The sequence below is a fragment of the Antechinus flavipes genome, chromosome 3 (genome assembly GCF_016432865.1).
Source record: "Antechinus flavipes isolate AdamAnt ecotype Samford, QLD, Australia chromosome 3, AdamAnt_v2, whole genome shotgun sequence".
Classification (NCBI taxonomy): Eukaryota; Metazoa; Chordata; class Mammalia; order Dasyuromorphia; family Dasyuridae; genus Antechinus; species Antechinus flavipes.
In genome coordinates this window covers 511,266,331-511,327,278 of record NC_067400.1, presented here as the reverse complement: position 1 = coordinate 511,327,278, position 60,948 = coordinate 511,266,331, and the positions used below count along the sequence as shown (strand labels likewise).

The 60,948-nt window shown below is 33.9% G+C and overlaps 2 protein-coding genes across 2 annotated transcripts in view; one reads left to right on the top strand and one right to left on the bottom strand.

The window, feature by feature from the left end:
- Positions 1 to 5,455: 5,455 nt before the first annotated feature.
- On the bottom strand, positions 5,456 to 30,281 carry LOC127555015 (NXPE family member 4-like). Its single transcript, XM_051987013.1, has 5 exons — positions 29,544 to 30,281; positions 25,315 to 26,036; positions 24,835 to 24,896; positions 21,641 to 21,859; positions 5,456 to 9,718 (listed from the first exon to the last, which is right to left on the bottom strand). Exons 1-5 carry the CDS (start codon positions 29,664 to 29,666, stop codon positions 9,183 to 9,185), a joined length of 1,662 nt encoding a protein of 553 aa, XP_051842973.1. The 5' UTR covers positions 29,667 to 30,281; the 3' UTR covers positions 5,456 to 9,182.
- A 28,230-nt stretch (positions 30,282 to 58,511) lies between these two features.
- Positions 58,512 to 60,948, top strand: part of LOC127555014 (NXPE family member 1-like) — a 9,216-nt gene continuing 6,779 nt past the window's right edge. The window contains exons 1-2 of the mRNA XM_051987012.1: positions 58,512 to 58,762; positions 60,164 to 60,891. Of these exons, the coding sequence (XP_051842972.1) occupies positions 58,595 to 58,762; positions 60,164 to 60,891 (896 nt within the window). The 5' untranslated portion in view covers positions 58,512 to 58,594. The remainder of the gene's footprint in view (positions 58,763 to 60,163; positions 60,892 to 60,948) is intronic.

Here is a 60,948-nt window from a genome sequence, read left to right as displayed (position 1 = left end):
TCTAGTCTCTCCACTTCTCCACAATCCATCTTCCACACAACTGTTAAAGTAATTTTCCATAAGTATAAATCAAACCATGGTTTCCCATACTCAATAAACTCAAGTAGTTCCTAATTACATTCTGGATCAAATAAATATAATGTCTTCTGTTTAATCCCTTCTTACCTTTCCAATCTGTTTATATTTCATTCCTTTCTGCACATTCTAAAATCTTTCCATATTGGTTTATTTATTCCTCTCACATGACCCATAATTCTATACTGCCTTTCTTCCATATCTGAAATGTCCACCCTCCTTGTTGCCATCTCTTATTATCCCTGTCTTTCTTTAATGACTCAGCTCAAATACCTTCTATAGGAAGCTTTTGCCAATTCCCCATGACCTACTCTAATCTACTAGAACCTTTCCTTCAAAGACTTACTCCAATTTATTTTATAAATTTTGTATGCTACATTTTATATTATTTTACCTCTTAAAATGGAAGCTCCTTGAGGGCAGGAATGGATTTATTTTATTTAATTTTCCCTTGAAGTTTAATCTTTTTTGTTAATAAGAATTCATCTTCCTCCCATCAGATCCAGTGAAGAGTTAAAAAAAGAAAGAAAGAAAGAAAGAAAGAAAGAAAGAAAGAAAATCCTTTTCTTTGTTATAAGGGTTTTTTGTCTTTCTAATTAAAAAACTGAATAGTAGGGGCGGCGGGTTGGGGGGGGTGGAGAGGAAGGAAAGGGGGGAAGAGAAAACAAATTCTTCATTGGACATATCCAAAAAGCTACATTTCATTTCTGCCTTTTCGGTTTATCATCCTTCTTCCAGGAGATGGTAGTGTACTTCATCTTTGATTCTCTGGAATCATAATTGTCATTTAATTTTCAGAGTTCTAACAACTTTCAAAGCTGTTTTTCTTAATATTTTTGTTGTATAAATTATTCTTGTACTTTTGCTCATTTCACTTTGCATCAGTTCAAAGAGGTCTTCCCAGATAATGAAACTATCCATTTCATTATTTCTTATGAATCAACAACATTCTATATTATATTTATGTACAATAATTCATTTAGTTATTTCCCAAGACATTGATATCTCCTTAGTTTCTACTCTTATTCTATTGCATTTCATGGAAAGAGTTTAACATTGCCCCAATGTCCTGCCACTAAAATGTAAGCTCCTTAAGGATAGTGATTATCTTTTGGTTTTGATAAGTCATGGGGCTTATCAAAATGCCTGGCATATAGGAAGTATTTAATAAATGCTTGTTGATTCATTGATATCAGGCCTTAATGAGAAATAATTGTTGAAAATATTTTTCCCAATTAACTACTCCCCTTGACATTTAAAATGCTTTGATGTTCATGAGATATCTTTTTAATTTAGCGTAATAAAAATTATCCACATTGCCTTCTATAATTACTTTTATTCCTTGTGTCATTAATAGATTAAAAATAAATGAATGGAAAATAGAGTTAAAAGAATCAGAAACTATTAGAAACAATAAATTAATTGCAAACATGAAAGTAAACATAATTTCTTTTTGGAAAAAATCTCTTATTTTTTACAAATTGCTATAAAAATTGGAAAACAATTTGGCAGAAATTAGAATTAGACTAATATCTCATACAATATATTATAATTAATTAAAAATGTATCTCTTCTCTAGAAATTAAAGATAATTTTTTTAATTAAAAGAGAACCAGGTAGATTGGGTATCTTTCATAATACAGTTGAAAAAGAATTCTTTTCCAAGCAAGAGACAAACATGATCACTAAAGATAAAATAGATAATTTCAACTATATAAATTTGAAAAGCTTTGTATGAACAATAAGGAGAAAAAAGAAAACTGTCAGGTAGGAAAGTTTTGTGTTAAATACATCATATTATTAATAAACATTTGATAATCAAAATTCATACATATATGTGCGTCTGTTTATATATGTTTCAAGATACATATAGTCATTGCTATAGTTATATACATATACACATACATTACTGTAAAGCTATTTCCCAAAGGATGTCAAAAATTATGAAGAGTTCTCAAAAGAATTGCATACTATCAACAGTTATATGAAAGACTGTTTCAAATAAATAATAATAATAACTTGAATGCAAAAAATATGAAATTTCACAATCTATTTAACAAATTGGTAAAAAAAAATGTCAAAAAATAAAATTTTTTATTGTTAGAGGGGCTATGAAAAAACAGGGAGAGTATCATACTCTTGTGGAGCTGTGAATTGATCCAACCATTTTGGAGTACAATTTAGAATTATGATTAGAAAGTAAGCAAGGCTAAAAATTGGAAATTAAGGGAATGCCCATTAATTAGGGAATTATTAAACAAAGTGTAATATGATTGTAGTGGAATATTTTTTGTGCTATAAGAAATGACTTGAGAAGCTAAATGGCACAGTGGATAAAAACTCCACTTTAGTCCTGCAATCAGGAAGATCTGAGTTCAAATCCAACCTACTAGATGTGTGATCGGGATAAGTCACTTAACCTCAATCATTGTGCCCCCCCCCAAAAAAATTGATGAGCAGGACAATTCCAGAAAAACCTCGAAAGACTATATAAACTGATACAAAATGAAATAAGCTAAACCAGAGCATTTTGCACAAAAACAATGTTAACATAAACAATTGTGAATGATGCAGCTATCTCAGCTCAATGATCCAAGACAACCATGATGACTCATGATGAAATATGCTATTTATTCACCTCCAGAGAAAAAACTGATAGCTTTATATATAGACTGAATATATACTGAATATAGACAGAAGCTATTTTCCACTTTCTTTCTTAATTTCTTTTTTGTTTTTCCCCTATGAAATAACTAATATAGAAATATTTTTACATGATTGCGAATGTATAATCTTAATTGTTGAGGACCAAATGCATATGGAATACTATCTGTAATATTGGACTTGGTTGTATTGGTTAGTTTATCTGTACTGCTTTTATTTTCTCTACTTTTTATTCTTTGTTATAAGGAATGGATCTCAAGTTTGGGGGATGTATTGGGAAACTAAGGTGATAGAAAAACAAAAGTTCAATAAGATTTTGTAAATAAATGTCTCTTCTAGCCATGGTTGTTCAAGGGACCACTTTCCATTCTCTAATCTATCTATCTATGTATCTGTCTATTTATAGGCCATATATTCATTGTGAAATTACTGTATAAAATATAAATCTAAATATAATTTAGTTAACCAATTTCCAGTTTTCTCCCCATTTTCATTGAATAGATGGACATTTTCTTCAAAACTATGCAGTTTTGGATTTATCAAAACAGACTTCTTGATTTTTTGGTTTTGTTGACTTAATCTTTTTCATTGAGCAATCTTTTCTATCTTACAAAAGATTGTATTAGGGCAGCTAGATGGCACAGTAGATAGAGGACTAGCCCTGAAGTCAGGAGTATCTGAGTTCAAATCTGGCCTCAGACACTTAACACTTTCCAGCTATATGATTCTGGGCAAGTAATTTAATTCCAATTGCCTCAGCAACAGCAAAAAATCATACTAAATGATTCTGATGATCAAATTGTGTATAATTTGACCTCTAGTGATAGTTTTCCTTCATTCCTACTTTTTAAAAATTCCATTGATATGGTTGACTTCTGTTTTTAGAGATTAAGTTTTTTTATATTTTTATAGAATAGGCACCAAATCTGTAAATTAATTAGGATGTAACTTTCCTGTTTTTATCAAAGTTCTTTTACCAAAAGTTCTTCCACATTTATATTTTTAAATTATAAAACTGCCATTCTCTTTTTTCAATATCTTAAGCCCTTGGTTTTGTCACACATAAAAAAGGAGATAATAATAACACTGATTTCATAGGGCTGTTGTGAGAATCAAATGAAATAATGTATATGAAGCAATATGTAAATCTTTTAAAGTTTTATTTCTATTTTGAAGCATTCCATAGATTCTAATTCAATTATTTGGGGAGTTTCATGGAATTTGTCTTTTAGCTTTGTTTATACAGAAATTTTTGGTTTGCTATTTATTAGATTGTACTGTTTCCCTGATTTACTTTTTTTTTCTTTAAGTATATTATTACTTATTTTTCTGCTTATAGGCTGAACTTATACTTAATCTCTTTCTTTTGGCTTTTCTGCCATCTATTTCCTTTTCTCTTGATCAGATTGCATTGCATCAGGCTTCCAGAAAACTTGACCTTTCCTCAATGTGTCCTGTGACATTCAATCCTATTCTGACTAGGATTCTGACTACCAATATTAGGCAATTTCAAAATTTCTCTACATTAAAGGATGAAAATATATGGTTTGTTCCTTTATGTATGAAAATTCATGGAGAGGGGAACCTCTGCAACAATATTTATACTTCATACCTTCTCTCAGCATGGAGATTGGGTCTGTGCTGCTTGTTTTCCACCCCATTAGATAATTCAATACTCTACTCATTAAGATATGAGGATAGAATAGTCAGACTAAGTTAATGCCTTGAAGAAAGTTATAGAAATTGCCACAGCAAAAGCACAAAATGGAAACTTATTAGGTTTGTAGCAAAGGGCAGAAAGCATTCTGAGGAATGAGTTCTTTGCTGAGACTTTCACTGTTGTTTCAGAATGCTTTAAAAGTGTGACAATGCTTCCTCATCTTTATGTGACAATTTTAATAACATCTTGTTAACTTGAAGTTAGGTCAGGGAAAAACAATACACGTTTATATAATGCTATGTACTATGATAAATGCTGTGTAAATATATTCAATATTATTGAAAGGTAGGTACTATTCATTATTATCATTTTTCACTTGACAGAACTGAGGCAAATATAGGGTAAATGACTTTCCCAGGGTCATAAAGCTAGTAAATGCCTGAGGCCAGTAAATGCCTCAGGTCTTCTTGGTTCCAGACTGGGCATTCACTTTACTGCATTGCATTGATGCCTTGTAGGGTTTTTAGGTTAAACTGAGAAAGTTTTCTCCAGCATCATTTGATTATATCCAACTATGTCCCCCTAATTATAATTTGGGTGCTAAGTCATATGCAAAAACAAACTACTCAAGCTTGAAAAAAGGTAATTCTAGGATAATGATTTGGATATGTTCTCATATGTATTTCTGTTTCGGGGCAGACAAAAAAGAGGACCTCCAATCTTCATAGGATTTTGCTATATTCACATTCAATTGAATTGTGTAATAGGAGTGGAGGTTGAAAAAATTGGCTGAAACAAAAGATTTACAATTTTTGTGGAATTTTGTATCTTTACTTCTCCCTACTTGACTACCAACTTTGATTTGGCTACAGAAGGGGACAAGACATTTGAAATACCTGTTCATTCATGGAAACACCAAGGTATTATGAATCCAAGTTTTAGACTTACAGAAACTAGAGCAATAAAAAAAGGAACCATTCTTTATAAATTTATAGATTTTTCTATTCTCTATGAACCCCTTTCATAGAATCATGGAATAACAACACTACAGTGGTATGCATTCCTTTTTTTAATTATAGTTTTTTTATTTACAAGATATATGCATGGGTAATTTTTCAGCATTGACCCTTGCAAAACCTTCTGTTCCAACTTTTCTCCTCCTTCCCCCCATCCCCTCCCCCAGATGGCAGGTAGACCAATACATGTTAAATAGGTTAAAGTGTATATTAAATACAATATATGTATACATATCCATACAGTTATTTTGCTGTACAAGAAGAATCAGACTTTGAAATAATGTAAAATTGACCTGAGAAGGAAATCAAAAGTGCAAATGGACAAAAACAGAGGGATTGGAAATATTATTTAGTGCTTCACACTCATTTCCCAGTTCACTGGGTATAGCTGGTTCTATTCATCATTGAACAAATGGAACTGATTTGGCTCATCTCATTGCTGAAAATGGCCACGTCCATCAGAATTGATCATCATGTAGTATTGTTGTTAAAGTATATAATGATCTCCTGGTTCTGCTCATTTCTCTCAGCATCAGTTCATGTAAGTCTCTCCAGGCCTTTCTGAAATCCTTCTGTTGGTCATTTCTTACAGAACAATAATATTTCATAACATTCATATAAAAGTGGCATGCTTTCTGAGAATATTTCCTTGATTAAAATGAGTAAAAACAAAGTTATCACTTGAGCAACATGGAAAAGGCATCCACAGTTTGTGGAGATAAAGAAGATAGAAAAAATGCTTGAATTATGCTGTTTCTCAATATCCAATTTACATGTGATTAAAATAAGAACTTTTAGAGTGAAAAACTGGGAAACCCTGCTTCCTACCTAGAATTATTTGGTGATTCCAAGACAACCATGTATTTCCTTTGTGTAGCTTGGCTGACTGAAATGTAGATTTTGACTTCTGATTATAACATAGAGGTCAATCATTTTCTGTAAAAAGAGTCTACTTTAGAGTATATATTGATCAAGATCAGAGTCCAAAATGGGTGTGAAAAGAATCTTAGAGCTGGGTCCAAGAAGAAAACGTATTTTTATATAACTAGAAGACTTCAGAGACTGTTTCACCATTTGCTTTTTGGAATCAATAACTGGAGGACAAACTTTGCTGCTTCTAAGAGCTGACTGAGAAGGAATTTATATTTGACATTTCTTTGCATTGCTATCTATTACTTGAGAGGTGGAAATCTAACCAAGGGAATAGATTAAGAAAAGTTCTACAGATCCTAGACTTAAGGGAACTGCTTTTTCTTAATGTGTATAATGCTATCTCAGATCTTAGTCAAAGGAGTAAATGTTTTTTAAACTCTGAAATCCTCAGAGTTAGAATTGCAGCTTTGGTTGGAAATGCATAATGCTACCTCATGAGCTTAGCCAAGGGAGTAGAATTAGAAAAGCTCTTCAGTTCTAGGCTTGGAGCTATGTTTTAAATGACTTTAACATTTTTCTATTAGTCCAGAAGAGGAGGAGCCTGGGCACAATGGTCAAGCTGTCCTGCTTAGCAGAAAGTGATAGGCCCAGAAAAGGAGCAATCTTAGTGCAACAACTAGGAAGACTTGACTTTTTAGTGACTTTAGATAAAGACTATCTCTGAGCTAGGCCAGAGATATCAAAGATCATGATTCAGAATTATGAGTTCCTTTAGGTACATATTTTCCTTACTCAGATGACTCCATGCTAAGACTTTGCAAGTTTTTGCTCATTTTTTTCTCATGCACATTATGTACTCTAGTGGGAGAATATGTCCCAGGTATATTAATGCTATATTATATAAGTGCAGCTAGATGGGGAAGTGGATACAGCACCAGCCTTGAAATCAGGAGGACTTGAGTTCAAATGTAGCTTCAGACACTTATCACATCCTAGCTATGTGAGCCTGGGCAAATCACTTAATCTCAATTGCCTTAGCAAATAAATAAATGACTTAGTAGAAGATTAAGCATTAATGGTGTCATCCTGTCTTTTTGGTGGGGGTTCAATAGTTATCGATGTGAGTACTAAGTGTATATTTCTCCTACCATAGCTTCCCATAGGACTTTTACAGTGATTTGTAACAATATGTGTAATGTCTGCGCTAGCTTTCTGGAGGTCCTCTGGAAGGGCCTTGGTCTCAGCAGGACAGACACCAAGAGAATGGACAAGAATAGAGTCCAAAGTCTTTATTGTCTCTTACACAGTCTGCTTCTGTCATAGTCTGATCCAGTCTCCCTCAGCAGTCTGCCTCACAGTCTGACTAGTCTCCCCCAGCAGCCTGCAGGTCTGAAGGTCTGGCTTCTGTCTGACTTCCTGTCCCCAGTTCTTATATACATTATTACAATTACATCATTACAGCATACTGAATATGTGTGAACTAGAGAATCATTACATCACCATGCTAAGTACTAAGTCTATATGTGAACTAGAGAACCATCTCTCATCAATTCCTCTGTGTTAACACCTTGTTTCAAGTATGCTTCTTTCAAGTACACTTCTCCAGAGTTCTGGCTCTCTACAAGTATGCCCACCTCCATTGAGAAAAAGTGCTTACCTGACAGCATCAGTACAACTGGTTGAGTGAGCCAATCCCATCCCAGAGAGAAGAGAGACAATTAATAATAATGATGATAATAACAACTAGAATTAACTAAAATAATAATAACTAGAATTTAAGATTTACAAAGCACTTTACATCTGTTAATTCATTCAATACTCAAAACAATCATGTAAGATAAATTCTATTATCTTCACATTCCATTTTACAGATGGCAAATGACTTACCAAATGTCACAGCACTTGTAAAAGTCTTAGATGGGATTTAAACTCAGGTCTTCCTGACTCAAAGTCCTGCAATCTATCCACTTTGGTACTTAGTTGCCTAGGAATCAGGTGCCATGCCTACATATGGTACAATAGCATCATCTATTCTGCATGTATCCCTTTACATTTGCCTTCTTCTTAGTTCTTTTTCCCATGTCATTTATTAGCTTATACTCTTCTCTTACTTTCCTTCTGCTTTCAATTTCTTTACAAAATATCAAATATTTTCAATAACTAATCCCAACCTTTTTTCTATTCAAGATGCACCCCCTTTTCTCTCAACTCTAAATTTCACCTTTCTTCTCTTTGGGCATTTAAATTCAGATCACCCCAGGATGTTTCTGGTGAGTTGCTGCCATAGTTTGACCCAGTTATTCTTTATCTTCAAAGAAGTTGGCAACTGCAGTAGACAAAGAATGAATTATCTGAGTAAAATGACAAAGTTGCCTAATCTAGAAAAATCTATTTTCTCAGACATTCATTAAAATATTTGTTGAAAACCTACTATGTACAAAATACTAAGCAAGGCACTCAAGGAGTTAAAAAATGATGGCCCTATTTTTTACAATAAACACACACATATATATATATAAAACAATAAAAAATTGTTTTAATTTTTAAACAATACTCCAAATATTCCTATTTCAAATTGAGTGCTGAGTTATTGGATGAATAAAAGCTACTTGGGGTCAAAAGCAGATAGTAGAGGTTTATAATCTAGTGACAAGTATAAGTAATGACTACTGAATAAAAATTATAAAAAGCATAAAGAATAACTTGACTATATCAAGCAAAATTTATTTTAAAAATATTTTTCCTTTCTTATTTAAATTCTACATGACTAATTTGAATTGAGTTCTTAGGTATCAAAATATTGACTTGTTTGATATCACATTGATAAACAAGAACAGATATAACCTGCTCATGGATAACTGGGACTTGATTTGGTTTTTGTTTGTTTGTTTGTTTTAGCAAATATAGTTTAAGAACATTTTAATCTGATTCTCAACCACGTATTCAGGTGGATGGACATCATTAGTACCATAGGCAACAGTCATGTCCCAGGCATCAATAATACCCACGTCAAGATCTTGGAAGATATCTTTCAAAACCAGAGAGTGCACATAGCCATGAAAGTCACTAAGTCGCTCAGGATCATTATTAATATCCCTGATATTTTCACCCTTGAGGATCACTTTTGTCTCTGGGCTTCTCTGGAATAGACGCTCAATGGCATTATGGACATTGATGGCCCGTCGGATAAAGATGTCAATGGGGAAAAACCTAAAGTGCTGGCCCAGAGAAAAGACAATAATGGTGTTTCTGTCCCCTGCTATTCTGTCAATGACACGGGCAAGGTATTCATTCTCTTTTGCTGAATAGCTATTTGAGCCAATCAAAGGGTATCCATGTCTCTGCCACTGAATGTATATCTTCCTTTCCAAGTCCACAACAAGTTGACGTCGGAGGTTCCCAAATCCGTGAAGGTCAACAGACTTCAGTGCTGATAACAAAGAAAAATCACAAATGGGTTTTTTTTTAATTGCAAAAATTAAGTAAGCAAAAGCATAGTATAAAGGTAAGGGGGGTATAGTTGACTCTAAGCTGAATATCAGTCAGACAAATGGAGAACCAAATGAGAGAAAGTGGTGTACAAAAGTGGAGAATGATGAAAAATGTTATATAAAAGTAATTAATCATGAACTAGTTATTGTTTAACCCATTTTGACATTTAATTATGTTCTTTCAAAAGGGATAGAGACTGGGGAGATGAACTAGACCTATCACTCCTTTTATACATATCCCTGGTGAGGAAATGGCTCCTATTAATGCAGTTTGGCACTTTCTCTGCAAATTAACAGTCTTTTTAAATAGCTTTTTTATTTTCAAAAATATGTAAAAATAGTTTTCAACGTTCATCTTTGTATAACTCTATGTTCCAAGTTTTTCTCCTTTCCCCCTGCTCCTCTCCCTAGCCAGCAAGCAATTCAATATATCTTAAACATGTGCAGTTCTTCTATACATATTTCTACATTTATCTGCACAAAAAAAAAAAAAATCAGATCAAAAAGGAGAAAAAATAAGAAAGAAAAAAGTAAACAAACAACAAAAAGGTGCAAATACTATATTGGGATCCACATTAAGTCTCCATGGTTATCTTTCTGGATAGATATGACTCTCTCCATCACAACTCCATTGGAATTGTCCTGAATTACTTCATTGTTGAAAAGAGCTAAGACCATCAGAGTTGATCATCATATAATCTTGTTGCCACTGTGTCCAATGTTCTCTTGGTTCTACTGACTTATTTAAGATCATATCTACAGTAAGACTTAAACTCAGATTCTCTTGGCACTGAGATAAGCTTTTTATCCATTATGACACATAATTTCTCACTGTAAAATTATATGTATGAATATAAAGGAATTATATATTAATTTATAAAATATGAATATATAATGTTTATATTTAATATATTATAGATACATATGTATGTATAATTCTGTTTTGTTTGTCCTTTATATTCAAAATTCCAATGATATCATGATTTTGGATATTAAGATACAGTGGGTTCATCTGTGGCTGACCAATCCAATATGAACTCAAGGTTTGACCACAGAATAGACAGAAATAATCGCTTTGAGCATTTGGGATGGAAAGGTCTCTACATCTGTGCATCTAATGTTTCCTTTTTTGATGCCTTTTTTGATGTGGCATTCCATGATGTGTGGTCCTATGTCAGTGCCTCCCATTTCTCCCAATCAATACTCAAATCCTTCAGAGAGACTGTGAGAGTGTTCCTGTACCATATCTTCTGACCTCCATGTGAGCATTTGTCTTATGATATTCTCCTAGGTAGATTAAATAACTACCTCAGAAACTCCAAAATGATCCTGTGGCACATAGTATAATGCCAGGCAAATGACAGATGCTTGATAAGTATTTCTTGATTGATTTATTAATTTATAGAATCCATGTATTATATTCCTTTTCCTTCCTTATTCCCAAAGCCTAATATGGGTTAAACCTGTAATTATCATGCAATATATTCTTGTTAAGGAGCAGCTAAGAGGCACAGTGGAGTACAATACCTAAAATCAGAAAGACATATCTTCCTAAGTTCAAATCTGAACCCAAACAATGATTCTGAGCAAGTTACATAAGTGTTTGACTCGGTTTTCTCAACTTCAAAATGAGCTGGAGAAGGAAATGGCAAATCATTCCATTCTCTCCTCAAAGAATACTCCAAATGAGGTTACAAAGACTTGGACACATGACTGAACAACAAAATATATTCTTGTCAATTTGAATGAAGTTAACTGAGAATATATCAATCTGAAGCTCAGATTTTTGAGTAGGTAGGTAATATGTGTAGTCTTAGAGGTAAGAACTACCTCTTTTAAGTTTGAAAGTTAAATCTTAAAAAAAAATACATCATGAATAGCATGGACATAGTTACAAATGATTGCCTCCAAGAAAATATTCAAAAATATTTTTTCTATTGCAAAATATAGAATCCTCTAAACCTCTTTAAAAGTTGTGATTATAAAGACAATATTAATCCTATTCACACAAAAAAATTATTCCTTTGCTTTAATTCCGGCTTACTCCTTGGTCTTTTTTCTGCTTTCCCTAAGCAAGCTAATCCTGAAAGATCTTAGTGTTATTTATCAATGGGGTGCTGACAAAACCTTTATAGAGTTTTGCTGAAATGATAATATATATAAATACAGTACTTTAGGGAAACAAAGATTTCTGAGAAGTGAGAATCTATTTTCCCCATCACCTCAGGGAAGTAAAGAACTCAAATAAATTGCCACAGGATTTTGGCATTTGTTGTTGGGTTTTTTTTTCCCCTATTCAGTTCTGATCATTGTCAGCATAGAAGAATGTCTCTAGTGGAATGATCTAGGGAGCAATCTTTGACTTTATTATTATTACTGTTAATTGTAATAACTGGTATTCACATAACATGTTAAGGCTTTCAAAACACTCTATATACATGACCTCATCTGATCTTCCCAATACCCCTGTGAGTTAAGTGCTATAGATATTATTATCCAAATTTTTTAGATGAGAAAATGGTAGCTGAGTAAAGTTAAGAAAATTGTCTAGAATCACACCCCTATTGAAGATTTAAGGCAGGATATTACCCTATTGCCTCAAATCAAACAATATATGCTACATTCAATGGTCCTTGTCAGTGATTCAGCATAGGTGTCATGCTTATCAAATTAATAGATGACACAAAGGCATTAAGGACTAGCTAACACATTGAAAGACAGAATTAAGATACAAAAAGATCCTACTCTTGACAGGATATGAAAATGTGTCAAATATAACAAGATGAAATTGAATCAGGATGAATATAAAATCCTACTTCAAGGGTCAAACATTTAATACTATAAGTATAGATTTGGGGAGACATGGAAAGGCAATGGTTTCTACGTGAAATATTTGAGGTTTTTTAATTCCTAACCACAGGCTCAGTTTGATTCAGTAATGTGGTATGGAAGCCAAAAAGGTTAACAGAGTCTCAATGCTTATTGAAGTGAAGATAGTCTTAACCTACTTCTCCCATTCAAATCACATCTCTATTATTTACATTCACAGTTTAGGAAGAATTCTGACAAAATGGAGTGAAACTGAAGTAGTTTACCAAGATAGTGAGATTGTTGATGTTGATTCTAATATAAGTTTGAAATGAAAGAACATGAAATATTTAAAGGAAAGAGACAACTTAGGGATGATATGATAAGTATTTCAAAACCTGAAATATGTCTTTTAAAACATTTTTCCCTAGTTTGTTGCTCCCTAAAGAACAGATTTTTGGCTTAGTGGATTGAGAGCTGGGCCTGGAGCCAGGAAGACCTGAGTTCAAATCTGGCATCAGGCACTAGCTGTATAACTCTGGGGAAATCACAACCTTAAAACACTGGAGAAGAAAATGGCAAACTACTCTAGCATCCTTGTCAAGAACACCCCATGGAAAGTATAGTTCATAAGGTCACATGGCTAAACATAAATAACTGAATAACACTCACAATAAGAGAACAAGTTCTAAGAATGTGTAATGATGACTTCATCAATTCCCATTGATCTAATGACCAAATCCATAAGAATTACTCTCCCATCTATCTACTATCTACTATCTATCTATCTGTTTGTCTATCCATCTGGATATAGATATATTTATATAATCTATATCTATGTTCTATATCTATGAGCATGTTTTGATAGATATCAACAAAAGATATACATATCTATCTATAAATAGATAATTTCGATGATTCAGGGACAGTGAAGTTGATGGCTTTGTGCTTCTCTGCCTTTAATCCAATTCATGAGCAAATTAAGACATCACTAGTGATGTCATTGCTCTTCTTTGAAAATAAAAGACAAACAGCAAACTGATCACATACTAAATATTTAGTAAATATTTGTTTATCTATTGGTTGAATGTATAGAAATCATGTAGACAAATCCTGCTTATTGTAAATAAAACAACAATTAGGGATGGTGGAAAGGGAATAACCTGCCTGAGGAGGTCATAGGTTTCTATTCATGAAAGTATTCAAGCAAAGATTGGATAATTATGGGCTCCTCATTCAATTATTGGTCAGAGTAGGTGAACTCTGAAATCCCTGCCAACTCTGAGAGTTGAAGATTTTATGATTCTAACACAAATACTTTCTGTTAATCAGTCAATAAAAATTAAGTGCCTATAATGTGCCAGGCACTATGCTAAGTTCTGGACACAGACAAAAAAGAATTGGGAAAAGATAGTCCCTGTCATCAGAGAGTGTACAGTTTCGTTGGTTGGTCATTGTCCTTCATTCTTTTTTTTTTTTTATAGCTTTTTATATATAAAATGTATGCATGGGCAATTTTTCAACATTGCCCCTTGCAAAAACTTCTATTTCAACTTTTCCCTTTTCCTCCACCCCCTCCCCTAGATGGCAGGTAGCCCCATTCATGTAAAATATGTTAAAAGTATATGTTAAATACAATATATGTATACATATTTATACAATTATCTTGTTGCACAAGAAAGATCAGATTTTAAAAGAAGGAAAAAATAACCTGAGAAGAAAAAACAAAAATGCAAGCAAATAGTAACAGAAAGAGTGGAAATGTTATGTTGTAGTCCATACTCATTTCCCAGTGTTCTTTCTCTGAGTGTAACTGGTTCTGTTCATTATGGATCAATTGGAAGTGACTTGGATCCTCTCATTGTTGAAGAGAGCCACATCCATAAGAATTGATCATCATATAATATTGTTGTTAAAGTGCATAATGTTCTCTTGGTTCTGCTCATTTCACTTAGCATCAGTTCATGTGTGTCTCTCCAAGCCTCTCTGTATTCATCCTGCTAGTCATTTCTTATAGAATAATAATATTACATAACATTCATATGCCACAGTTTATTCAGCCATTCTCCAACTGGTGGGCATACATTCAATTTCCAGTTTCTAGCCACTGTGAAAAGGGCTGTTACAAACATTTTTGCACATACTGGTCCCTTTCCCTTCTTTAATATCTCTTTGGGATATAAGCTCAGTAGTAACACTGCTGCATGAAAGGGTATGCACAGTTTGATAACTTCTTGAGTATAGTTCCAAATTGCTCTCCAGTATGGTTGGATCCATTCACAAAAGCTTTTTAACTTAAAATAATCAAAATTTTCTATTTTGTGATCAATTATGTGATCTAGTTCTTCTTTGGTCACAAATGCCTTCCTCTGCCACAGGTCTAAGAAGTAAATGATCCTATATTCTCCTAATTTATTTATAATCTCATTCTTTACACCTAGATCATGAACCCATTTTGATCTTATCTTGGCATACAGTGTTAAGTATGGGTCAAAGCCTAGTTTCTGCCATACTAATTTCCAATTTTCCCAGCAATTTTTGTCAAATAATGAATTCTTATCTCAATAGCTGGGATCTTTGGGTTTCTCAAACACTAGATTGCTATCATTATTGATTATTTTGTCCTGTGAACCTAACCTATTCCACTGATCAACTAGTCTATTTCTTAGCCAATACCAAATGGCTTTGGTGACCGCTGCTTTATAATATAGTTTTGGATCTGATACAGCTAGGCCATGCTCATTTGATTTTTTTTTTCATTAATTCCCTTGAAATTCTTGACCTTTTGTTCTTCCAGATGAATTTTTTTGTTATTTTTTCTAGGTTGCAAAAATAGTTTCTTGGGAGTCTGATTGGTATAGCACTAAATATATAGATTAGTTTAGATAGTATTGTCATCTTCATTATATTCACTTGACCTATCCAAGAGCACTTAATATTTTTTCCAATTGTTTAGACCTGACTTTATTTGTGTAGAAAGTGTTCTGTAGTTTTGCTCATATAGTTTCTGACTTTCCCTTGGCAGATAGATTCCCAAATATTTTATACTATCGACAGTTATTTTAAATGGAATTTCTCTTTGTATCTCTTGCTGTTGGATTTTGTTAGTGATGTATAAAAATGCTGAGTATTTATGTGGATTTATTTTGTATCCTGCTACTTTGCTAAAGTTGTGGATTATTTCTAAAATTTTTTTAATAGAATCTCTGGTGTTTTCTAAATATACTATCATATCATCTGCAAAGAGTGATAATTTGGTTTTCTTATTACCTACTCTAATTCCTTTAATTTCTTTTTCATCTCTTATTGCTGAAGCTAGCATTTCTAACACAATCCTGAATAGTAATGGTGATAGTGGGCAACTTTGTTTCACTCCTGATTTTATTGGGAATAGTTCCAGTTTATCCCCATTACATATGATGTTTACTGATGGTTTTAAATAGATGCTACTGACTATTTTAAGGAAAAGTCCATTTATTCCTATACTCTCAAGTGTTTTTAATAGGAATGGATGTTGGATTTTATCAAATGCTTTTTCTGCATCTACTGAGATGATCATATGGTTTTTGTTAATTTGGCAATTGATATAATCAATTATGCTAATGGTTTTCCTAATATTGAACCAGCCTTGCATTCCTGGTATAAATCCTACTTGGTCATGGTGTATTATCCTGGAGATGATTTTCTGTAATCTTTTTGCTAATATTTTATTTAAGAATTTTGCATCAATGTTCATTAGGGAGATTGGTCTATAATTTTCTTTCTCTGGTTTCATCCTACCTGGTTTAGGTATCAGTACCATGTCTGTGTCATAAGAGGAATTTGGTAGGACTCCTTCTTTCCCTGTTATTTCAAATAGTTTATATAGCATTGGAGTTAATAGTTCTCTAAATGTTCCATAGAATTTGCATGTAAATCCATCTGGTCTTGGGGATTTTTTTTTTAGGGAGTTGATTAATAGTTTGTTCTATTTCTTTTTCTAAAATGGGACTATTTAACCAATTAACATCTTCCTCTATTAATCTGGGCAAACTATAGTTTTGAAGGTATTAATCCATTTCAATTAAGTTATTAAATTTATTGGCATAAATTCGGGCAAAGTAACTCCTAATTATTGCTCTAATTTCCTCTTCATTAGTGGAAATTTCTCCCTTTTCATTTTTAAGACTAATAATTTGATTTTCCTCTTTCCTATTTCTAATCAAATTTACCAAGGGTTTATCAATTTTGTTGGCTATTTCATAAAACCAACTTTTAGTTTTATTAATTCGATAGTTTTTTTTTTTACTTTCAATTTTATTGATCTCTCCTTTTATTTTTAGAATTTCAAGTTTAGTGTTTGATTGGGGTTTTTTTAAATTTGCTCTTTTTCTAGCTTTTTTAGTTGCAAGCCTAATTCATTGATTTTTTTTTTCTTTCTCGATTTTATGCAACTAAGCCTCTAGAGATATAAAATTTCCCCTTATTACCACCTTGGCTGCATCCTACATATTTGGTATGACATTTCATTATTGTCATTCTCTTGGGTGAAATTATTAATTGTGTCTATGATTTGTTGTTTTACCCAATCATTCTTTAAGATGAGCTTATTTAGCTTCCAATTACTTTTTGGTCTATTTTCCCCTGGCTTTTTATTAAATGTAATTTTTATTGCATTGTGATCTGAGAAGGATACATTTATTATTTCTGCCTTTCTGCATTTGAATTTGAGGTGTTTATGTCCTAATATATGGTCAATTTTTGTATAGGTTCCATGAATTGTAGAGAAGAAAGTATACTCCTTTCTTTCTCCATTCAGTTTTCTCCAAAAATCTATTATATCTAACCTTTCTAGTATTCTACTTACATCTTTAACTTCTTTTTCTTTAATTTTGTGGTTTGATTTATCTAGTTCTGAGAGTGCAAGGTTGAGATCTTCCACTATTATAGTTTTGCTGTCTATTTCTTCTTGCAGCTCTTTTATCTTTTCCTTTAGGAATTTAGATGCTAAACCACTTTGTGCATATATCTTTAATATTGATATTGCTTCATTATATATGCTACCCTTTATCAAGATATAGTGCCCTTCTTTATCTCTTTTAATTAGATCAATTTTTGCTTTTGCTTGATCTGACATTAGGATGCTTTTTTGACTTTACCTGAAGCATAATAGATTCTGCTCCATCCTTTTGCCTTTATTCTGTATGTATTTCCCTGCTTCAAGTGTGTTTCCTGTAAACAATATATTGTAGGGTTCTGGCTTTTGATCCAGTCTGCTATCTGCCTCTGTTTTATGAGGGAGTTTACCCCATTTACATTTATGGTTTAAAAGTACTAATTCTGTATTTCTTGTATCTTATTATCCCCAGATTATGCTTTTCTCTTTCCTTTCCCCCTTGCCTTTTCCCCAGTATTAGACTTATGAGCATCACTTGCCTCATGCAGTCCTCCCTCTTTAGAATCCCTCCCCCCGCTTCAAGTCTCTCCCCTTTTCTTAAACATTTTCTTTACTATTTCTGTATTCCCTTCTATTTACCCCAATCCTTCCCTTTCACTTTTCCCCTCTAACTTTTCATTGAGGTGGGAGAAGTTTCTATGTAAACCAAATATGCCTAATATTTTCTCTTTGAGCCAGATCTGATGAGAGTAAGATTCACATTATGTTCTTTTCCCTCCCTTCATTCCCTCCCTTTGCCTCTTCATGAGATGTAGTTTCCCTCTTTTTACCTTCACTTTTCCCTTTTTTTGGTACAATTTCCTTTACACCTCTAGTTCCTTTTTTTATATTATAACAGGAAAATCTAATTATATATGTACTCTTTATGTATACCCATAACAGAAATACAGTTCTCAAGAGTTCTTTTTACCTTTTTATGCTTCTCTTGAGTCCTATATTTGGAGGTCAAACTTTTTGTTTAGCACTAGTTTTTTTCATCAGAAATAAATGTAATTCATCTATTTCATTGAATGTCTATCTTTTTACCTGGAAGAAAATGCTCAGTTTGTCTGGGTAAGCTATTCTTGTCTGCATACCAAGTTCTTTTGCCTTTTGGTATACCAGATTCCAGACCCTTCGATCCTTTAATGTGGATGCTGCTACATCCTGAGTGATCCTTATTGTGGCTCCTCAGTAATTTTTTTCTGCTTGCTTGTAGTATTTTTCTTTAGTCTGATAGTTCTGGAATTTAGCCATAATATTTCTTGAAGTTTTGATTTTGGGTTCTCTTTCAATAGGCAATCAAAGAATTCTTTCAATGTCTATTTTATTTTCTGGTTCTATATAACATCTGGGCAGTTCTCTTTGATGATTTCCTGAAAAATTGCATGTAGGCTTTTTTTTTTCCATCATGATTTTCAGGGAGTCCAATAATCCTTAGATTATCTGTCCCACATCTATTTTCCCAGGTCTGTTGTTTTCCCAGGTAGGCATTTAACTTTTTTTTTCTATTTTTTTCTTTTCTTTTTTTTTTGTTTTGCTTGACTGATTTTTGATGTCTTCTTGAGCCATTCATTTCAATTTGTTCAAGTCTGAGTTTTAATGAACTATTTTCTTCATTTACTTTTTAAATTTCCATTTGTATTTGTCCAATAGAGTTTTTAAATGAGTTGTTTTGTTCTGTGAAATTTTTTTCCATTTCGCCAATTTTTTTAAGAATTATTTTCTTTTTCCAATTCACAAATTCTGTTTTCCTTGGAATTGTTTACCTTTTCCAATTCACAAATTCTGTTTTCCTGGGAGTTGTTTATCTTTTCCAATTCGCAAATTCTGTTTTTCAAGGACTTGATTTTTTTATCCACGCTATCTTTTAATGAATAATATGACTTATCCTGAGCCTCTTGCAAAGCTTTCCTTTCCTTTCCCCATTTTTCTTCTAGCTCTCCTTTAAGATCCTTTTTAATTTCTTCTATGAGAGCGTTGTGTGATGAGGACAGATCATATCCACCTTTGGATCTAGAAACAAACTGTTTTTAGTATCCTCAGGGTATGAAGCCTGCCTCTTTCCATATAGAAGCTATCAATAGTTAGATCCCACTTTGCCTTTTTTGCTCATTTTGGGAAAAAAAATACTACAGTCTGCTTATGGGGGGGGGGAGGGGGAGGGCGCCAGTGGGGTATTTCCAAGATGCCTCTACAGACAACAGGAAGTGGCAATGAAGCAGCAGTGAGACAGCACCTACCCAGCTGGCTGAGGATTAGCAGTTGTGCTGAAATCAGCAGCAGAAAGGCAGAAACTGCTGCTGCCCTGGGACCAACAATTGCGGCTGCACTTGGATCACTGCTGAGTCACTCTGGCTTTTGGGTGGGTGTGGTTAGGTCCTGAGACCTAGTACTTTGGGGTAATAATCTTTACCTCCTGTGTTTATAGCTTCTCTGCTGATCTACTGGCTTGCTGCCAGAACAGAGTAGCTCACATTGTGATAGAGTTCTCCCACAGATTTACGCCAGCAGAGATCACAGCCCGCCCCACTCCAGTCTGCTCAGCTTGAGCTGTTTCCTGTGCTCTCACTGCCTGCCTGAGGTCTGTGCCTGGCCTAACCCCATTCCATCCTCATGCATGAGCAAAACAGACCTTTTCTGGAGAATTTTGAGAATATCTTCTGTTGGTAATGTGTTGTACTCCCAGTATTCATGGGTTCTGACAGTCAAGCATTAATTTCAAGGCTGAATTTCATTAAATAGATTGAGGAAAAAGGAGGGTTTAAGAAGATGTGTGTGTCCTCTCTGCCATCTTGGCTCTACCCATCAAATAGTCTGATTATCCTTCATTCCTGAAGAGGACCAAAATGACATCACTATGTTAGAATCAAGTTATAGTGTGTCCAACTGTGACTGATCAGACTAAGATGAGCTCAGAATGCTGTACCCCAGGTTAGGCACAAATGGTGCATATGAACAATTGAGGTGAGTTCTCTAAATGTGCATATCCTTTGAGCTACTTCAACTCTATTTTACTCAGAGAGTGCAGTACCTTTTTTCATGTGGGCATGCCATGCTGGACAATCCTTTGCCAGTTTCTCTCAAGTCATACAATGAAATCTTGGCAGGAAGAATAGAATCATGGGTTTAAAACTGGAAGAGATCTTAAAGGTCATTGGGCCCAATTTCCTCATTTTACAGATAAGGAAACATACACACACACACACACACACACACACTTATATGTATTTATATATATGTATGTATATATATACATATATAGAGACAGACAGACAGACAGACAGACAAGTTAAATGAATTGCCCAAGGTCTAGTCAGTACCTTAAGTTGGATTTGAACTTGACTTCCTGATTCCAAGTCTGAAGCTCTTTCTCATACAATACTGTCCTTCGGTATTTATCATCAAACTTTGATCTATTGGAAGGGGATCATCAAGACAAGGGAAAGAGCACTCTTCTGGTATTTAGAAGCTACTTAAGCACTACAATGCCTAAAACCTTGACATTCTCTTAAGATTATATGTAGCTTTGTTATGTGAGTTCTAGGAGCAGTTCTGACCCAATCACCTCTCTAGGCCTCAGTTTCTTCAGCTGTAAAATTAGGGGTAAAACTAAAGTTATAATTTCTCTGTTGTGAAAACATTGAATGGAAATCTTTTTGTGAATACTGACTCTACAATAGAACACACTGTAAAAGGAGGTGATGGGGTTTCCTTTCCCAGTTTTTTTTTTCCCTTAAAATAATGGAAGACCATTCTCCTATATTGTTTACAAATCTCAGAGCCTCTCTGATAGAAAGAAGGTGCAGCAGGAACCTATTGATGTTCCTTCTCCAGTTTAATTATATATAGGTCATCCTATCTGAATTTTAATTTGAATGCATTCACTATGTGAATAATAAAGTGGGAACGATCTGTGAAGAAGGTAGAGAGGCAGCTTATTCTCACTGGTTCCCATTAAATCTGTGAAATATATAAATGCAAAGGAATGGTAATTGCATCTTAGATAAAATGTTAAAAGTTTTGAAATTAAGTAATATGAAAAAAAATACAGTGTGTGACTATATACCCTCCCCTAGAAACCTGAAGAAGCAGATTCTAAAAGAGATTTGAAGATGAGTTCAACATCAAAACTCACTTCTGATGTTCTTTGTGAAGTATTCCATCCACTGACGGGTCGTGGAGTCTCCCAGGATATAAATGAGCTTTCCCTTCAAGCAAACATTCATTTGGGTCTCAGTGTAGAAATGAGACAAATTGCAGGAGACCAAATTCCATATGTTATTCCAGACATAGCCAGTGGGGACTGGGGACCACATCCCAAGATTGCATTTCTCTTTTAATGAAATTGTTTGCTCTGTCAATGAAATACAATAATAGTTTTAAAAATATCAAAGAAACAAAAGCAATCTAGACATATTGATTGTTCTGGTTTAAATTTATTTGCATGCTGAGCCATAGATAATCTTGGGAATTCATTAACATTGTTAGATAACTCTCTAAGACCAAACATTATGTGTAGTTAATTACTGAAGCTAAAAAAAAAAAAAAAAAAAAAAAAAAAAAAAAAAAAAAGTCTTATTTTTAACTTAAAGGTAGCCTTGTCTGATTTTTGTTAGCTAGATGTGGTGGCTCTGATTAAAAGGATGTTAGCCTGCTCTTATCAGGGAAAGGTGGACTTTCTAGCTACACACTAAGTACAGAAGCCACTATTGCAGTAGTTTTTCTTTTGTTCTTGGAGAGGCCAAAGACATCTTGGAGAGGAAGGTGATGTCTTGACTTGCAAGTGAATTGGATTTAACTTAAATTGAGTTTTGCAGAATTCTCTCTTCCAGTGTCAAAGGAGCTCAATGTCAAGACAATGGTGCCAAACGCAATGGGAGACCTTGGCCCTTTTAAGTTAAGATCTCTCCTAGTTTTCAGTTTTTCTGAGGCAATGCCTGTTCAGCAACTTAAGGCTAGGTAAAAACTGAGACAAAACAAAGCCTAGTTTGCCTTCACAAAAGAATCAATCTGGGAAGAGAAGACCCTCAGCGTTTCTGGCCAGGACAGAAACAATTGCTATGAACAGAAACAATTGCTATTTACATTCACTCTGAGTTATTAAAACCCAAATAGTGAGCAAGTGAGGCTTGTATTGGGACCTTTTTTTTTTTTCGCCAATCTGTGAAGGCCAAAGTAATTTGAATTTAAAGGCACAATCAAGTAGCTCCCCTTAAACCACAATGGGTTTTTATCAAAGACTAGTTTTCCAGACTATTTTTCAAAAATCATAAATGAAAGCTACATGAGACAAAAAAAGCCCATTAATTATTTCAGTTTTTTTGGGGGGAGAGAAATGATAAAATAAATAGGAAAGGAAAAAATTAGTTCTTGAGAAGTATAAGTAGTCAAAATGTATATTCCTTTGGATAGATGACCCATATGTAAGACCCAAATAGACAGAGGGAAAGAAGGAGGAAGAGAAAGAGGAGCAAAAGAAGGATGATGAGATGGAGGAGAAAGAAATAGCCAGTTGCCCAGGAACTGATGAGTTGGCAGTTACTATTGTTCACAAATTGTTATATATCCTTTGGCCTTGAAGAGGACTATGCTATAGCTGATTGGACTTCGAATCAATCAATCAATCAACAAGCATTTATTAAATTGTTGTTCATCCTTTGTTCTTGAAGAGAACTATACTTTAGCTGACTGGACTTAGAATCAATCAATCAACAAATATTTATTAATTTGTTAATAAACAAATAGCTGTTCATAGAGCAGCTAAGTGGTACAGTAGAGTGATAGACTTGGAGTCAAGAAAACCTGAGTTCAAATCTGACTCTATAGACTTTTAATAACATATTCCAGATATGAGAAATGACCAATACAAAAGGTTGGAGATTCAAGACAGAATATCATATGTTCTGGCCCTCTGTGGTCATAGTGAATTGGAAGAGACATGGCAGGAAGACTAAGGAAGAAGCTGATGGAATTAAAGAGAGGTGTTAGGTGGCACTGAATTAAAGTGGTGGCTCTATGAGTAGAGAAAAAGAATTGGAGATGAAAAAAATTGTGAAGGTGGAAGTGGTCATTTTTGGCCTCTTATTGGATACAAATGTGGAGTAAGAAAGCTGGAGGAGCCCAGATTAATGTTTCCAAACCTGAGACTAGAAGAACAGCAATATAATAATAATAATAATAATAATAATAATAATAATAATAATAATAATGTTTAGGGGAGAAGATGATTTGTAGGGGGGAGGAGAGAACAATGAGTTCCACTTTGGACATGTTGAGTTTGAGAAGTCTCTAGGAAATCCAATTTGAAAGTTAATTTTAAGCTCCTTTTAAGGAAAAATAGCCTAAGAACAAGAGATGACCAAAGGCATGGTTGAATTACTTGAGCATTAGTGGGTTGTCCTTTGTTGGAGATCTTCAGTCAGAGATTGATTAACTCATTGGGAATATTAGAAAAGATTCAGAACTGAACTTAGAGCAGATGATCTCTGAATTACTTTCTAACCTTGAGAGGCAGTGTTATTTAATTTTTTTAAAGCATATTCCAAGGAACTAATGATCTTGATGTTTAATAAAAATGACTTATTTTAATTATTTAGTGAAAAGACTTTATTAATATTGGCGTACAATCTTTACTAATAATACCAAGAAAGTGGATCAATAAATATTTATATGTAAATTTATAGATACAAAGCAAGCTATATGCTTTATAAAAAAGAAATAACTAGCAGAAGGAAGGCACTGGAATTAAGAGGATATTGGAAAGATGCTACAAAGGTGAAAATGACAGGTCTTGGCCACAGCTTGGATGTGAGAAATAAGAGGGTAGTAAAGAATCCAAAATAAATTCTGAGTCTCAGGACTGGGAGGATGGCACTACCCTGTACAATAACAGGGAAGTTAGGAGAGAGGGAAAGATAATAAGTACTATTGGGGACATTTTTAATATCATATTTAAGATGTCTACTGGAAATCCAGTTCAAGATCTCTGAAAGGCATTTGGAGATGAAGAGAGAAATTGGGTCAGAAAAGGTCAATTTGAGAATCATCAACCTAAAGATGATAATTAAACCCATGGGAGATGATGATATCACCAAGTAGTATAAAGGAGAAGAGAAGAGGAACCAGGACAAAACTCTGAGGGGTACCTATAATTAGAAAGTATGATCTGGAGGAAAATCCAGAAAAGGAGGCAGAAAAGCAATTAGACATACAAAAGGAAAATCGGGAGAGAGTTGCATCCTGAATTTTACATATTTTATCTTAAACTCAGAGAATACATGCTTGGAGTAATTCTGATTTAGAATGTTGACATTTAAAAAGAATACCTACTGTTACACACTGAGACATTGATGGAATCAAAACTGTTCAAAATCTCCATCCCTGTGTTGAACCTTAAAAAGAAAGAAACATTAAGTTATCCAACTGGCAGCCTAGAATTCAAAAGAGGATAAAAAGTAAGACCAACTCAACTCATTTGCCTCAGCAAGTCTGGGTTGTGGGTAGGGAATTAAGATCTCTGGAAATAGCAGACAGTTTCAGACCATATAATAAATTAATAAATACATATACATATCTGTATGGGTATACATATATATACACATATATTGTACATATAATATACATTGTATAAGGATAATTATTGCCTATATTATAGAGGTAGGTCCAAAGTGGTTTCACATCCACATTCCTACATGACTTCTCATGACACCTTCATGAGAATAAATAAATAAATTCAACTTCATGATCCTTAACTCTCATTCAAGTACATTGACTCATGCAGGCAGGACAATTCTTGAATAATTTATTTACCTGTTAAAGAGGCTTTTCTCTAGGATGCTAAGATAGGAAACTTCCCTATTCTTAGATTTTAATTGGGCCAGTGCATCACAGGACACTTGTGGAGGTTTCACACAGTAGAAAGCTTCTTGATCTCGGTGATCCAGATACTGGCACAGTTCAGCACTTGTATTTAGAACCAGACCACATTCAGTGAAGACCTGGGATGTGCCATTGATAAATTGGCCTATGAAAATCACCTTATCATAGCCCCTATTCCTTGCTCTCCATAGTGCAGACACCCCTTCACTAGGATGGATAAGCAGAAGAGACACGGAGATTCGGCCTTCCCAGAATAAAGTGAAGCTGACAAGGTAGGTACCATTGTTGAAGTCAGTCACTTTTCCTGAAGCTCCTGCCTTCAGGTCTGGAGAAGAAATCCTAGCCCTTAAGAAGTCCCCTCCATATTTTTTTCTTTGTCCCAAGTAGTCTCTCACCTCCAACAAAATATCTAGCTTATCTGTTACACAGTAAGTGGTTTTAGGATCGATGATTCTGACCACACTGTGGGCTGCACTTGTGGTGGTGTTGACATGAGAGAATGGCCTGTATGGGATGAGCTGGTCTAGTTGTTTCTTGATTTTGTTTATTTTCAAGTCAATATTTGTTTGTTCAATTGATAATTTAGGACACAAGGGTATCCTTGAAGCATTGTAGTGATATATAGAAATGGGAAAGTCCAGTTTAGGCCAGAACTGAAATAATAAGAAATATGAGTTACTATGTGCAAAACACAGAATTTTCCCCTATTTTATCATCTTCAATTGTTGATGTTTGTATCTTTTAACATATAACCTGTTGCTATTATTTATCTGCTATACTACAGAGCAAAGCAGACTGACAGAGAAATAAGCAACAGGATAGAATAAAAGGCTGGCAAACAAAAGAAAAGAAGAGAATGGAAAGGAAGGGAAGAGAAAAGGGGAGGAAAAGGGAGAGAAGGAGAGGAGAGAGAACTGGATAAACATTCACAATCAGGGGATTGGACATGGATTCAAGGGAACTGAGAAAATATTTGTTGTTTGTTTGTTTTTCATTCTTTCATGCTTACATGCAAGGAAATTAGATTTAAGTTAGGGAGGGCCATGCAAATTCATAAACATCTGCATCCAAAGGCAAGACATAGAGCATGATGATGACTAGAGATGACCCTGGATGTGGTGGGAAACTTCCATTTTTAAACTAAGATCTTTAAAGGATCTCAGTTTGACTGAGGCAACACCCAATTCATGATTCAAGTCTAGGTAAGAAATGAGGCAAAGAATGTCCTCCTTTACCTAGTCAAAAAAACAAAAAACAACAACAACAACAACAACAACAACAAGAAAAAAAACAGTCTGGGAGAAGATTCTCAGGGTTTTTAGTCAAAAGAGAAACAATTGCTAGTTACATTTACTTTGAACCTATTAGAGCCCAGACAATGACTAAGTGGTTAGAGTATGGACAAACTTTAGAGAGTAACAGTCAGATGAGACTCAGGATGAGAACTCAAAGTGCCAGGGACTGAGAAGTGATGGGGAGGTCAGGAAAGTCTTTTTCTTAGAAAATGATGGCATAGCAGAGAAGAAATATGGGGTGATCCCTTGAAAGTGTGAAAGTTGGTTTAAGTTCAATGCTCAGGAAAATCTAGTTATATTCTTAGGTGAGATGGAAAGAGCTAGTTCATAATGGATGCTTAAGATGGGAGGATGGATATTTGCTGAGGCTGGTGGGGAGTGGAGACAGCATCAGTTTTTAGATTGAGCTGAAAGAACACTTTACAAGAGTGTTAATAGCATGACAACAGCATGAAATATACTTTTATCAAAATCATCAAATCAATCAGTGGGCAATTATTAAGCTTTAACCAGGGACTATGTACTATTCACTGCATTAAACCCTGGAAATACACAGAAAAAAAAATAATCCCTTCTTTCAAAGAGTTTACATTTAAGTGATGTAGGCAACCTATACATAAAATAAATTCAAAGTAGATGAATGACAGCCTTAGAAGAAACGATACTAACAGCTTTGGAGGCAGGAGGAGTCTTTCTAGGGGTAGTGACATGAATTCCTTTTTTTAAATTCAATTTTATTTTATTTTCAGGTCTGTATTCTTTCCCTCCCACCTCCTTTCCCCCTTCTATGGAGAAAGCAAGAAAAACAAAATTCTTGTTACAAACATGCATAGTAAAGAAAAGGAAATTCCTATATTATCCATGTACATTATATATATGTGTTTATGTTATATATGTATGGGTATGTATTTTATATATATGTCTATATATATGCATATATGCCTTGATTTTTGCCTCAGAAACCATTACCTTTCTTCATGGAGGTAAGCAGCATGTTTCATGAGGAATTCTTTGGAATGGTGATTGATCATTGGAATGATCAGTTTCTACAACTTTCAAAACTACTTATATTTGTAATATTGTTGTTATTGTATAAATTGATTGATTAACTGATTCTATTGAGCTTAAAGAAACCAGGAAACCATAAGAATCAGAGATTGGAAAGAAGAACAATAAAAATGCAATGTGGAAAAATAAATAAAGAAATAGGAAATAGAGCATTATGTTAAAAGATATGACATTAATAATTAAGGACGGACATAACTGGACATTACTCCTGTGTGTTGCTCACTTTCTCATGCAGGCTCATACTAGATCCCCCAAAGAGAAGTATGCATGAATAGTGAATATCAGAAGAGCAATAGCAATCCCATAATTGTTTTTATCCCCCAAATTCTGGTTACTATACTAGCTGAGAGATAATTTGAACACATATACACATAGTATGTATGTATGGGTATATATGTATATATATGCATGTATAAGTATATAGATATTTATATCTGTATGTGTATATATGTATTTAGATGTATGTTTATATATAGATAGAGCAATATGTATATATGTATAGAGGGCTTTTTCTCCTTTTCTCCCTTTTTAAAAATCATGTTTTTCATGTAATTTTCCACTATGCTGTCACCTGGAGGCACTTCCTTATTCTGAGTCTATAATATATATATATAGTCCCCAGTAATCAACTAAGTCTTAGCGGAAGTCAGAACAGGAACTGGTTAAAATTTACTACTCAAGTGTGGGATGTGTATGAGACAGACAGACAGAAACAGAGAGACAGAGGAAGGGAGGGAAAGAAAGAGATCCCAGAGGAATTAAAAAGGAATGAGATCAAATGAGACCAAGAGCATAAATAGCATGTTGACTTGGCAACAAGATGAACTACCTTTTCTTCAGAACTTGGAAAAAAAAAAAGGAGAGGGTGATGAAGAGAGATTATGAGGGTACAGAATAGGGAAGAAGATGGAGCTCATGAAGAATGTTTTGATTTTCTCAGTAAAGTAAGTAGCAGGCCCCTGAAACTAAGCAGGAAGGTGTTGGGCAGAAGAGGTGGGAGAAAGATGTAAGAAGTTTGAGAAGCTCTGCACTAAGAATCAAAAAGCTTGTATTCTGGTCTGAGTTCTATCACTAACCAGCTGCCCAACTCTCAACAAAATATTAAATATCTTTGGGCATCAACTTCCTTACATAAAAAGAAAGGACTGAATTATTGTGGTTTTATACAGCTATAAAATTTAATTATCCCATTATTCTTTGTAGTTATTCTATGTGCATTTCCCATGAGTTTCTAACTCTAAGGTCCTTTGGAGGAGGAAGCTCACCATTTGCCACTCCATTTAATTTCATAAATTGTCTGGACAGAAGTTTCTTAGTTCCAATCTAACAGGACAACCTAACAATCTAGCAGGACAACTTTTTTAGCACCACAAAAACTTAAAGCATTGCTGTTGTCTCCATGCTTGTTACTTTCTTATGCCAAAGGCAACTCTCTAGACTTTGCATAGCCAGACATATATTAGGTATTCTATGTTTTCAACTCCCAGAAATCAATTTAGAATCTGAGACACTCTGTCTTGAGGGCAGTATTGGGTGCTCCTTCAAATATCCTTGAAATTCAATATGGACTTGGGGAACATAAGAAAATGAGCCCTTGAGATAAGTCCTATTTCCAGAGTCTGTATAAACGTTAGAGACAGTAGTCCTTTTTAATTTTTTTTAAAAAACCTCAAGTCATTTTGTGGCCATAGATAAATATACCATTAGCACTCCCCTCTGTGATTCTTTTTTTTTTTTTTTTTTTTTTGTATTTGCTTTGGGATAGAGTATACTATTGGGAAATAAAACATTGTTTACCTTTGAGAAGTTTTTAGAAACTATCAAAATGATCAAAGCAGCCAATACATACATCATCATTACCAGTAATTTCCAAGTAGTCAGGTTTGAAGTCCTGCTAAGCAGCCTAAGAGAGATGAACATTAAAAAATGCAAAGAATAATAAAAAGGATATTGCTTTATGCTCAACTACTATCATTTTTAACAGCTCTCTAATTCTTAGAATGCTATTCTTCGCTCAGTTCACATTCTTCTCATTTTGACCCTGAAAATGTGCCACTAGCACATCATATAGACAAGAAGGACATTATACATGAAGAGCTGCTTATGTCTGAATAATGAATTACTAAGACAATTTTGTTTAGAGAACTCCTTAGGGAGTTTTTCCTAATTATAATGGATGTCTCTTCTTGCCACAACACCTCTCACCCCTCAGGTCACCAAAGATTCAATAGGCACAGAAAGATTTTCTGTACGAGTTAACAAAGAAAAAAAACATTACAACATTACTGTTTGAGCACTTTAATTAAACGAAGTGACAATTTTTCTCCCTCTTTCCTGCTTGAGCCAGTCCCCTATACTGGGGACTGTTCAATTAGAATTTTAGAAGTGGAAAAATCAACAGAAGCCCTCTGGTTCAACTATCTCAGTATGATGCCCAATAAGATGACAACGAATCATCTTTCAAAACCCTTCATGAGGAGGAACCCACTAGACCCAGACAATCCATAACAATTTTGGATAACTAATCATTATGAATTTTTTACTTACATTGAAAAGAAATCTGTGCCTCTGCAACTTTCACCCTTTATCGTCCACCTTTATCTCCACCTATATTTATATGTTCCTTAAAACCAAGTACAGCACACAATAGCTTTTCAAACATTCACTGTATTTCATTCTGTATACTTGATTTGGGGATCCACCCTCATCTGCTGCACTTCCTGATGTACTCTGACTTCTTGGCTAATGTTGGGGTTTTTGTTTCGTTTTGTTTTTGTTTCGTTTTGTTTTGTTTTTAGCCTCTTCCCAAACCATTGTCTGTTTCTTGTAATTCCTCTGTGTATGTGTGTGTCTCTCTCTGTGTCTCTGTCTCAAAAGTACCACTGTGTTTGTGGAGAAAATTGCTTTCAGTTATTCTCATTTTAATTGTTTTTTTTTTCTCTGTATATAAAAACTGTGGTAGTCTACAAGGAAGGAAATTCATTTCAGAAGCCTTTTGTGACTTTCTCTTAACTATTTTTATTTGACAGGTTGTTCTTTTATAAAACCTTAAGAGAAAGGGTATAAAGTAGTCTTGAATCCTACATCCTAAGATACCCAGCTTTTCTTTGAACCAGCTGTTTTTTAACATTAAAAATATTAAATTTATTTCATTAAACATTTTTCACTTATATAAAAAATTTTGAAATTAATTTTTTTTAATTTGAGTACCAAATTCTCTCTCTCCCTCTTATTCCTCCCACATCCTTTGAAAAAGCAAGTAATATAACATCCATTATGATGTGAAATCTTGAAAAACCTATTTTCACATTAGCCATGTTGCAAATAAAATACACATAAGAAAGGTAATTTTTAAAAGGAATGCTTTAATCTGTCAATTCTCTCTGAGTGAGCAGATAACATTTTTCATCATGGATTCTTTGGAATTGCTTGGATCATTGTGTTGATTGGAGTAAGTTTTTCACAATTGGTCATCCTTACAATATTGGTGTTAGTATAATGTTCTACTGCTTCTGTTTACTTCACTTTGCATCAATTCATACAAATATTCCCGAGATTTTTTTGAACCTATCCCCACATCATTTCTTATAGGACAACTATCATCACAATCATATACCACAACTTATTTAGCCATTTCTCAATTAATGGGCATTTCCTCAATTTCCAATTCTTTGTCAACACAAAAAGAGCTACTATAAATATTTTTTCTACTTATAGGTCCTTTCCCTTTTCCTTTAATCTCTTTGGAATAGAGACCTATTGCTGAGTTAAGGTTTGTACATAGCTTTATTGTCCTTTTGCCTTTTTCATATACAATCTCAAATTATTCTTCAGACTAGTTGGATCAGTTCACAATTTCACAAACAATGCATTAATGTCCCATTTTTTTCCGCATCTGCTCCAGCATGTCATTTTCTTTTTTTGTAATGTTACCCAATCTGATAAATATGAGGTGGTATTTCAGTTGTTTTAATTCTCATTTTTTCTAATCAATAGTGGTTGAAGCATTTTTCATGTGACTATTGATTGCTTCGTTTTCTTCTTCTGAAAATCTGTTCATATTCTTTGCCTACCAATTGGGGAATGGTTCTTGTTTTTATGAATTTATTTCAGTTATCTATACATTGAGAAATGAGGTTTTTATCAGTGAACATTGCTATAAAACACATTTTGCCAATTTCCTCCTTTTCTTCTAATTTTGGTGTATTAATTTTGTTTGTACCAAATCTTTTAAATTTCATGTAATCAAAATTTCCCATTATACTTCTTGCAAATCTCTCTATCTCTTCCTACTAATCTTTCTCTCTCTTGTTTAGTGATAAACTCTGTCCTTATCTATAGATCTGACAAGTACATTTTTCCATGATCCCCCAATTTACTTATATCACCCTTAATGTCATTTTTTTACTTTGAGGTTTTGCTCATAGCTGTTTTGACATTTCTTCTAGTTTGTATTAATTTTTCCAGTCACCATAGTACTTTTTATGGTCAGGTTATTTTGTTGTTGTTTGCTCATTTTTCTAACTTATTTGTACTTTGTACTTTATGTTAAAACTGGATTCTATTCCTAGGTTGAGGGGTGAGGAAGGACTACTGTCCCAAAATTCAGGCTTTTTCTGAATAGTTGTTTTGAAAGCTAATTGTGGGAGTTTTAAAGTTTCCAATACTTAATAGGTAGGGATCTAGGAAGAGATATGATCACTATTCTCCTGATTTGGATTGTGATTCTCATCCAAAGAGACCCTTTATCTTGTATTGAACAGGACTTCATTTCCCTGGGAGCAAAAGTGATACTATTCCTCAGGATTCCCTGTTTTCATCAGAGTTAAAGTGAAAATCCCAAACAATATTTTCATTTTGTTAAAGGTTCTTGGAGACATTTCAATGATAGCCTAGAATAGAAGATTGTATATCTTCTGTCTCAATGAAATTAAACAATATCTATATCACTATAAGAAAGTATTCACTTTTGTAAAGGACATGAGAAGGAGCAGTTAGAGGAAAGAAATGGGAAGAAATATTCAGATCATTAGATCTGAATATAATAGAATCCATCTGTGCTATTTTTTTCCTGCAATGTTCTGATTGTCTTTAACTATCCCACACTTAGCCCTAAATCTGTCCCTTGAAAACTAGCCATTAGACTGGTAAAGAAAATGGGTTTTTGTGTTTAAAATGTATCTTGTTCTAGTCTCTTGAACACCTCCACTCCTTCTTACCAGTATTGTAATTAAGTATATAAGAACTCAGTTATTTTTCAGTCATTTCAATTGTATCCAATTCTTCATGATTTCATTTGAGATTTTCTTGGCAAAGACACAAGAATGGTTTGCCATTCCCTTCTCCTACTCAGATGAGGACACTGAGGCAAACAGGATTAAATGACTTGCCCAGGGTCACACAAGTAGCAAGTGTCTGAAGCCACATTTGAACTCATGTCTTCCTGATTCTAGGACCTTGCCTAAAATCTGTACCACCTAGCTGCCCAAGTATTCAATAGATAGTAACAATAGCAAAAAGTAAGATTTCAAAAAAGGAACCTAAGAAGTCTGGTATAAAGTATTCCAAAGATCAAAGGATAATTTGCAAATTGTGTCATATATTCACCAAAAATCACATCCTGTAATATGCACTGAATCAGTTTTTCTGTCAAGGTCTTTTTGTCCTACAATATGTAAATTTTGGGTAAGTTTCAGACATCCACAGTAAGATCTGCTGAAAAACAAATGTTACAAATAACTTTGGAATGATATGGACATGCTAAGTTTAAAGATTTACTGATAACTTTGAGACCATCTGGTTCTGTAAATTAACAAACCCTAAGGTAATACCAATAGAAATTAGTATCCCTCACCAAAACCTTATAAAAATGATATTTTAAATTCCTGCATCCTCTCACCCCCAGCATTTTCCTTCCATCCATCCAAACATCATCCTTCAGGTTCTTACTCCTAAGTACTACCATCTCTAATCCATGGTTATGTAAATGTTTCTCTGTGCCCCTTCTCCTCCTTATCCTCTTTCTCACTGCTGCCTGCCTTCTTCTATCACCTTATTCATTCTCTGTGCCATTTGTCTCTATACTCCATTTTGTTTCTGGTCTCTGTGCTATCTGTGATGTTTACATCTTTGCATGCTTTATTGAAGAGTGATTGCAGTCTCAGGTCCTGTTGCCATCATACTATTTCCTGGTGAGTATCCAAAGAACTGAGTGTGGCTACCTCATTTCATTTCAAAGTATCAATTTGATACAAATATCACTAAAATAAGGAGTCCAAAGATGAAGAAGACTAAAAGAGTAGATCTGGAAGTTATCATGTGTTCCCAATAATAATTATCTACCAGAGATGCCAGCTTTTGGTATTTTGATCTCTTCCTAACTCACTACTACTATAACTTATGGCTCATCTTTCATCCTAATCATACCAGTAGCAAACAAAGACTCATCTGTCTGTATTTATTAGTTCTGCTTTGTCACATTATTCATTTGTAATTTTTATTGCCCTTGGGGAATTGATCTGTGCACCAATTCTTTATGCTTCAGTAAATCTCATGATATGAGAATTATTTCTTCCCTGCTGTTGAATTAAGACCTTACCTATCCATCCCAATAAAAATGAATCATGCTTTCATTGATATTTTTCTTAACAGTCCCTCACTATAATCTAGTGACATCTGGGTAATCACAGAATCACAGAGTTAGAAGATGCCTTGGAGATCATTTAATCCAAACAGTTAAAATAAAACTCTTTCTTAATATTTATTTTTTTTTTGAAATTTGGTCATCCAGCTTTTGGAGTTTTTAAAATTTTTTATTCTCAATTTATGATATAAAAAAGCATTTCTATAATATAGTAGAATAGGAAGGGGAAAAAGGATGATTGCACATGAAACTGTAAATCTGTTATCTATAATTTGATGCTTCTCTTAAATATAAAATAAAGTTATCATGTGAATTCTTTTTTTTTCTTTCCTCTCTCTTCCCCTGTAGAGATGACCACCATTAGACACAAATATGCATAATATATGTGTATATATATGTAAAATAATTGTATATTTCTATTTGCAGTTCTTTCTCTGGATGAAGATAGCATTTTCCTTCATAGGTCATTTATAGTTAATTTACATATTTATAAAGTCAAAATGACTTTGTTGCTCAACGTTGTTCTTAAGGCAATATTCCTATTACTGTATACAACATTCTTTTGGTTCTGTTAATTTTACTTTTCATTAAATCATGCAAATTTGTCCATGTTTTTTCTATAAACATTACACTCATCATTTCTTATAGCATAGTTGGATTCCATCACAATTATATACCACAATTTGTTAAGTCATTCCAACAACTGATGGGCATCCCTGTAGTTTTCAAATCTTTGCCTCCACAAATGTAGCTAATATAAATATTTTTCCTTAATCATCTTTGAGAATAGACATAGTAGTAGTGTTGCTGGGTAAAAAGAATATAGGTAGTTTAGTAACACTTTAGGCATAATTCCAAATTGTTCTCCAAAATGATTGGAGTAATACACAATTCCATCAACAATGAATTAGTGTTCCATTTTCTCCACATTCCTTCCAACATTTTTCATTTTCTCCTTCACCCATTTTAGCCAACTTCCATTTAAAGACTTCCAGTGATGGATAACTTTTACCCTTCCTAGATCATTGCATTGCTTTGGAACCTTTAATTGCTGGGCAATTTTCTCTTTGATTTAGATGAAATCTACTTCTCAATTGCGCACTTTTACAAGTTCTATCCTTTGAGGCCACACAATATAAGACTCCTATATGACAAGTTAATAAATACTTTAAAAGCTTTTTCATCACTTTATTATTACTACTTTCCAATCAATCCTATTCAAATTTTGAACTACTCTGATAGTCTGTTTCTTACTTTGAACCAAAGTCTAAAAGAACTGATTCCTTAACTCTGGCTCTGATAACCCAATGAATATTTCTTGTATAGATAGGCAACTTGTATTATTAAAACAAAACTGAATTTGTAGTTATTATTAGTTATACTGTTGTTATACAATTTTTATGGTGAGATAAATTGTTTCCTATAGTCTCTGTGTTAATAAAGATGAGTTCTTAGTAATTTTAACTGTAACTGATGCGAATATAACATGACAAAGTACAAACCTTTGTTTCAGTTTACTGATCTTTCAGAGAACTATGAGCATTTGGTAATAGAGGTATCACCAAATTTCAAACTGGTCCATCTAGAACATAGATGGCTTAAAATGCAGCAACAATGATTTAGATTAGTAGAAAGAGACTGCAAACGTGAAATCTGACAATGGTTGTATAAATTCCCATTCCTGACTCAGATAAACAGAAGTTGTATCAGTGAGTATCAGTATCAGTGAGACTGATAGGGAATAATGAAGAAAAATTACAGAAAGTATAATGTAATGACCTTTGTTGCAAGACTCAATAGTAATTTTTTGATCCTTATTTTCCTCAATTTCTCTGCAGTCTTTGACAATGCTACTTATTTTCTCCTTCTTAATAATATTCTCTTGTTTGGGGATTTGGAGAAGACCATTTTCTCCTGTTTTTTTTTTTTTTTTACCTATCTTATCACTCCTTCTGTGAGAAATCATTCATTTGGACCCATAACATATTCCAATCAATATTAATCAGTCTGATGTGATTCTATAGTTGTAGTAATTATAGGTTCTATATATTTGGCCCCAGAACCAAGAACTACAGATTGCAAATTTGCTTGCTTAGTTATAAGAAGCTAAGTAGAAGACCTTCACTTTTGTTTTACCTTATTGTGGTGACCAAGCCCAATATGGTGGAAATGACACAATAACATAGAAAGTCCCCTAATTTATTTTTATATCTCCAGACCACTCTCTTTTGTCCAACATGAGCAAGTGACCATCTTATAACTACTTATGACCACTCAGACCCTCATATGGTCAAAACTATATGGTGAGTCTTAGCCTCAAGTCTCTCCACATTTCAATCTATAATCTATTCTGTCATTAAAGTGATTTTACTTTTAGGTAAGCATACTGTGACCCTATAATTCTCCACATTCCCTGAATCTTTTTATGGACCACAATGGGATTAACTGAAAGTCCTCTAGTCAAGAAGATGGAATAATGTCCTACCATGTGAAGAAATCATAGAAATTTCATGAAATGACCATATCATTTTAATTTAAGCAAAGTCTCCAATCTCTCTAATTGATTCTAAATATTTATGTGGAATGTTATTCAAGTTTAAATCTGTTTTCAATCTTAAACATATTAGAAAGGTACTGGATATTTTTGTTCACCTTGCTAAATGTCAATACTAATGATTCTAGCAATAGTCTGTAATAGATCAGGCCAGGTAAGGATTACCTACATCTGGGTAATCATTAAGATTCAGAGTATGAGCATTATTTTGACACAGAAGAGATTATATCCAAATAAATGGGAACTGAAGCCTTCACTGGATGCTAGGCAGCATGAAGAATTAAGTTAGGAGAAGTGTGGACAAAACCAAATAATCATATAGATTTAGTACTGATTGATTGGACTCAGTTGTTTATGATCAATATCAATTTGGCAGGTTTTCTTAGGAGTTCCCTAGGGAAAAACTCATTGTAGAACTTCAAGGCAAGATTAGATGACCACATGTCTAATATGTTATGATGAAGATTCTTTTTAGGTGTGGGCAGGATTAAGTGACCATTGAGATCCCTTCTAATTTGAAACTCTATGATTCTTTGTTTCTGTGATATTTACAATAAAGTCAAGAACTAAGATTAGATGTCATTAACATGGATGAATTTCTGAAAAAAAGTTCAGTTGCTCCAACACTAAGCTGGAGCAAATATATTTTATCTATCTGGCAGCTCTTCCTGATTAGTTCCCATAGATCTTAAAGGTGCATTGATCTGAATTTTCCTGGGACAGAAATTAGTGTTCTTCTTTGGGGAAAAGGACTGCCCACAACCAACTCTTAAATTTAATCTGCACTATTAGCACTTTGTTGAAGCATAAGCTTCAAGGTAATCAGCAAAATACATGAATGAATGAATGAATGAATGAATGAACGAATGAACAAATAAATAAATACATAAATAAAACCCTTATTGGTAATTTGTCAAGGTATAGATTCTCAAATGGAAAATTGAGCAATGGACTCAGATTTGTTTTTGTTTAGGCATAAAGGATGATTTCACATGAAACTGTAAATCTGTTATCTATAATTTGATGCTTCTCTTAAATATAAAATAAAGTTATCATGTGAATTCTATTTTTTCTTTCCTCTCTCTTCCCCTGTAGAGATATTTTTCCCCTCACTACAATCTAGTGACATCTGGGTAATCACAGAATCACAGAGTTAGAAGAATGGGCTCTCCTGGTTCAGTCTTGCTCCAACGCACCCCTGGACTTAAATGCTAAGCTGGGGAATTTATATTTTATTGTAAAGCTAAAAGGGAGTGACTAAAAGTTTTGGAGTAATGGATTGACATATTTTGAGCTGTTCCTTAGGAAGGCTATTTTGTCATCAGGCCTATGCAGTATTGGCTAGAGTGAGAAGACCAATCAATAATCCATTATTTCAACTGAGGACCTAAACTAGGGTGGCTAATGTGAGAAGAGGTTCAGAGAATGTTGTGGGGGATGAATTAATTAGATTAATATGATTGAAAAGGTCATGGGGATACAGAAAAAAATATAAAATAACATTTTCTCTGCCTTGTGACTTCTACCCTTAAATATTTATCTAATAGTAAATAATTATTTTTGTATTTAGAATTAAGTGATCTTAAAATTGGAAAGGACTCATGGTCACCATCCCATTCCTCACTAAACAAAGATCCCTTGTGTGGCATTTCTAGTGATTGATTAAGCAGAGATAGATAGCTCCATTCATGAAGATTCCATTTTAAGATTTCAAGGATAGGAACCTATAGCTCATAGAATTCATTCCCCATCTCTCTCTCTCTCTCTCTCTCTCTCTCTCTCTCTCTCTCTCTCTCTCTCTCTCTCTCTCTCTCTCTCTCTCTCTCTCTCTCTCTCTCTCTCCCTCTCTCCCTTCCTCCCTCCCTCCTTTTTTCTCTCTCTTTCCTTTCTCTCTCTCTTTTTCTCTCTCTCTTTCCCTCTTTTTCTTTCTCTCTCTCTTTTTCTCTTTCTCTCTTTCATATTCTAATGTTGACTTTGAATAGGATATTATATTAAATTTTCTTAATTTAAAATGTGATTAACTAGAGAAGTAACAGAAAACGTTTTAGATATCTGTGCTACAATTTACTAATTATACATGCTTGGCCAACCTTTTAAACATCTTTGATTCTCAGCTTCCTCGTCTGAAAAGCAGAAAATCACCACCTAATTCAAAAGGGAAGTTGTAAACTAAATACTTGGGAAAATCCTAAAATGTCATGTCATATGTCAATTACTAATTACTATATATCAGTGATCAATTACTGTGAACACCATATGAGGGATCTCTGTTTAGGGAGCTATGGGATATTTGCGAGTTCCTTCTCTTTCCCCATACCAAAAAAAAATTTTTTTTTAAATTTTTAAACTATTTCACTTACAATTATCCCTTTAATATTGTGGGGATTAGAAGCGCTGTGCCTGTAAGTTTTAGAAAATCTGTGTAAAATGTTTTGGCTCTCCTTTTGTACCAGAAAAGTAGTCTGAATTTGTTCTTTTTTTTTCATGAGGTGATTACATACCTTATTGTAAAATTTTGGTTAAATATTTGGTTAAAGATTCTATGTCATCTGTTGACCTGTCTGTGGCTTTTGCAAAATTCCCCAAAAAGTTCGATTTAATTTTTTATGCCAACACACAATAAATTAAAATTATGATGGAAAAAGTCAAGATGTGAAAAGGATTACTGTATATGATGTTCAATTCTTTCCTCCTGAGCACACTGTACTTACTACACTCTACCCACTACTCCCAATTTAAAAAATGTTTCTATCAAGGTAACTAGATAGTGCAATGGATAGAACATGCACTACTTCTAGAATTAGGAGAACCTGAGTTCAAATCCAGCCTCAGACACTTAACACTTCCTAGCTGTATGACCCTGGGCAACTCCAATTGCCTCACCAAAAAAAAAAAAAAATGTTTCTATATCTCTAATTTAGGATGTTAAAGTATCTAATGACATTATTTTTCTAGCTGTTTAGATTATATTCCTAGCTGTACAACTGGTAAATATCTGGTAAGAAGTACCTCCCAATAGGAATCGAATTTGGTGAAATTAATGAGAATAAGTTATTCAGTGGGGAACAATTAAGGTCTGTGATGAATTGTATCTTTTCTCCAAGATAAATATGCTTTGTATACTCTTTTTGGAATGTAGAAAAGATAATCTTGAGAAAATCCAATTGGTATTGTACAGGGAAAAATTTTGAACATATCAGAATATTTTTGGAAGGAATAGGATAGGAAGTTATCAGGGGGAGAAAATGTATTCTAACCAAGATGTCAGAAAAGAGGAGCTGAAGTCACTGAAGATGATGAAGAATTCTCCATGTTGCACATTACTAGTTATACTTCATGCCCATGAAACCCCACAGCTTCCTTGAATTAACATCAAAAGCAGTTAGCTACCAGATCATCATGATCTAGGCTTAATTGCTAATAACAAGTGGAGCAGTTATGAGAACATATCCAAGAAGGCAATGTGATAGCTGTTTTTCTCTTTCAGTGAACTGTTTGACCTTCATCCTTTTTTGGTTCTTGCTCCCCACTGCTTGGAGGCCAGGTATGTTACATTTCACTCCTTTTGAAGATTCTCCTATACCCTCAAAGGCTTAGGAGATGTCCAATCTTTCTAAGATTGGCTCTGGCCCTTTCCAATGGTGTCCTCCCCAATTCTAAAGATCCTCTGCATCTCAGTTCTGTTTTCATATCTGGATTAGCTGTTACAGAGCAATATTTACTCCAATGGTATAGCAAGAATAACTATACAAACATTTTCCCCTAGTACCTTGGGAGCATTGTTTGTCCCCTACAATATTTTTGTTGCTGAGGAATGGAGAAGTATTAAGTTCCTTCAGTTCTTTTGTAGCACGGTCCCACAAAGGTCCAAGTCCAAAGTCCCCTTAGGCTAGAGTTCTGACTATTAAGAGCTTCCCTGTGGGAGCAATATTTGACTTGGAATATTGATTCCAAGGTCACTGTAGCTCCAGGTTTTTTCCAGAGATTTTACTTCCTAAGTCTAAAATTGAAAAGGACAAATGAAAGAAAACAAAACCAAACTTTTGGGTCCACAGGATAATAATAATACCCGTAGGATAAGAGGGAAAGAGACAACAGTCCTTCCTTCCTACCCAGTCCAATGCACTCTACCTGTGATGTTGATGAATTAGATCTTTATCCTTTTTGGAAAAAGAAAGAATAACTGACTGTCCCAGATCCATAGCTTGAAAGATACAATTTATTTCAACTACACAGTCAAATGGAAAGACACTGTATGGCCTCATATGTGGTATGGTAAAACAAAATATATTTTTCTAGAAGCTGATTCTTTCATCTTGAGGTGATTTGGGCATGCTCCCCAAAACCACTACATCTATCTGGGAGCTGATTATTAAGGGAAAAAAAACTGTGATGGTTTGTGTAGCTTCCACCAAATTCTTGTGATTTTCATTTTCAGCTTAGTTGTGCTATAATTCTTTCCAACAATTAGAGAAATGACAGTGGTAATGAAGTGAAAGGAATAAGTATTTATTAAGCATATACTATGCCCTAAGCACTGTGTTATGTGTTTTGCAGATAGAATTTCACTTCATCCTCACAATAACCTTGGGAGGTAGGTGCTTTTATTATCCATATTTTATAATTGAGGAAACTCATTATCTATTATCTATTATCAATTGATAGATAGATATTAAATAATTTGCTCAGAAAAATAGCTCTAATTAATGTCTCAGGTCCAATTTAAACTCAGACCTTCCCAACTCCAGGTCCAGACAATTATCCACTGTGCTACATAGCTGCCTCATTATTTTGTAAGTAGTCAGATTTCAAGTCATGTCAAATGTTCCTGAGGGAGATGACTTTAACATAAAGTATAAAGAAGATATCTAGGACTTTGCAGTTTATAGGCTTTGAATTTGAGTCTAGATATCTATTTGTCTGAAGAAGGAAATGGCAAACAATTCCAGTATCTTTGCCAAGAAAACTCCAAAATGTGGCTCTGAAGAAGCTGAACACAACTGAAAAATGATTCAAAAAAATCCACTTGTCAAGGATCTTAGAGCAAAAATTTATGCCATATCTATAGATTTATAGTAAAAGAATTTTGAAGTTCCTTATGATGGTGAGATTTTATATTTATATGATTGTTTTAAGTTTATAGTGAAGGTGTTTTAAGAAAAATATTGATATAATATTTGTAATTCATTTGTGTAGACCTAGGGTTAACAAACCCCTGCCAAATCCAGTCAGCCTCCTGTTTTTTGTATAGCAAAAGAGATAAGAATGTATTTTGCAGTTTTTTATTTTTATTTTTATATTATATATTTGGGCAAGAGGTTACATTTTAAAATAAAAAAGTATCTTTAATGATATCAAAAACAGGGAAGTGAAGCCAAGATGGTAGAGAGTTGACAAAATTTTGCCTGAGCTCTTCTTGGCTTCCCTCAGAATCAACACCAGATCAAGCCTCTGAATGGATTTTGGAGTGACAGAATACATGAATATTGGCAGTGTAACAAATTTCCAGCAGAAGATATCTTGGAAGGAGTTCAGGAAAAAGTCTGTTTCAATCAGGTGGGCCAGGGGGACATAGAGGGAGGAGAGGGCTGGACATGATCCAGCACAGGTGTGATGCAGGGAAGCCCAAGGCAAAGAGGCCTCCATGCTCCTGGAGAACCTAGTGGGAGGCTCTAAGCCAAAATACAACACACAATAAAATACAACACAAGTTCAAAAAGCAAATAATGAATCCTTAAGGTGTACCCTAACAGGTGGGTCTTGGCCAAACCTACCCAACTCAGGAAGGAAGCTAGGAGCATCCCATCCCAAGGCAGCATTAAACACCTGTTGTCCTATAAAGGAAACTTGGAACAATCTCCCCTATATCCTAGGAGCAGATCTCAACCTTTAAAATGAGCAAAAAAGCAAAAAGAGCTCTGATCATAGATAGCTAATATGGACATCACAGGGAAGAATAGAATTCAAACCCTGAGGACCCTAAAGGCAAAACTCATCCAGATTAAGCCACAGAGAAGAATATGAACTGGTCTCCAACTCAAAGGTCTCTCTTGGAAAAATTCAAAAGGGGCCTTAAAAGAGAATTAGAAGAAAAATAGGAAAAGGAAAGGAAAGTTTTGCAGGAGAGTTTGGAAAAGAAAACATAGAAACTGTCTGGAGAAAACAACTCCTTAAAAAATACAATTGGTGAAATGGAAAAAATATACTGAAAAAAAAAAACCACTTCTTAAAAAAATAGATTTGGCTAAATGGAAAAAGAAAACAATTCCTTGAAAAATACAATTGGTGAAAAAGAAAAAGACAAAATTCCTTTAAAAAATATATAATTGGTAAAATGGGGGGGGAGGAGGAATCTAGTTCACAACTCTTTTAAAAGTTCAGTTGGCCAAATGCAAAAGGAGATTTTTTTAAAAGTTAAATGAAGAAAATAATGCACTAAAAATTAGAATTGGACAAATGGAAATGAATTACTCAATGAGACATCAGAAATCAATCAAACAAAACCAAAAAGAAATTGAAAAAATAAAAGAAAATGTAAAATATTTCACTAAAATAAAACAACTGACTTGAAAAATAGATCCAAGACAGACAATCTAAGAATTTTTAGACTACCTGAAAACTACAATAAAAAAAAAAAAAAAGAGCCTGGACAACATCTTTCAAGAAATCATTAAGGAAAACTTTCCTGATATCCTAGAACTAGATGGTAAAATAACCACTGAATGATTCCACCAATCATCTCCTGAAAGAGACAGCAAAATTAAAACTCCAAGGAATATCATTGCTAAATTCCAAAATTATCAAATCAAGGAGAAAATACCAGAAGCAGCCAGAAAGAAACAATTCAAATATAAAGGAGCCACAATCAGGATTACCCTTTAGTTTCCTTTTAAAGTTTAGATTTAGATTACTCTTTAAAACTTCCACTTTAAAGGAACAGAGGACCTTGAATATGATATTCCAAGGGAAAAGGAGCTTGAAAGCAGCCAAGAATTTATTACACCCAGCAAAACTAAGCATTATCATTCAGGGAACCAAAGATGGACGTTCAATGAAATAATGGATTTTCAATTATTTTTGATGAAAAAAAAAATCAGAACTGAAAGGAAAATCTGATCTTCAAATGCAGAACTCAAGAGAAGCATAAAAAGGTAAAAAGGGAAGAAAAAATCCATGTTTTTCTAAAGGTTAAAATCTTTATATTCCCTATATGAGAAATGATATATATACCTTTTGAGAACTATATCTTTGTTAGAGGTATATTTAGAGAGTGTAGGTATAAGTTGGCTTTATTGTGATGATATAAAAAAGAAACTGAGAGTGGAAAAGGGATTGTACTGGTAAAAAGAGGGAAAGGGAGGCAAAATGGGGTAAATTACAGCATATGAAGAGGGGGAAAATCCTATTATATTTAAGGGAAAGAAGGGAAGGAAGTATTATGTGAACTTTAATCTCATCAGATTTGCTCAAAAAAGAGAATATTAGATATATTTAGTTTGACAGAGAAACTTGTCTTTCACCCTACAGGGAAGTAGGAGGGGAAAGAGGACAAGAAAAGGGGTGGTTAATAGAAGGGAGAACAGAAAAGTAGAAGAGGAAAGGGATTTAAAAAGAGGGAGGGACTGAAAAAGGAAGACAAATTAAGGGGGGGGGATAATCTGAAACAACACTGCTAAGGAGTGAAAAAGAGAAAGGAGAGAGAAAAGTATAACTTGAGAAAAATAGGCAGGAAATATAGAGTTAGTAATTTTAATTGTGAATGTGAATGGGATGAACTCTCCCATAATATGGAAGTGGATAGCAAACTGGATTAAAATCCAGACTCCTCCAATATGTTGTTTAGAAGAAACACACTTGAAGCAGAGAGATACATACAGAGTGAAGGTAAAAGGCTAGAGCATTACTAGCTGTGTGACCCTGGGCAAGCCACTTAACCCCAGTTGCCTCTGGGGGAAAAGGGAAGAGGAGGGGAGAGGAAGGGTGGAGCAGAATCTATTATGCTTCAGCTGAAGTTAAAAAAAAAAAAAAAAGCAGTGATAGCACTCCTGATATTAGATTAAGCAACAGCAAAAATAGATTTAATTAAAAGAGATAAAGAAGGAAAATACATCTTGCTGAAGGATACCATAGATAATAAAGTAATATCAATATTAAACATATATGCATCAAGTAGATTAGCTTCCAAATTCCTAAAGGAGAAATTAAGGTAGTTGCAAGAAAAAATAGACATCAAAATTATACTAGTGGGTGATCTCAACCTCACTCTATCAGAATTAGAGAAATCAAACCACAAAATAAACAAGAAAGAAGTTAAACAGGTAAATGGAATTTTAGAAAAGTTAGGTATGATAAACTTTTGGAGAAAATTGAACATGGACAGAAAGGAATGTTTTTTTTTCTCGGTGGTACATGGAACCTATACAAAAATTGACCATGTGTTTGGGCACAACCAAATCAAATGCAGAAAAACAGAAGTAGTAAATCCATCCTTTTCAGATCATCATGCAATAAAAAATACATCTAATAAAGGGGTGGAGAAAAGTAGATCAAAAATTAATTGGAAATTAAATAATCTAGTCCTAAAGAATGAGTGGATGAAACAACAAACCATAGAAACAACTGATAATTTCATCTAAGAGAATGACAATAATGAGACAATATTCCAAAATATATGGGATGCAGCCAAAGCATTTCTTAAGGAATATCTTTTACCTCTAGATGCTTACTTGACTAAAATGGAGAAAGAGAAGATCAGTGAATTGGGCATGCAACTAAAAAATCTAGAAAAGGGACAAATTAAAAATCCACAATTAAATACCAAATTTGAAATTCTGAAAATAAAAGAAGTTAGTAAAATTGAAAGTAAGAAAACTATTAAATTAATAAACAAAACTAAGACTTGGTTTTATGGGGAAAAAAAAAAAAAAAAAAAAAAACTCCAGCCAGATAAACCTTTAGTTAATTTGATTAGAAAAAGGAAAGAAGAAAATAAAATTGTTAGTATAAAAATTAAAAGGGTGATCCTTAGCATCAATGAAGAGGAAATTAAAGCAATGATTAAGATTTTGCTCGTGTGCCAATAAATCTGATAATCTAAGTGAAATGGTAGAATATTTACAAAAATATAGATTGTCCAGATTAACAGAGTAAGAAATCAATTATTTAAATAGTCCCATTTTTTAAGAAAAGAAATTGAACAAACTTTAATGAACTCCTAAGAAAAAAATCTTCTGGGCCAGATGGATTTACAGGAGAATTGTACCAAATTTAACCAAATTTGTTACCAAAAGAAAAAGAATTTTAAAAATAACAAAAAATATATATTAGAAAATATTTAGAACCAGAGCATTTTGATACTGGTTAAAACATAGAAAACTAGATTGATAAAATAAATTAGATGAGAAAAATTTTTAAATAAATACATATAGCTATATAATGTTATTTTTTTAATGAGCTGAACATTATGAATTACTGAGAGGACTCTCAACAAAACAGCTGAAAAAATAGGAAAGCAATTTGACAGAAAATAGGTTTTAACAAAAGTTATTTGCCAAAATAAATTCCAAATGAATAAAAGCCAATTCAATAAGCATTTGTTAAGCACCTAGTATGCATTAGACATTGTACTAATTATTGGGTACCAAAAAAAGATCCCAAATAATACCTACTCTCAAGGAGCTGGTAAGTCTAATGAGAAAGAATAGGTAAACAACTATGTTCAGACAAGATTAATTGAAGCATGTCACAAAGGGAAATCACTAAAATTCAAGGAAATTTTGAAAGGCTTCTTATAGACAGGAGGATTTATAGCTGTATAGCTGAGACCTGAAGGAATCTAGGGAAAACACATAATAGAGAAGAGAAGGGAGAGAATTCTAAGCATGGGACACAATTAGGGAAAACGGCTAGAATTATGAGTATCAGATTTTAAAATGACCCAGGATTATGACAAAAAAAAGAACTTGAGAATATTACAAAATGCAAAATAGACAAACTTTAAAAGGCTTTGCACAAAAAAACCCCAACATAAACAAGACTAAAAGGAATTTTTTTACAACTAGTGTTTCTGATAAAGGCCTCATTTCTAAAATATATAATTATATCGAATTTATAAGACTACAAGTCATTCCCCAATTGATAAAGTCAAAGAAAATGAACAGACAATTTTCAAATGATAAAATTAAAGCCATCTATAATAATATGAAAAGATACTCTAAATCACTATTGATTAGAGAAATGAAAAGTAAAACTGTCTTGAGATACCATCTCACACTTCTCAGATTGATTAAGATGACTGGAAACGATAATAATAAATGTTGGAGGTGATGTGGGAAAACTGGGAGACTAATACATTGTTGGAAGAATTGTGAAATGATCCAGCCATTCTGAAGAGCAGTTTTGAACTATGCCCTGTACATAACCTTTGATCTAGCAGTATCTCTACTGGTATGTATCTCAAAGAAATCATAAAGGAGAGAAAAGGACCTACATGAGCAAAAAATGTTTATTGTGGCTCTTTTTGTGGTGGCAAAAGGGAATAAATAGATGCCCATCAATTGAGGAATGACTGAATAAGTTATGGTGTATGAAAGTAATGGAATATTATTTTTTCATAAAATGATGAGTAAGCTGATTTTAGAAAGACCTAGATAGATGTTGCTGATGGAAACAAGCAGAACCAGAAATACATAGTAGCATAATTTTCTGCACAATCTTGTGCAACAATCAACAGTGAAAGATTTGGTTCTTCTCAGTAATTCAGTGATCTAGAGCACTCCCACTAAACTTTGAATAGAAACTACCATCTGCACCTAGAGAGAGAACTATGAAGAATGAATGGAAACTAATAGATGTATGTTCACTCTTTATTTTCCAGCTGAAAGCAACTGAAAAGCTCAGTAGAAAAGGTCTGTGACACCAGAGTGAGAGCCCAGTGTGTAGTCCTGATGCAGGTCCTAGCAATTTAGCCTTGATCCAGCCCCAGTCCCAGATTGGGATCCAGCCTCAAGCCAGACTTCTCAATCAACGGCAGGAAGAATGGCTTCCAGACTTCTCAGCTCAGAAACACCAAAGAGGACTTGGAAGGTCAGGAGAAAAGGTCTGTGGAACCAGGGTGGAAGTCTAGTGAGCAATCCCAGCACCCATGATACCAGCATAGCCCCAGCAGCACTAATGCAGAACTCTGTTGATTTAGCACACTAGATCTTTTTTTTTTTTTAGCATTTTTAAAAACTTTATTTTTCTCGAGGATGTTTTTTATTAAAGCTTTTTATTATCAAAACATATGCATGGATAATTTTTCAACATCGACCCCTGCAAAACCTTGTATTCCAAATTTTCCCATCTTTCCCTCCCCCCTCACAGGTATTCCAATATATGTTAAACATATTAAAATATACGTTAATCCAATATTTGTATACATATTTATACAATTATCTTGTTGCACAAGAAAATCAGATCAAAAAGGACAAAAATGAGAAAGAAAACAAAACGCAAGCAAACAACAAAAAGAGTGAAAATGCTATTTGTGATACCCTCTCCGTTCCTACAGTCCTCTCTCTGGATGTAGATGATTTTCTTCATCACAAGATCATTGCAACTGGCTTCAATCATCTCATTGTTGGAAAGAGTCACGTCCTTCAGAATTGATCATCATAAAATCTTGTTGTTAGCATACTAGATTTTACAGTTACAGTGGGGCAGGGACACTACTAACAGCTCCAAGACAGAAAAGAGTACTTGTATTTAGATTCCTAGAAGGATCTCTGAAAACAGCTACACAAAACCTCTGAAACTTGAGGCAATGCACCCTCCATCCTAGAAACAGAGCCCTACTTTAACAGAGTTAACAGCTGAGTAATAGGCTAGAAAATGAGAAAACAACAAAAAAAGTTTCTGATCATTGAAAATTATTATAGTGATGTTGGAAGATTAAAGCACATAAAAGATGATAACAAAGTCAAAGTTCCTCCATTCAAAGATTCCAAGAAAAATAAGAATTGGGCTCAGGCCATGGAAGAGCTCAAAAAGGATTCTGAAAATCAAGTAAGAGAGATAAAGGAAAAATTAGGAAAAGTATTGAGAATGGTACAAAAGGAAATGCAAAAAGCTAATGAGGAGAAGAATGCCTTAAAAAGCAAAATTGGTGGGGAAGCTAGGTGGTGCAGTGGATAGAGCACCAGTCCTGAAGTCAGGAGGACCTAAGTTCAAAAATTTGGTCTCAGATGCTTAACACTTCCTAGCTGTGGCAAGTCACTTAACTCCAATTGACTCAGAAAAAAAAAAAAAGCAAAATTGGTTAATTGGGAAATCAGGTATGAAAGCTCATTGAAGAAAATAATTCCTTAAAAATAGAATTGAGCAAATGGAAGCTAATATCTTTATGAGAAATCAAGAAACAACAAAGCAAAACAAAAAAAAAAAAAAAGGAAAAAATATAAAAAATGTGAAACATCTCATAACAACTGACCTGAAAAATAGATCCGGGAGAAGTCATTTAAAAATTATTGGTCTACCTAAAAATCATGATCAGAAAAAGAGTCTCAACATCATCTTTTAAGAAATTATCAGAGAAAACTGTTTTGATATTCCAGAACCAGAGGGTAAAATAGAAATTTAAAGAGTCCTCCAATCACTTCTTTAAATGAAAGCTCCCAAGAATATTAAAGCCAAATTCTGGAATTCCCAGGTGAAGAGAAAATATTTCAAACATCCTGAAAGAAACAATTCAAGTGAAGTGGAGCCACAGTCAGAATAACACAAGATTTAACAGCTTCTACATTAAACACAACACACACACACACACACACACACACACAGGAGTTGGAATATAATAGAGCAATGGAGCTATGATTATATCCAAGAATCACCTGCTTAGCAAGACTGAGTACAGTCCTTCAGAAGAAAAGATAGTCATTCAGTGAAATAGAAGATTTTCAAGTATTTGTGATAAAAGATGAGCTGAATGGAAAATTTAATTTTCAAATACAGAACTCTGGAGAAGCAAAAGGAGATAATCAGGAAGTGATATCACAAGGGACTTAACAAGATTTATCTAGTTACATTTCTACATTGGAGGAAGATACTTGTAACCCATTAGAACTTTCTCATTATGGTACTTAGAGTAAATATAGACAGAGGGTGCAGGTATGAGTTGAATCTGAAAGAACAATATATTTTGTAAAATGATGAAATTAAGGGTGAAAGAGTACTGGAAGAAAGGGAAAGGGAAAAGGAAAGGTGGAAGAGTAAAATTTATCTGCCACAAAAAAGAGGCAAGAATAAGCTTTTACAGTGAGGGGAAGAAGGGAAAGAAAGGGTAAGTGAGTAAACCTTACTCTCATCAGAACTGGCTCAAAGAGGAATAACACATATACTCAGTAGAGGTATAGGAATCTATCTTATCCTACAGGAAAATAGGAGTGGAATGGGATGTGGGAAGGGGTGGAAGATGATGAAAGAAAGTGCATATTGGGGAAAGGAGTGGTCAGTAGCAAAATATTTTTGAGGAGGGACTGGGTGAAAGGAGAAAGAATAAATTGGGGAGAGATACAATTAGAAATAGTGATTGTAAAAATAATTTCAAAGCAACTTTTTCTGATAAGGTCTCATTTCTCAAGCACAGAGGGAACTTAGTCAAATTTGTAAAAAAAAAAAATAAAAATAAGAGCTATGCCCCAATTGATAAAGAACTGAAAGATATGATTTGTGCCCAAAAGGCCCTTAAAATCATGCATATTCTTTGACCTTACAACACAAGGCATGAATACCAAAAAAGATTTTTTTTTTAAAGAAAAGAAAATAACCTATATGTGTAAAAAAATATTTGTAGCAATTCTCTTCACAGGGCAAAAAAAAAAGATAATTGGGGAGATGCCATCAATTGGGGAATTACTCAATAAACTGTGGTTTGTTTTTATAGCGGAATATTATCATTCTTTGGGAAATGATAAGCAGGATGCTCTCAGGAAAAAAAAAAATCTGAAAAGTCCTCCATGAACTCAAGCAAAGTGAAATGTACTGTATATAAAGTAATAGCAGTGTTCTGAGAAGACCAGTTGTGAATGACTTTGCTATTCTCAGTAGTACAATCATCCACAACTGTTGGAATCCTTACAAAGTGTTAAGTCATTAGAATTGATAGAGACAATAATTATCTAATTTAGCATGGTTCAGTATGATTGATTTAATCCTACAAGGAGATGTTATGGGCCAGAACTTGAAACAAGGTACTAAGTGGAATTGATGGAAGCAATGCTTGTGTGCTTGGGTTTGTACCTTTAAGAGTTTACACATTAGAGGTCACACATTAGAGCTCACACATTGGAATTCACAAGTATGGGAGATACACAAAGTTAGCTTTGTAACTTTGTGAATTCACACCTCCCATAATCCCACTCTCGGAGGAGGAGTCAACCTTTTACACCGAGCATAAAAAGAGCTTCAGTCAGTCAGTCAAACAGAGTCAGTTCAAAAGAAGCTACGAGTCGAAGTTGAGCTAGAGCCAGAAGTCACTTTGGAAGATTGACAGAGTGAGAATTCAGTTAAGGAGATTGAGAAGCTAATCTGCAGTCAGGCAGAACCAAGATTCAGAGGGAGCTGGAGATGACAAAACACAAGCTGCAAGAGCTCTTGGAACCAAGGAGGGAGAGAGACCTCTAAGAAAGCTAACCAGGCCCAAGGAAAGAGATAAGACTTAGAAGGAGAAAATAAACATTTGGATTTTATCAGCTGTCTGCATTTGAAGTGATAATTGATTTGAACTTAAACTAAGACTGCCTCCAGAAAGCCTTCCTAAGAAACCTGCTCCCAGAGAACCATCATATATTATAAAAAAGAAGAGAACGCCACACACAACTACTCTGAAGGATTAATGATGAAATATCCTATCCATAACCAGAGAAGGAACCGATTGTTTCTGAATATAGATTAAAGCATTCTATCTTTCTCTTCCTATTGTTCTCTCTCTCTCACTCTTTTTAACTTAATTTTTCTTGAGGGTTTTAATTTTCATTAGAGTGGGAAATCTATGGGGTTTTTTTTCATGGAAATGTTTTGTATAATTTCACAAGTGATTTCTTAATTGCGGGAGGGATTAAAGGAGAGAACCTAGAACTCAAAAATGTTAAATATATATATATACATATGTATATTATATATATATTTATTTTGCATGTAACTGGGGAAAATATTAAATAAATAAAATAGAAGATATAAGTTATTCTATGTAAATAAAAAAATAAAAAGGACATTGATATGCCTTTTACATTGAGTTTGGGAAATTGATCCATAAAGGGGACAAATATTTTTACTCCATATTTCTTGGTTTCCTAAGATACCCAACCTTCTATTCTTGCATTAAAAAGAACAAATAAAATTTAAAAATTGCAAGGAGTCCAGTCTTACTGGATTATAGAATATGTTGAGAAGAGTACAGGAGGGAGAGAGAGAGAGAGAAAAAAAAAGAGAAACAGAGACACAGAAACAAAGACAGAGACAGAGGGAGGGAGAGAGAGAGGCAGGAAGGGAGGGAAGAAGGAAGAAAGAAAAAAGGAAGAAGAATAAAAGGACCAGATTATGAAAGACTTTAAAAGTCAAACAGAAGATTATACTTGATCCTATAACTAATAGTTAAGGACTAGAGCTTATTAAATGAAGTACAACATGTTCAAGCTTGTGCTTTAGGAAGCTAATTGGAGCTGTGAACTGAAATAGAGAAAGATTTGAGGCAGGGAAACCAGTCAAAAGTTTATTTCAGTAATCCAGACATGAGATGGCAAGTTGAACCAAAATGGTAGCAGTATCAGAGGAGAGAAAGGGACATGTATAAAAGTTAATCCAAAAATAACTGACAGGATTTGGCAACAGATTGCATGGAATTTGGGGTAAAAGAATGATAACAGAGAATGACACCTAGAATGGTGAGCCTGAATGAGTAGAAGGACGGTGATGTCCTCAGGCATGTTAATGATAACTTAGAAAAAGGGGAAGCTTTAGGGAAAAGAATAATGAGCTGTTTTAGACATGTTATTTAATGTGTCTAAAAGATAACCAATTTGAAGTGTTCAATAGTTCATTGGAGATGCAAGTCTCAAGATCAGAAAAGAAGTTGTGGTTAGACATACAAATCTGAGAATCATTTGTGAGATGATAATATAATCTACATTATTTGGAGAACTTAATTAAATTCATGAGAGCTAATGAGATCCAACAAAATCATATATAGAGAGAAGAGAAACTAACTAAAGACAGAACCTTGAAGGACACCCATAGTGGGTGGACATGACTAGGAAGATTTAGCAAAAGACACTAAGGATTCATCAGAGAAGTAGAAGAACCAGAGACAGCAGTGTCAAAAATCTAGAGAACAAAAGAGTATCCAGAAAAGTTACCTACAGTATCAAAAACTGCAAAGAAGTCAAGAAGGATCTGTAATGAGGAAAAACTATTAGATTTGGTTATTAAGACATTATTGGTAACTTTGAAGATAGAAGTTTCTGTTGAATAATGATATAATTCATCATTAAGCCAGATTGTAAAGAGTTTAGGAGAAAATGAGAATGATAAAGGCGATAATTTTGGCTTTCTCAAGGAATTGTTCCACAAAAGGGAGAAAATAGAGGATCATAGCTAGTGGAGAAGGATGGACCAAGAGAGAGGAGACATAGACATGTTTTTAGGAAACAGGGAAGAAGTAGTAAAAAGGAAGAGAGATTTTTTCCTTGATGAGGAAAAGAGTTAACTCATCAGATGAGATGAAGGAGAAAATATTGGGAGTAGGAATTCAAGTGATGTGAAATGGAGACAAGTGAAGAAGAGAGTGCTCTCACAACAATCCAGGGAGATAAATATTAATTTTATTTCCATGTTATAGTTGAAGAAACCAAGGTGAACAGATAAAATGACTTGTCCAGAGTCACACTGCTAGTAAATGTCTGAAGTTAGATTTTAATCCAGATCTTCCTGACTTCAGGCCCAGTGACATATCTATTTATTGCTTTACCCAGCTGCCTCTGTGGAAAAGAGGAGAGTATATAGTCAGTACAGAAATAATGATTTCAGAAAGAACTGATGGGTGGAAGGACCTAAAATCAGGGTATTCCCATCCTCTTAATCAACTAGGCTCAAATCTCTCACATACTTCCTTTTCACCCCTTTCACATTCCTACTTGGTGCAAGCCCTTAGCATGTAAGCTGTGATATTTCACAGCTCATTGGTTGGTCTGCCTGGCAAAAAGTTTCTTTCCACTCCAGTGCATACCCCATTCAGATGTCACAGTGATCTTCCTAAAGTATATTTCTGACCATGTCCTGACTATGTTCATTCCCCTGAACTCCTACTCAATAAATAGAGAGATTTTCTATCACCTCTAGCATCAAACCTCTGTTTGGTATTCAAAGTCCTTCATAATCTGTCTGCCTCCATCTTTCCAGTCCTTTTATAGTATCATTATAGCACCAGTGACACTGGCCTCTTTACTATTCTTGGTAAAAGGCACCATTTCCCAAGTCTGCATTTAATTTTGTGTTCCCTATTCCTAGTTCTTCCATCTCTACCTCCTAGCATTCCTAGCTTTCTTCAAATTCCAGCTAAAATTTAACTTCAACGGGAAGCCTTTCCCAATCTCTTAAATTTAGTGTATCCCCTCTGTTGATTTTTTAAATTATTCCCTTATTTTTATAAAGTTGTTTGCATATTATCTCTCTCACATAAAATTATGATCTCTTTGGGAGTAGAAATTGTCTTTTTTCTATTTTTGTTATTATTTATCCAGTGGTCAGAACAATGCCTGGCACATATTAAGCAAATAACATTTATTTACTGATGAAGAGAAGGGTGAGAAGTTGTAAATAGATGGAGAGCTGAAATGACAACTATTATGATCAGATAAAAGAATTTCAGAGTTTATAAACATGGAAGTAGAACACTTATTAATGATGACAAGGTCAAGGCTATAAACAGCTGAGACCAAGTGAATATGTGCATCATAGTAAATGAATAGGTTGAGAAAATGGGAAGATGGCATATTTATGAGAGTATTGATATCGATTTTGAAGTCTCCTGTTATGAGAGCAGGACTTGAGAAGGAAAGAAAGATGGTGAGTCAAAACCTAAACTTGTTAAAGAGAGTGTCTTAGAGTTCAATAGAGGACAATTATAAGAATTTTGATTGGGTAATAAATATGAATTAAACAAAGTTGAGAAGAGAGCAGATTGCTGAATGATGTGATAAAGGGAGGGCTTAAGAGGTAATGGAGAGCAAGAGCTATTTCATTTTTTCATTGTAGTAAGTTTATTTATTTTTGATACACATTGCTTTACGAATCATGTTGGGAAAGGAAAAATCAGAGCAAAAGGGAAAAACCATGGGAGAGATTTTTTTTAAAAACAGAAAAAAGAAATAAACATGGCATATGTTGACTTATATTCAGTCTCCTTAGATTTTTTTCTGGATGCAGATGGCATTTCTGTCCAAAGTCTTTTGAAATTGTTTCAGACCACTAAAGTGCTGAGAAGAACCAAGCTTTTCATAGTTGAACATCACACTTTCTTGCTGTTATTGTATACAATGTATTCCTGGTTCTTTTTGTTTCACTCAACATCAGTTCATGTAAATCTTTCCAGACCTTTCTATAATCAGCTTGTTCATATTTTTTATAGAACAATAGTATTCCATTACCTCCATGTACCACAGCTTGTTCAGCCATTCCTCAATTGATGGGCATCCACTCCTTTTCCAAGTCCTTGCTATCACAAAAAGAGTGAGCAAGAGCTATTTTAACTCCTACATCATAACCAATGAGTTTGATGGTGGGCATGATAGTTCATGAGAGGTCTCAACCTTAAATCACAACTACTAGGAACAGTGGAAGTTCATAGCTTTCACAACTATAGTTAGGAAAGAAAAAGAATTTAGTCAGTTATGATTACTATAAAGGTTTTATTTAAATTATTTAATCTAAAGATGTTTTTATTTAATAGTTTTCAGCAAAAAAAAAAATTCAGTCCTTGGGGCAGCTAGGTGGCTCAGTATGTAGAACATCAGTCCTGAAGTCAGGAGGACCTGAGTTCAAGTCTGGTCTCAGACACTTCCTACCTATGTGACCCTGAGCAAGTCACTTAACCCCGATTGCTTCAGTAAATATATATATATATATACATACACACACACATATATATACATTTCGTCCTTTCTGTATTTGGAAATTATTGGTTTGTTTTAAAAAGCATCAACAAAAATTTTGTAAAAATAAATAAATAAAATGTTAGGAAAAAAAAAAAACAAAAAACAAAAACACAGAACTTGGAATCAGGAGAACTGGGATTCTGTCCTGATTCTGATTGGGTCCTTACTCTGATGACTTTGGACACATTACTCAACCTCCTTCAAAATGACTTTTATTATTCATAAAAGATGGAATTATAAGAGAGTTATCCAGTGTCTTTTCCAAAATAATCTAAAATTCATTAAACAATTAAGTTTTTAAGATGAGTTGGAAACATCAGAATGAATTATCCCTAGTCTGCAGTCAGAGTGGTGAAATCCAAAGAAACATTTGCATGTTTTGAAATTACCAGATAGCTTTTCTATTTTCAGAAGAATAAGTGCTAACTTTCTTGAAGTACATGTATACAATGTGTGGTACAAACTATCACAACTGAGCTAATTTGATTATTTCATTCTATAAATGTTCACTGATAGATCTACCCAATGTGCTGGAGAAGTATCTTTAGATTTTTTATCATTCCATTGCTAATCTTAGCTTAGTCAGTTCTTGATTGTACTATATAACTGGTCCAATTGATTTTTCAATTATATATCCTAGATTATATCGTTTGTGCCATTACTGGTAATGGGCTGCAGATTACTTACTTCCACAATATATATATCTTCCTTACATGGTCAGAACATGAAATGGTTCAATAATTATACAATTATTATTGTTCTTAAAAATCATAAAATTACAAAGGTTCAGATGGCCATCTAGTCCAATTATTATCTAGCTATACATCCATTAGCCCACTATACAATATTGTTGATGAGTGGTCATCCAGGCTCCACAAAAAGACATCTACTGATGAGAAATTCATTAACTATGAAAATAGACATTTCCACCAAACGGCTATACTTAAAGATAACATTCATATTTATAGTTCTTTGAGAATGACTTTCTAATAGAATTTTGTGGTTTCTTCTCCTTACTTAAAATGAAGTTATGTAAAAAGATATCAGAAAAACTAGGATTTGAAATAAAAAACCTGGATTTATTTCCCCTCTCTGCCACCTACTAGTTATGTAATGAAGGACAAGTTATTTAATAAATCTTAGGCTCAATTTCCTCATAGTTTAAAAAAGGCTAGTAGTATTTGTTCTTTCCTTCAGAGGGTAATTATGAAAAAATAACTTTGTAAATGTTAAAGCATTATGAAAAATTAAATAATTTTTGTTTTTCCCCTTTAAAAATCTAGATCCAATTTAATTTTAGTATGGGATAATCTATAATGGTTTTCTTCATTGTGGTTCAGTTTCCAAGTTTATCATCTTTGTATAAAGTCTTTATGACAAACATATATATATATATATATATATATTCTCATATTTTCACAAATCTTACATCTACACTCACACACACACACACACACACACACACACACACGGTTACATTTATGAAAATATGAGAAGACAACAGATAAATATTAGTAGATCATTTTCAACAGTGGACCACACTTTCATAGTTCAACAATTATTAGAGGAGTGTTGAACTTACTATATTTTCTGTTCATTAATTACACAATGAATTAGACTCAGTAGAGTAAAATCCAGTTAGCTTTAAAGTCTCTCAAACCAACCAAAATTCTGTTGCAAACTTGTTAGACTTGGCCCCTTTTATCAGAAGTGTCACAGATGGTTAGAGATAGGCTAAAACATCCATCATCTGCACTCAAACTCTGACTTAAACAGAATTCTCCTATCCCATGTGCTTATCTCAATTTAATCAAACTATAATAAATGCTTTGTGAAATAACTAGTGTCTACTTAATCTGTCCTTACGTTGCACATTTTTTTTAGATACAAAACTATAAAATTCAAGAGATTCTTACTGATGAGGCAATCAAAAGCAGTCTGCATGTTATTGCTAGGATTGAAAATACACGTGTTGCATAAACTCTCAGAATAGAACCTATTTCCAGTTTGTGAGTATTAATTGCCCCAAAATATTACCAATGAAGACTTATACATAAAGATGTCCCTATGTCTTATCATTTAGCAAATTTCTGAGAAAGGTGGGCTAGCCATTAGGAAGAACAAAGAACAAATAAATAGCTCCTGGGCTGTTCATGTAGGTAGCAACAAAATCTCAGGACTGACCTTTTGTACCTGTTTGCTCAATATGTACCTATTTTGTTTTCTGATGGGAGAATGAAACTGAAAGGACAATTGTTTGTAATGGAGAGGATGAAAGGGGAATAAATTCAAAGATCAAAAAAACAGATTTTTTTTTTAATAATTTGGTCTGGTTTTTTGAGCATCAGGATCTTTCTTAATTTCTCTAAAAAATCGGCTAATAATGTGAGACTAGAACTAAAGAGCCAGGCACTGAAAAGAAATGGAGTCCAGTATATCGCAGAATATCTGAAAATGAGGGCAAATGAGCATGAAAGAATGTTCTTTCACCTTTGTGTCCTTTCTTCTCTCCCGGTCACCTCTCAAAAGACATACCATGACTTCTTCTATGACTACTTGTCAAATACTGCTGCTTTTGATGTCAGTATTAGCTGTCTTTATCATTTTGATGGCTTCAGAAAACTTCTTAAAGGTAAGCATTGTTTTCTCTTTTAGTATTGACAATTACTCCAAGACAAATGAAGTAAATGCCATAGCTTGCACAAAGGAATGACAGTTAACTAAACAAATACCTCAACCTTCCTCCTTGCTCCCATATTGGCCAGAGATGTTGTCCTTGAAATTTACCCACAGCTCTGCAAACAACCCAGGAATTTGAGCACTTTCTTGATTTACCTCAGGTTCAACTCAAACTTCTAGAATAGTTTTAAGAAGCCTTAATAGTGTTTGAGAATCCAGGATATATCAAATTCTAAACTGATTTCTGGATTGGGAAGAAAAAAAAATAGCACATTTGACTGACTTGTTTCTGACCATGAAGAGTCTTGGAATTGTCCATAAGCACAAAAATAAAGTTTCTTGGCATGACTACTCCAGAACCAGTCTGAGCTGGGTTCTAAACAATCACTGAAATGACCTATCCTGATGTTTGCAATATGCTTTTCTTCTTCCTAAATCAAAATTATTGATTTTGTTTATTTACTATTTTATTGATTGATAGATAATTGATTTTTTTCCCCAAGTAAGGCGATTTATTAACTCTAGTTCCATAGATAAACACAGGTGGTAGCTTGAGTATACAATGGGATGTAAACTCCAGAACTTTGGCTCTCTGTTCTTATATCTAATTGCTGTTATTAATTTTATCTGCATTTCCAAGTATCATTTACTCTTCTCTCTTAAAAATGTATCCATGTGAACATAATAATCACAAATAAAAATTTCAATATACAAAGAAATAAAAATGTTTGAAAAACTGAATTTCTGTTAAATTCAGTCTTTAAAAGAAATATATATGTATAATCATAAATACATGTATATACATGTATAGATACTTAGGTACAAGTATAGAAAAATGTACCCAACAAACATACATTAAAATCATGTGTGCGTATATGTGTATTCATTTATATAGGAGAGACAAGGTGGTTTAGTGGATAGAGAGCCATCTTCAAAGACAAGAAGACCTGGATTCAAATATCATATCTGACATGTATTTGCTGCGTAACCCTGAGCTGGTCACTTTAACCTTTCAATACTTTAGACAACTCTGATATTATAAATTGCAGAGAAAGTCTCAATCTACATGGTAAAAGGAGTTCCTTCACCTTAAACTATCCTTTGGAAATGACATCACAAGCCTAGTACTTATCCCTCCTATATATTAATTAAATATATATAATAATAATATTATGTGTCCATGAGCACATGCTAGAAATGCTTTACGTAATAAATAGTACATACTTCTTATAGCTCTGAAATTCTAATTTCATGTTTTATTTATTATCCATAAACTGGAAAGAAATAGTGATAACAAACTACAAATATGTTTTGTGCAATATTCACATAATATGTCATTTTCTTATTGTTTCAGTTTCCTTCTGTTCTCATTCCTTCTGGTCATTGTTTGGACACTTGCAGAAAATCTTCATGTCCTGAAACACCACTCAGAACAGCCACAGAACCCACAGAGACTGATTTAAAAATAAAGAAAATCATAGAGCACCTGGATCATCAGATCCCACACAGACCATTCTCTCATGTCAATACCACCACAAGTGCAGCCCATAGTGTGGCCAGAATCATCAGTCCTAGGACCACTTACTGCAAAGGGGATCAGCTAAACATCCACCTGGAGGCAAGAGACTATTTGGGACGCAGAAAAGAATATGGAGGAGACTTCTTAAGGGCCAGGATTTCTTCCCCAGATCTGAAGGCAGGAGCTTCAGGAAAGTTGACAGATTTCAACAACGGCACCTACCTTGTCAGCTTCACTTTATTCTGGGCAGGCAAAGTCTCTGTGTCTCTTCTGCTCATCTATCCCAGTGAAGGGGTGTCTGCCCTCTGGAGAGCAAGGAATAGGGGGTATGGTAAGGTGACTTTCATGGGTCAATTTGTCAATGGCAAATCCCAAGTCTTAAGTAAATGTGGCTTGGTTCTAAATACAAGTGCTGAACTGTGCCAGTATCTGGACCACCGAGACCAAGAAGCCTTCTACTGTGTGAAACCTACATACGTATCTTGTGATGCACTGACCCATATGAAGACCAAGAATAATGGAGTTTCTTATCTTAGTAAACAGGAGAAAAATCTCTTACATAAGTAAGTATAGTGGGATTTAGGGGTCAAATCATACTTACACATGAAAGATTATTTTAC

Bases quoted from the DNA above. Each gene is read 5' to 3' on its own strand.
- LOC127555015 (XM_051987013.1), bottom strand. From the start codon at position 29,666: ATGTTCATCTCTCTTAGGCTGCTTAGCAGGACTTCAAACCTGACTACT. The intron at 24,897-25,314 runs GTAAATAAATTA...TTTCTTTTTAAG, and splicing joins GAGAAAAGCCTCTTTAACAG to GTTCAACACAGGGATGGAGA. The intron at 21,860-24,834 runs GTAGGTATTCTT...TTTCATTGACAG, and splicing joins CAATGTCTCAGTGTGTAACA to AGCAAACAATTTCATTAAAA.